Here is a 72,089-nt window from a genome sequence, read left to right on the forward strand (position 1 = left end):
CTCGCATAATAACTTTAACTGTTTGCCCTTTTGAACTATAATAACGATTGCTGGTTCAGTGCCATGGCCGCTGACGTTATTTATTTGCTATCATATCTGTGCTCTGCATTGAGTCTGAATCTGACCACCAAAACTTTAAGATTAAACAAGACGGTTCATTTATATTATTATAAAAATGGGAGAAAACGTAAAGCGCGGTTTGGCGGAAGCTCTGGTCGCCATAGAAACATGACACGCGCTTGAGACTGCACATGCGCGCTAGCTGGATGGATCAACCTAAAATATGTTTTTTAACGCAATTTGAGCGTCATAGAAAACATTTATGTGACAGTTCACCTCAGATTTTGTTGCTGATTTGAATATTATCAATGTATTACACATGTTAAACAGACCCGGGACCCGAAGTAATAGATTCGGACCCGACCCGGACCCGGCTGATCATTTAAAATATAGACCCACGGGTCTCGGGTGCACTGTGAAGACCTCTAGACCTGAGCAGACATGATGTCCATATAAAATCACTACCCCCCACCCCCCGTTCTGTTTCATTTATTTATTTATTTATTTTCTTCTCACTGTTAATGTCTGTTACCTTTCATTTGCAATAATAAAAAGACCTGAGCAGATATTTGTCCATTGCCTGGGTATAAAATAAAATATGTAGCCTATCTTTCTCTATCTTTTACTTGTGCAGAGACAACTGTCACACACACAGTTAATTAATTATTCATAAATTGTTTGGATAGTGACAGTATGAAGAACAAAAGTGACACTGTGTTGAGTGCAGTGCTTATGGTGGAGTGAGTGTAATAAAGTAAACTGCAACAGAATAGTCTGGGGTGGGAAAAGTTAAGAATTGTTTCTGGGGGGTTTTGTGCAGTGAACTGTTACTAGTTTGAGTGCAGTGTTGTGCTTATTGGACTGGGGATTTAGAGGAGCAAACTGCAACACTGCAGGTTGGGGTGGGTGAAGGAAGGATTACAATAGATTTGTATTGAGAAACAGAATTTTTTCAAGTGTGTTGGGGTTTAGACGATTCCTCTTCTTGGACAAAACCTCTCCAGCCTTGGAAAATATCCTTTCACAAGGAACAGAGGATGCAAGGGATAATAAAATGCCAGTGCCAGCTGGTATAAATGAGGATACTGATGCTTATGTTGAACCCAGACAGGGGAGGATCTCCTCTTTCTCTCCGGCTCCATTACCAGGAAAAAGGAAGAGTCGCAAAAAGCAAACAAATCCAAAAGGGCGATCCAAAACAAAAAGCAGTCCAGATCCAAAAATCCAAATAATCTTATCTCATGAATATAACAAGACTATAATATAGCTACTATAATTAATAATAACAATATACTATATTCGTATTCTAACCTGATATAATGTAATAATATACAGCTCTAACACATATGACTCAATAACGACAATGACAATGAGAGTTCTCTGACTCTCTGACATTACTACAACTGCTTCTACTTCTCCAGATAACACCCACAAGGTGGCGTGAGTTTCGAACCCCCTTTATCCGTAGCGACACTCAGACCGAACCGATGACGTATCCACACAAACCGAGGCCTCGTTTGTCATTAGTCACGTGATTTTCACGTTAACAACACAAGCCTCGAATCGCGGCTTCATCTGGCACGCCCATTTTTTCTCGACACAAGCTCCGACGCCTCGGTTCAAATGTCACATCACTACTTGTCTTTTAGAACAGCTCAACATCAGTCAGTCTGGATGTGCAACGCTTCGCACGCACCAGACCTCAACCACAGGAAGCATCAGCTGACAAGCGGCCGTCTTTCCCCCAGTAATCCATCACGATCACACTGGCAAACTCCTCAATACACACAATGGATGACGCGCCGACACGGTACGACACACTTCCTTATATCCAATTTTCTCCCATTACTAATTGAACTACTCCACCCATTCACGCAAAACAAAACAAAAGGAAGTGAAAGTAAAACAACCAAATGTCGTGGCACTTCTCTTCACTGCCACAGAATAATGATGTTGTTTTTGCCTTGGCTCAAACAAGTAGCTATAATGATGTGTCAAGAATGACCCAAATAACATACTGCAACATGTTACCTGTTAATTGTTACATATTTGTTTGTCTTTGTGTTCTTAAAGTAGTCTGTGGCCCTTGTTTTTGTACAGTTTTGCCTTTTAACCTGTTAACCTTCAAGGCCACTTTTGAAAAATCCCCAGAAATGGCATACCCAAACTTAAACAGATACAGTTCATGAACCCTTTGCACTAAAAGCACAAGTATGATCTCATTTGAAAGCTGACACCTAGTAGTTTATTGTAAATGTAGAAATAATTATTGTCATAATGAAAAAAAAAATGTTTAAATAGCTTCAAAGTTTTGTAAAGTTATTAGAAATTTACTTTTATGAAACATCTTCATAAAAATAAAATTGAAGTTGGCCCTGGAGCAATCTAGAAATGCACTGCAGCTAAAGCCATATATGTGACCATTTTATATTTAAAATCTGAAAATGATAAGTCTAAAACTCTGTATTTAGTTAAATGTTTTTCAAGATCATGTCAAATTACTTTATTTTGATTAGACTCTAAAATGCAAACTGATGTTTAGTCATCTTCTGAGTCATCTAATCAGTCTATTGTCTCTATTATTTTGTGGTGCAAACGAGCCCCATTCAGAGTCAGTCTCTCCTTGCACACATTTACACCTCTCCAGACTGGTTATGGCTCTAAATATGCATTTCTTTTGTCTGCATTATAGCTACTAACGACTGGCTATTCACAGGCTATTCATAGGGTTTCAAACCCTAATTTCTTTTATCAAAGTTCTCACTAAATATTTGAAACTGGTATCAAATGCACTGAAACATTTCAGTAAGCATTCCTATTTAGAAAAAAATCATAAAACAATAACTGCTGGTGGCAGGTGCACCTGGGCTAGCTAGCATGTTAGCTTAGCACACCATCAATACACGACCATTTATGAGATTGAAACCATGTTTGTGCTCCAAACTTACTTTATAACGCAAGTCGAGTGTTTTAAATAATCTTCTGTGATCTAATTTGGCTTCAGATAAAAAAAAAATCCGACAGAAAATTTATTATTTATAGTGTTCTGCACGATGATGAAATCTATATCGATTAGCATTGCATTATAAATATAATCTATTATTATGAAATACCTGGCATGGCTTGAAGAACACAGGTAACTCAAATATCATTGCAATCATGTTTATTGTCTTCAAAACATCTTTATCTGCATGTTACAGCGATCTCTGTCAGCTACTTTCTGTATCAGTGACGTCCTGGAATGTCACATGACTATGGGTCTTCTTCGTGATCCATATATGGACTGTTATTGTGCATATAGCGCCCTCAGGCTATTGGTATGAATTGAAAACACAGCACATCTCAGTAAGAAGCGATCATAATGATTACATCGACGCATTTGGGTATAAATTCAACAAATATTATTCCTGTCTATAGAAATATGATGTGAATCTATGAGACTATATCAATATTTCTCCAATTCTGCACATTTTTGAGCTAAAGCCCTGAGGGACGATGTTTTGCGAATCGCTGTCATGACGACAGCTTGGAGTGTTTTTTATGAATGGACCAGCTGACGCTCATAATTCATATTAAAGGTATCGACTCATTTTTCCATTTCATAACTCCTGACACAAATTAAGACATAACTGTCACTATAAGTTTCTCAGAATACAATAGTGGTCAAATACTGAATCTTGAGTATTATATCTTTTTAATGATGTATAGTTTGTCAAGGTATAACATTAAATCTGATAGTAAATTTGAACTAAATTAAAAAAAAACGCTTCAGTGCGCCGACGCTCTGGAAACGGTTAACAGGTTAATCCCACATATTAGATGTGAGACAATTCTTTCATTGGCAGTTTTTATATTTTCAGCACATCAATGTGACAACATGTTTAAATATGCATTCCTCTGACACAATTGTATTATTTCTATTTTTTTGTACATGTAAGTTTCTGTGCACTTTTATGATTTTAGCGTGTGAACGGGACTTTTATTTTGATATACTAGTGTGACGTCACACGGCTGCGTCGCGCTGCTGCACTGTTGTGATTCGGCTGAAGAAAGGTTTGTGTTTTAAATCATTTAAAGTATTCAATCTGTGCAAACCTTTTCGATATTTGTATAGTTTTTAGAAGAACTGTAAAACGAATGTGTTTTTTTTATATCCATGTACTTTATCTTACACGTTATGTTTATGAGTAAAACGCATCGAGTAACAGTAAAATATGCGTCTCATTTAGCTCCCTATATCGTGAATCAGTTTATTATCAGTGAATCAGTAGCACTAGTGCAATAGTTTACTTACGTGATTATTAATTCTGCCTACTTATTCAATTACGTGTTTATTTACTCCCTGTCATATTTCGACTGCCCTCGACGTTCACGCGCACGACGTCATTTACTGACATTGGTGCGGCAAAATGAATTTTATATTTTGTTGTCCTTTTATTTTCATTTTATTGATTTATTGTAGTTATTGCAGCCTTGTGTGTATTAACATTGTTTGCTACATGTTTTGAGAACGTACTGAAATGTTTTGTATTTTTAAAATTCAATTTAAAAAGATAAATGAATAAAGTTCAGCACTGTTTGCTTTTTAAAGCTTTTTGTAACCAAATCTTTTCCACCCAAGTCACAGCACGACAACAGCAAACAATCAAGTCGTCTCATTTTTTATAAACCGACAGGGTATGAGTCATATGGGTCTTGTAATCTATTATTTGGCTGTACATAACAGGAATCATAGTCCTTTGTGCAATACAAGTAAAATAACGAGCACAGTGAAGAAACGTCAGTTTTAAAACTTCTTGAGTAATGGGTCATTGGCAATTGTCAGCCAATAATTTAATAATTAACTTAAATTAACTTCGTAATGCTGATATTATTAATATAATATTATTATTATATGTGAAAGGTCTGTAACATAGGCCTGTACACATTAACATTATTTGATTCATTAAATTGATCATAAATGACAGTAAGTTATATTAACATTCTTTAAAAAATTATATTCAAATTATCATGAAGATAAATGTATCACAATTTCCCCACAAGTAAGCAGCACAACTATTTTTTATCATTGATAGTAATAATAAATCATCATATTAGAATGATTTCCGACGGATAATGTGACGCTGAAGACTGGATAATAGCCTATGCCTAAGTGGAAAACAGGAATAAAGTAAGTATTTGAAACCTGAGAAAATGGCACCATCTGTTAAAAAATAGTTAAATTTAAAAAAGAAATTAAGCCTTGCCAACATAATTAGCGGATTAACAAAGACTGCATCATTTTAAAGTTGAATGGCCCTGAGATTAAAAGTTGCTGTGTAATGGGTTTTTCAATGGGGACATTTGTGTCCTTTAGCTCCTGATTGTAAACTATTTTGTGTGTAAGTGTATTTTAAGTGTAAAATAGATCAGTTTTCTAAACGCTTTCTTGAACATTCAATGTTGTCGTGATATAAAATATGTCGGGGAAAGATTGTTTATTAAAAATTTTAGAGAGTAAACTTTTTCTTTCTTTCTTTCATATTTTATTTGTAATATTTGAATTGAATTTCAATGTAATTAAATTTCACAAAAGGTAAGGCGATAACTACATGAAATCAATTAAATGAAAGGCCAACACAATACAGTCAAAGCAAAAATTGTTCAGACACCTTGCTATCCTCACTTACATAAATGTTTTAGTGTCCTGCACCCACTACTAAAAAAAATAGTCTGGATAATTTTTGGTTTGACTGTATATTAAAAAATGTATTTGACCCGCAGCGATGTCATTAAATGACGTAATGCTCGTGCGCGCAGAGGGCGGTCGAAATTCAGCACAACTCCGGTGAATGACTCTCAACCCCCAGTCAGTTATTCACTACAGGAGGGGAAAGTAAAAACTGAGCGAGCTTTTGACTTCTTCACTGTATTAACAGCGCATTAATTCTCTCAGACACAATGAGAGCTGGATCTGACTCAACATAAGCTGATAGCGGTTTGTCTTAGTGATAGTGAATAAAAGAGAAGAATCAAGTTTTTATCAAGTGTTCATCTATGATTATTGTACAATTAACAATAATGTAATCTGTTGTAACATCCACACAAATGTTTACATTTTACAGATAGTGCTAGCTGTTTTTGTAAACATACCTAAATCTCAGGTTGTCATGCACGGCAGATTTGAGTTCCTTAATGACAGTCGAATCACTGGCAGTCGAGCGCATCTCATCAAGGTCCAATGGTGCAATAATAGAGAGGGTAGCGGAGTTCTCCCCAGACATCACCAGAGTTGCACTCTTCATCGGCCGAAGAACTTTGTCCTCTGCCACAGTTATATCCGCCTCTGTCAGAGTGCAAAGATCCTTTTCGCTCCGACGTACTTCAGGAGAAAGAAGTGCGGCTGAGATTGCCGTTTCCAAAAATCTGTCGAGCATGTCCAGCGCGCTGTTCCACCTGGTCACCACGTCAATTTTAAGTTTGCGACAGGGCAAGTTCAGTAGCCTCTGTTTTTCTTTGAAAACTTTGTTAGCATTAGCGCTCCTATGGCAAGCCCTTTTAACATTTAAAAGCTAAGTTTGACTATCCGGAATTAACATTGTAGATATCAACAACGTCTTTCTGACTAGTCGTAATTACATTTTGGATAGTTGGAATTGTCATTCAAGATATCTGTAACATAATTGTGACTAGTCGAAACGACAGATAGAGATATCTGTAATTCAGTTTTGACTAGGCAAAACTGAAGATATCTGAAATGACGTCATTGAAAACAACATTAAACTCGTCACACATCTTAAATGACAACTGCAGATATCTGTAATTCAGTTTTGACTAGGCAGAATGAAAGTTAAAGATATCTCAAACGTCATTATAACCAACATTCTAAATTAACAAATTGTTAATAAAAACTTACTAGCCAGTTTGGCTGGTGATGCATAAGGCTCTGTTCTCGGTCATTTATCCCCTGGCAGTTCTTCCTACATTTCCCATGAACACTGTGCCGTAACGCTACGTGATGACGTTTCATACGCCCATTGGCTGCGCGCAGTTTGCAGTGAAAACAGCGCGAGAAATGATCAGGTCCACCAGAAAACACAAGGAAGATAAAGAACGAACGGAGCCAGAGCTGGGAGCATAGCCTGAAAGAAGAGGGAGTTAGCTAGTAAAGTAAAGTTAAGATTAAACTAAATGCGGCGGTGGTTGGGACAGACTTCTGGGTTTTAAATTTAAATGTCGTTTAACGAGAGATACGTTATTTTTTTAAGTTTAAGGTTTTTGTCATTATTTCTGAACAAGCTTATACATTAGGCAATATACACAACAAGCTTACTATATATCTTAAGGTTTTCTTTTAGTTGAAAACATTAAACAATAGGTGTAAACAAAAAATATAAACAGCAAAAGCATCTAAGCTCAAGCAGCGCGAACGGGGAAAAAACGCAAAAAAAAAGCAGACTGCGCAGTTATCGTACAGAACGTACATACTCGAGTAAGCATATGATTATCGTGTTTATATTGTTTCACGTTCATGTTGAGAAAAACAATAATATCCACATGCTCGAGTGAGAAAACGCGCTGCGCTGACACAGATGTTGCAGAGACACGCGCGTGTGTGTGTGTGTGTGTGTGCAAAGTGAAGTAACAGCACTTTGCGTTTTCTGTTCTTAAACCTGACTCCCTCAACGAAATTTAAAGGAAGCATATGTCTCAGAATCATTATGCTACCAGAAGATATCATCTCGGATCATGATTCCCTCGGAGTACTACAGCTGCTGACCTGCAGTCGTTAATGCAGTGATGGACAGCTGCTTCCTCAGTCGACTGGTGTTTCTTTAATAAAGATGCTTACAATCATGCAATTCTTGCCATGGAAGTGCAATAACATTAAGGTCCTCAGATGAAAAAAACAGTTCTTAGTTCAGATTAGTTTTTTTTTTCCACAGTAAAAAGCCATGATAGCCTGTAGGTATTGATTTCAGGTTGAAACAGTAGCTAACAGCATTAAAAAGATGATTAAAAACTCCTTTGCCCTCTGGCTGCTTCTAATCAGTGCTAATTACAAGTTAACAGTTAAGAGGTGCTGTGATTTGATGATTTGAACAACAACACGCTCTATTCCCGCCTAAAGTGGGATGCGGGCCTAATTTGCATACAGATATCTGTAACGTCATTTCACCTAGTCAAAACTCTAATTCAAGATATCTCTAATTACATTTTGACTAGGCAGAATGAAAGTTACAGATATCTCAAATTTCAGATATCTCTAATCAAAATTCATTTAAAGATATCTATAAATTGATAATAGATACAATTAACTTAAGACTATCCCTAACTCCAGTTTGAGATATCTACAATGCTATTTTGACAAGTCATAATTCCAGTTACAGATATCTACAACATAATTTCGCCTAGTCAAAACTTAATTTAAGATATCTGAAAAGGAACATGTTGATATCTTGAATTGAGGTGAATTAAAGATATCTTGAACTGGAGTTATGACTAGTCAGAATCAAATTGTAGAGATCTCAAACTCGAATTACAGATATCTACAATTCAGTTGCAGGTATCCGTAATTCACATAGTGGATACAGTCATGGATGAAATTATTGGCACCCCTGGAACTTTTCCAGAAAATGCAACATTTCTCCCAGAAAAGTGTTGCAATGACAAATGTTTTGGTATGCACGTTTATTACCTTTAAGTGCATTGGAACAGCACAAAAAAGCAGAAGAAAAAAGGCAAATTTGACATCATTTTACACAAAACTCAAAAATTAGGTCGGACAAAATTGTTGGCACCCTCAACTTAACATTTGGTTGCACACTCTTTGGAGAAAATAACTGAAACCAATCGCTTCCTATAACCATCAACAAGCTTCCTACACCTCTCAACTGGAATTTTGGACCACTCTTCTTTTGAAAACTGCTCCAGGTCTCTCAGATTGGAAGGGTGCCTTCTCGCAACAGCAATTTTGAGATCTCTCCATAGGTGTTCTATGGGATTTAGATCCGGACTCATTGATGGCCACTTCAGAATTCTCCAGCGCTTTGTCTCCAACCATTTCTGGGTGCTTTTTGAGGTATGTTTCGGGTCATTGTCCTGCTGAAACACCCATGACCTCTGACGCAGACCCAGCTTTCTGACACTAGGCCCTACATTATGGGCCAAAATCTTTTGATAGTCTCCAGATTTCATGATTCCTTGCACACAGTCAATGCACCCAGTGCCAGAGGCAGCAAAGCAACCCCAAAACATCCTTGAACCTCCACCATGTTTGACTGTAGCTACTGTGTTCTTTTCTTTGTAGGCCTTTCCGTTTTCTGTAAACAGTAGAATGACGTGCTTTGCCAAAAAGCTCTACCTTAGTCTCATCTGTCCACAAAACGTTCTCCCAGAAGGATTGAGGCTTACTCAGGTACATTTTTGCAAACTGCAGTCTGGCTTTTTTTATGCCTCTGTGTCAGAAGTGGGGTTCTCCTCGGTCTCCTGCCATAGCGCTTCTTCTCATTCAGATGACGACGTATGGTTCGAGCTGACACTGATGCACCCTGAGTCTGCAGGACAGCCTGAATTCGCGTGGAAGTTGACTGAGGTTGTTTATCCACCATTCGAACTATCCTGCGTTGCATTCTTTCATAAATTTTTCTCTTCCGTCCACGTCCAGGGAGATTTGCCACAGTTCCATGGGTTATAAACTTCTTGATTATATTGCGCACAGTGGACAAAGGAACTCGATCTCTGGAGATTGTTGATATTTTTCCACAATTTTGCTTCTTAAGTCCTCAGACAATTCTCGGCTCTTCTTTCTCTTCTCCATGCTTGGTGTGGTACACACAGGCACACAACACAAAGGTTGAGCCAACTTTTATGCACTCTAACTGGCTTCAGTTTTGAGTTCTATATTGCCAGCACCTGTTACTTGCCACAGGTGAGTTTAAATGAACATCACATGCTTGAAATGAAATTATTTACCCAGAGTTTTAATAGGGTGCCAATGATTTTGTCCAGTCCATTTTGGGAGTTTTGTGTAAAATGATGTCAAATTTGTATTTTTTCTTCTGCTTTTTTGTGCTGTTCCAATGCATTTAAAGGTAATAAACATGTGTATACCAACACATTTGTCATTGCAACACTTTTCTGGGAGAAATGGTGCATTTTCTGGAAAAGTTCCAGGGGTGCCAATAATTTCATCCATGGCTGTATCTGCAACTGAATTGTAGATATCTGTAATGATAAACCCCATACAAATGAATGGCAAAAGTGACGTCATTTGTCCTAGGAAGAATGTCTTTGTGGATATCTGAAATGACAATTATGGATAGGAAGAATGTAGTTGCGGATATCTGAGATGGTCTTTTTGACTAGGCAAAACTGAATTACAGATATCTGCAACACATATCCAGTCTAGCTTTTAAATGTTAAAATGGCTTGCCATACGCTCCTGTGAAAGAATGTCACTACGCGCCTAACTCGACCTAGCAACCGAGAGATGGCCGGAAGTTTCAGCGCAGCTTTCGATGCTAGATTTATTGTGTGAGCAAAGCAGCCAATATGGAGCAGCTCCATCATCGCCACGGCACGTATCATATTGGTAGCGTTGTCAGTCACAATGATCGGGTCTTTCTTAGTAAGCCCCCACTCTTCCAACGCATCTGAAAGCAATGGACATATATTTGCCCCTGTGTGACTATCCTGCATAGCTCTGGTCTGCAACACATTTGAAATGAGAACCCAGTCATCTAAATAGTGGCAGGTAATTGTGACATAGGTGTCCAACCATCGCATGTGAGGGCCACTCTGTCCGCTGTCTTTAGGGACAGAGTAATGTTTTGCTTCACTTCATTGTACAGTCTTGGGATAATCTCTTCGCTCATCCGTTTGCGACTAGGAATGGAATAACGAGGCTCCAGCACATTAAACATCTAACGGAATCCGTCTTTTTCGACTACGCTATATGGCCTTATATCTTTGCAAATAAAAAATGCAATTGATTCAGTGATCTTTTGTGCACGAGGTGAATTGGGAGGAATTTTGCTTGTGAATGCATTTGAAATCTTCTGTTGTGTGCTCGGCTGTGGGGGTCTGGGAACCTGCACGTCTGGGTGATGTCTCGTCAAATGGTTCCGCAGATTTGTAGTATTACTACAGCATTTCACCTCAGCATTACAAATCACGCATATGGCTTAGTTCTTGTCCACCACACTATCGTCGTCGTCTTCCTTGCGAAATCTAAAATGCTTCCATACATCTGACTTTTTATGTGAAGATGGCATTAACGTCAACAACGCACCTGAAACCGCCATTTTAAGCACCGAATGAATGAATGACAGGCTCGCCTCTCGCTCCTCTGTAACATCACGCAAGGCAAATAAGAGGGTGACATCTAGTGGAGAAGACTAGTAATTACATTAATGTTAATCTTCAGTGTTTGCGGAAATGAATATGGAAAAAATCGATTTGTGGCCTTTGAGAATCGATTTTGAATCGACCACATTTAAAAAAACGATTAATCGAAAAATCGATTTTTTTTTGCCCAGCCCTACCCATGAAGCATTGCAAACAGCATAAGCAAGTTAAAAACGATGGAGAAACTACTCGTACATACAAATGTTGATTATGTATAAAAACAATAAGCTCATTAATAAATATTAGGGGTGTGACGAGACACTTATCTCATAAGAACGAGACGAGGTGGGATTTTTGCACAATATTTTATAGAAATCTTCAATGACAAAATGCATGACTGGAGAAATAGTCTGCAGGTGCAGTTTGAAATGTTTTAACTAATAATCTTTTAAATAATCTAAAAAAGGTTTTGCCATCTATTTTTATCGTCCATTACGTAATAACGAACTAAATGAATGCTCTGCTAGTTAACTGGAGATATTTTATTTATTTGTATCAGGTACATCCATGCCTCAAAATGTTTTTAAAAGTGGTGGGGACAATGTCGACCCCGAGAAAAAGTGGTGGGGACATGTCCCACCCGCAAATTACGGCTATGTGTTTATTTATATATATATATAAATATATATAAATAGTTGGTTGGATGGCATGACTGCGCGCAAAGTGCGCTCCCTTAATAATTCCTAAAAAGCTGACATCAGTTCATCGCGATCTCACACATCTCTGTTATTATCAATGAAGCTGACTGCACAATGAATCTTTCATAATATATACACTTTGTTTGTTATAATTAGAGGATTTCCCAGCATACAGAATTCAGCTCTGAATAAAAAGTCCGTTTTGAGGAGTGAGGGGAGTCTATCTTGAATGCTTGTGATTGGCCATTGCGTTCAAGCAGCACTTAAGACTTGGAGCAGGAGAGCGATTGTTGCCATCTTCAGTTCCCTGTGAGCGTTTAAAAAACGCAAATATTTTTGTCTGATTTTCATCTTGTTGACGCGACATATTACCCGCCGCGCGCTCTCTGCCCGCAAGTGCTCATCTGTATGTGACTCAAGTCAAGTGTTTGTTTGTGTGTGAGTGCGCGTGTGCGCACTCATTGGGATAATTGTAAACGCGCAAACACAGCCAGAAAAGACATGCCATCGTGGAAATAAGATAAATAACATATTACTTAAGGGCTATTTTGTTTGTTTAATAAAATAACAAATTGTAATCTGGCGCTATAAAGAAAATAAAATCAAATTTACTTGACCTTCAAGGGGGGCGGGGCGAACCGTTAGGAGGGTGGGGCGCCCTCCTTATATAATGGTAGGGGAAACACTGTATATACACTGAACAAAATTATAAATGCAACACTTTTGTTTTTGCCCCCCTTTTTCATGAGCTGAACTCAAAGATCTAAGACGTTTTCTATGTACACAAAAGGTATTTTTCTCAAATATTGTTTACAAATATATCATGGTGTCTAATCAGCATCTTGATATGCCACACTTGTGAGGTAGATGGATTATCTCTGCAAAGGAGAAGTGCTCACTAACACAGATTTAGACAGATTTGTGAGTTTGTGAGTTTAGACAGTACTGTATGTTTGATATTGAGAGACAAGCTATTGAATGCAGCCAAATTTGCGCGCATCAGGGAGCTTGATCGCGTGAACTCTGTGTACAGGGAACGGCGGTGCTGAACACATTCTACAAGATGAGACATTTATCAGACGCTTAGGCTGTGTTGCGCAACAAATCCTCCGCCATCATCACGCGTCTGCACTGTGTGACAGGCGGCAACTCGTGTTGGATGAGCAGAGCAGACTTTACAATACAATGGTTTTTATTTTTATAAAAACAGCAAAACAACAGTGGAGGCGGTGATGTGGTGGGCACCGTAATGTAATGTGACTGTAGCGGTGGCATATTCTATGCTAATTTCACCCTCACGCTCCGTCATAGAGATATCGCAAGACTGCTTTTCACTCGACAAGAAGTCACATTTTCTTCTGGCGAGATCTCGTGGCACGACCCCTACGAAATATACGTATACAAATATTTAAGTATTTTCAGAGTGTAGCGAGATCGACTTGATTAAGCCATTCGCAGTGCTTCATGGGAGTGGGCGGAGCTAAAGAGATCTTTTAACATAATTTAACAACAGCATCGTTTAACAACCTAATAGCTCATAGTAAGGCTGTCTTTAAATGGAGAAAATTTATGGAAAAAATACTTCCAGAACACGACTGTTGCAATCTATTGTTATTAGTGTCATTACATTTTTTTATTAATGTGTTATGAAAGCAAAACAAAATGCTGACGAGTAATGAAGTCGTTTTCACTCAAACTAATAGCTATAAGAATGATGCATCTCTTAGGCCCCGTTTACAGCTGGTATAAAGATGGTTTTGATCGATCGGATCACAAGTAATTTCACCCTCACGCTCCGTCATAGCGATATCACGAGACAGCTTTTCACTTAACGAGAAATCTCATCACATTTTCTTCTCGCAAGATCTCGTGGCACGTCCCCTACTGAATAAAATATTTAAGTATTTTCAGATTGTAGCTAGATCAACTTGATTACGCCATTCGCAGTCCTTCATGGGAGTGGGCGGAGCTAAAATGAGATATTTTAACAAAACCAAACTTGGGTCTTCAGCAGACAACGTTTAAATCCTGTCTGTTTCCCATAATGTTTACGCATTAGGTCAGTAGGTGGAGAGTAGATGGTCTTGTGGCTGTTCGAACGCATTCAACCATATGACCGTCGACACTATGAAACACTATGACACAATGGTCGAATGCTTTTTCCACTACCTCAGGAAGTGGTCGAAAGTGGACAAGTTTTAGACCCCGTTTAAATGTGTATTTAGCGTCGTCCACTCGTGATCCGATCGACCAAAACACATCTTGATACCAGGTGTAAACAGGGCTTCAAATAACAAGCACTCTTGACAATTTGTCAATAAATCACCTCGCAATTCTATTTTGATGTAGTTTGTAGTTTCATTGGTGTCTTCAATCCTCACATAGAGTTTACAACGTGCAATATTATTAATCTATTTTACCTTTTACAATGTGTACTCATTTACCTAAACTAGAAAGGTTATTTATATACAGTCTCTTTTTTTTACATTTTTAAAAGGTTTCCTTCTCTGCTCTCCCTTAAAATAATTTTTGTTTTTAAATTAAAGCTGACTCTGAGAAATGCACAAGAATTCCAATGTACTTGTACTGTAACATACCTTGCAAAAATGGCAATAAACTTTAAGCTTAAACTAAACTTTACATGTGTGTTGCAAGTGTCATTTATGCAGTGTCAAATTATCGTCTTAATATACACTCACCTACAGGATTATAAGGAACACCTGTTCAATTTCTCATTAATGCAATTATCTAATCAAACAATCACAGTTGCTTCAATGCATTTAGGGGTGTGGTCCTGGTCAAGACTATCTCCTGAACTCCAAACTGAATGTCAGAATGGGAAAGAAAGGTGATTTAAGCAATTTTGAGCGTGTCATGGTTGTTGGTGCCAGACGGGCCGGTCTGAGTATTTCACAATCTGCTCAGTTACTGGGATTTTCACGCACAACCATTTCTAGGGTTTACAAAGAATGGTGTGAAAAGGGAAAAACATCCAGTATGCGGCAGTCCTGTGGGCGAAAATGCCTTGTTGATGCTAGAGGTCAGAGGAGAATGGGCCGACTGATTCAAGCTGATAGAAGAGCAACTTTGACTGAAGTAACCACTCATTACATCCGAGGTATGCAGCAAAGCATTTGTGAAGCCACAACATGCACAACATTGAGGCGGATGGGCTACAACAGCAGAAGACCCCACCGGGTACCACTCATCTCCACTACAAATAGGAAAAAGAGGCTACAATTTGCAAGAGCTCACCAAAATTAGACAGCTGAAGACTGGAAAAATGTTGCCTGGTCTGATGAGTCTCGATTTCTGTTGAGACATTCAGATGGTAGAGTCAGAATTTGGCGTAAACAGAATGAGAACATGGATCCATCATGCCTTGTTACCACTGTGCAGGGTGATGGTCGTGGTGTAATGGTGTGGGTGATGTTTTCTTGGCACACTTTAGGCCCCTTAGTGCCAATTGGGCATCGTTTAAATGCCACGGCCTACCTGAGCATTGTTTCTGACCATGTCCATCCCTTTATAGCCACCATGTACCCATCCTCTGATGGCTACTTCCAGCAGGATAATGCACCATGTCACAAAGCTCGAATCATTTCAAATTGGTTTCTTGAAAATGACAATGAGTTCACTGTACTAAAATGGCCCCCACAGTCACCAGATCTCAACCCAATAGAGCATCTTTGGGATGTGGTGGAACGGGAGCTTCGTGCCCTGGATGTGCATCCCACAAATCTCCATCAACTGCAAGATGCTATCTTATCAATATGGGCCAACATTTCTAAAGAATGCTTTCAGCACCTTGTTGAATCAATGCCTCGTAGAATTAAGGCAGTTCTGAAGGCGAAAGTGGGTCAAACACAGTATTAGTATGGTGTTCCTAATAATCCTTTAGGTGAGTGTAGTTTATAATGTTAGTGTTAAACTTGTCAAGGGCATCAGCTATGGCTTCTAATTCTCTTAAAATTATATTAAAATGGCCGTCTTGATCAGGGCCAAGCTCTAGCCCATTGGTTGCCCTAGGCGAGATTGAGTTTTGAAAATTTTGTGCATTTTAATGTTAAATTCATCAATCTGGTGCACTTTGAGAGTTCAAAATTAAAATCTCCAGCCCATATTCAGTGTGCAAATTGAACAAAGAAAAATTAAAACCTCTTTTAGTTACAGTTTCTGTCTACATTACAATACTACATAATAATAGTTAGAGTTAGGGTAATAGACATAGGCTATATTGTAAAACAAATGCACTGAAAAATAAAGGAAACTTTCATAATTAGTTTTGTTACTTGGAAGTAACCCAGCGCCGCCAAATAAACAAAACAAAACGAATGGGCCGATGTACGAGTTTAATAGGCCACTAAGACAAGCAAAAATAATAATAATAAAAGCTGTTGATAATAATAATGCTTTCTCCGTTTTCGTCCCTGTGCACCAGAGGGTTTCGATCAATGCGCCAGCATTTTGTCACCCTAAGCAATCGCTGGCCCTGGTCTTGATGATTATCCTTGTAACATATCCTAATATTCGTGCTGCGCAATTATCTGTTTTAATGACAAAAGTTCAAAGAGAGCAAGTGACGGTATCTAACGGATTCGCCGAATATTTGTGTTAAAATCGGCACCGGCCAAAAAAAATCGGTGCATCCCTAGTTTTCATGAAAGTGTAATCTTTTAAATACAATCTGCAAATATTAAATACCAAAGAAATCAGAACTAATGAAGAAGTGTATAATTTTTGTTCTTCTCTTAATTTGTTGTGCTAATTTTGAGTAGAGGGAATTAAGATCATTAACTATCACTCTGAATGACTCCCTTTCTAGGGAGGTGATTGAGACGCACCCAAAGATTTAGTTTGGATGTGTTTTTCTTTCTGTTAATTATTCTCTTCTTAAACAGGACAAACACAGAAAAAATCCTGGTGAAGCGACTGAGATCCACGTGGCACACTATTATAAAGATGGCGTTTATTAAAGAGGAGAGTAAAGACATGAAGATTGAAGAAATATTCAGAGTGAAACATGAAGATACTGAGGAACAAACAAAGATGGTGTTTATGAAAGTGGAGAGTGAAGACATAAAGATTGAAGAAACATTGACAGTGAAACATGAATATACTGAGGAACAATCCAAGATGGCGTTTATTAAAGAGGAGATTGAAGACATAAGGATTGAAGGACCATTCAGTGTGAAACATAAAGATACTCTGGAACAAAAAAAGGTGCTGTTTATTAAAGAGAGTAAAGACATGAAGATTGAAGAAACATTGACAGTGAAACATGAAGATACTAAGGAACAAACAGGTTGGTTTCATTCTCAAACCGGAACTCAGTCATTTGATCCTTATTATAATGTCCAGCTCTACAGAAATGGATGATAGTTTTGAAGAGAGCAGGGCTCCAGACTGCGACCAAATGGTTGACTTTTGCTAACTTTTTTCCTTCCGGTCTGACTAAATTTATTGGTCGCACTGATGCCACCAACACATTGGCCAACTGATAAGAGCTGTTATGTTTTATGTTGCATGTAAGTAACATCAAATGGCAAACGAAAAGAAAGTGAAACGAAACTACGCTACTTCTTTGAGCTCAGAATCAGAATCAGAAAGAGCTTTATTGCCAAGTGTGCTTGCACACACAAGGAATTTGTTTTGGTACTGAGGCTTCCAGTGGACATATACAAATACAACATGAAACATAATACTACAAATTATAAGAATAAAAAATATAAATATATGAGAATAAAACTATCACAGTTGGGTTTAGTCAGAATAGACATTTTCAGATTTACAGATTATGAACCTATTTACAGTGTTTTGAATATTATAAATAAATAAATCTACATATAAGTATCACCTGAGTTGTGGGATATTGCACTAAACAGTGGGAGTATTGCACTTACAGGCATATGCCTTGGGAGGAGTGTTAACTGTTCAGGAGGGAAATGGCCTGTGGGAAGAAACTGTTCCTGTGCCGAGATGTTTTTGTGGCCAGTGATCTGAGTCTCCGTCTTGACGGTAACAGTTCAAACAGGTGGTGTCCAGGGTGAGTGGAGTCTGTGATGATTTTACCTGCTCTCTTCCTCACTCTGGAAGAGTACAGGTCCTGGAGGTTTGGCAGGGGGGCACCAATGATCCTCTCCGCAGTCCGGACTGTCCGTTGTAGTCTCCTGATGTCTGATTTGGTAGCTGAACCAAACCAGACAGTGATGGAAGCGCACAAGACAGACTCAATGACGGCTGAGTAGAACTGAATCAGCAGATCCTGTGGCAGGTTGAACTTCCTCAGCTGGCGAAGGAAGTACAGTCTCTGCTGGGCCTTTTTCACAGTGGAGTCAATGTGATTGTCCCACTTCAGGTCCTGAGAGATGGAAGTGCCCAGGAACCTGAATGACTCCACTGCTTCCACAGTGCTGTTCATGATGGTGAGTGGGAGGAGTGCTGAGCTGTTCCTCCTGAAGTCCACGATCATCTCCACTGTTTTGAGCGTGTTCAGCTCAAGGTTGTTATAACTGCACCAGGCAGCCAGCTGTTCAACCTCCAGTCTGTAAGCAGACTCGTCACCGTTTCGGATGAGACCGATGACAGTGGTGTCGTCTGCAAATTTCAGGAGCTTGACAGTGGGGTCTTTAGAAGTGCAGTCATTAGTGTACAGGGAGAAGAGCAGTGGGGAGAGAACGCACCCTTGGGGAGCACCAGTGCTGATTGTGAGTGTCTTGGATGTGTGTTTCCCCAGTCTCACTCGCTGCTGCCGGTCCGTCAGGAAGCTGGTGATCCACTGACAGATCGAGGATGGTATGGAGAGCTGGGTCAGTTTGGCTGTGAGAAGACCAGGCATGATGGTATTGAAGGCCGAACTGAAGTCCACAAAGAGGATCCTTGCATAAGTCCCTGGTCTGTCGAGATGTTGCAGGATATAATGCAGTCCCATGTTGACTGCATCATCCACAGACCTGTTTGCTCTGTAAGCAAACTGAAAGGGATCCAGCAGGGGTCCAGTGATGTCCTTCAGGTGGGCCAGCACCAGTCTTTCAAACGACTTCATGACCACAGACGTGAGAGCGACAGGTCTGTAGTCATTAAGTCCAGTGATTTTGGGTTTTTTGGGGACAGGAATGATAGTGGATAGCTCAGAACAGGTTCTACTCGCGGGACGATTCTGGATCACATGACACCGTTACTACACAGCGCTGGGAGATCCAGTGAGAAAGCGTTTGAATTCACCATAGTATTAATAACATTGCTACTGCAAGATCTAGTTGGAAGCATTCAAATTCGGTGCAGAATTTTCTGTTATAAACCACAGATATCAGATTAAACAGCACTGACGTGGAAACCAAGAGAAACTGTGCCATGAGCGTCCAAGTTAAAAAAGGCTTTTTAAAACTAGCAATGCAAACTGTAACGATGATATTGTGGCAGAATGTTTTTCGTTTTTTTTACGTTATTCATGCACAGAAGTCAGTCTCTTCCTGGAACGATGTAACAATGTTTTTGTTCAGGGAAGGAGGAGCCGGAAACCGGCAAAAGTTTAACACTTTAGTTATAAAATAAACAAACACAAAACAAAAGTAAAGCGGCAGCCCCTCACGGACGACTGCCGCATATAGGGCCCTATAAAATTTGTTTTATTTTTTTCCAAATTCCGTTTTATTTTTCCCCAAATTCTGTTTTTTCTGTTTTAATTTTTGCAAATTCCGTTTTTTCCGTTTTAATTTTGGGGAATTCATTTTTTTTTACCCTTTACTGTTATTTTAGTCGTAAAAAGAGTGTGACTTTTATTTAAACTTATATAAACTAATATAATTTATTTTACTGGACAATTTAAAGCTCATAACCATTAATATTTTGTTGTTACCTGAAGTACTTCGAGTGCAGTGTTTGCATCATGCAGTATTTGTCCTAAAAAGTAAATATGATGTTTGTTACCTTAATAAATTTAAGGTCATTCCTGTTTTATTTGTGTACATTTTAATCATTAACATTAAAAGCACACTCTTTTTACGACTAAAATAACTCCACCGAGAGCTCTCGGACACACTCGGTCTCTCTCGCGCACTAGTGCGCTCTCGGACACACTCGGTCTCTCTCGCGCACTAGTGCGGTCTCGGACACACTCGGTCTCTCTCGCGCACTAGTGCGGTCTCGGACACACTCGGTCTCTCTCGCGCACTATCGAGCACGCTCTCGGACGCACTCGGTCTCTCTCGCGCACTATCAAGCGCGCTCTCGGACACACTCGGTCTAACGCAGTGTCGCTCGTGGCGGAGTTCGCTTAATTCACTTTTGTCCTGTCCGGAGCGCCTCGGTGTGCACAGAGGGGAGGGGTTGTGCGTGTGTGTATGTGAGAGAGACGCGTGAGTGACAGAGACGGAGGGAGAGCAGGGAAAGGAAATGCAACTGAAAGAATACGCTCCGTGTTTTAAATGGCGTTAAAAAAATGAATAACGAAACGCGACCGGTGTTGATTCTGTGGCGCACTGCGACTAATTAGTCTATGTGTGGGAAGCACTGCATAAAAGTCACGTGGGAACTGCTCGGCTCGGTACTGAGGGCTTAGCGTCAAGTTTCTTAACTTTTTCGCCAACGAAAGCAGAGCCGTGGAGAGCCGCTTCGCCATGATTTCATTGTTTTGCAACGTAAATGTCCCAGGCCTGGTCCTCTCGTCCTTCACTGTCATCACTCCTCCTTTTATCCTCCAGGAGCTACTCCGGGAGATACAAGGCCAGTGTGGCGCGCATATAAGGCTTGTTAGCAATCACGTCACTGGCCACACTCCGTTCTCACAGCTCTCGGCCCCGCCCTGCTTGCCACAAACGATCATACCGTCCTTCCTCTACTTCACTCGTGCATTTCTGGCCTTTTCTCCTTGTAAACAACCCCATCCCAAACTATTCCCAGACTCCTTTCCCCATAAGCAGGTAAATAAATATTAGTCCCCACCAACAAAAATAACACTGATGTAATGGATTAGTCCACTTCGGTGGCTGAACCAAAAAAAGGCTTGACGCTCACTGTCCAAAGGATTCCATTGCCCACAGCAAATAGTGTTTATTATAAAAAAGTATATACAAAATAGTGAGGCCAAAGACTGTGACTTCCGGTTCTGGCCACACCCAGGTAAAGTCACAGGTCCTTTATCCCCAGAGGCCTTACATCCCCAGCTTCAACCCATAGATGGTGTCAGCTCACATTAAATTTGCATCTCTCAAAGAGAGCGCTCTTAAGAGCTAAGATACATTGTTATCTGGAAACCCAGCCCAGGGGTGTTCAAACTCGGCCCTGGAGCTCCAACCCTGAAAAAAAACAACTCACCTGCCTATAGCCTCAGTAATCCTCAAGACATTGATGAGCTTGTTCAGGTGTGTTTGATTAGGGTTGGAGCTAAACTCTTCAGGACAGTGGCTCTCTAGGACTGACCTTGCCTACCCCTGGGTTATGGCGCTTTTCCACTGCATGGTACGGCTCAGTACGGTTCGGCTCGGTTCGGCTCGCTTCGCTTTTCCACTGCGCGGTACGACTCGGCACGGCTCGGTTCGCTTTAGCTCGGTTGCTTTTCCACTGCAGTTAGTACCGCTTCAAAGTGGGTGGGATTATGACTGATCGTTTGTCCGCTCCTCGGCAACCAACAAGAGGAACGTCTGCACTTCTCGTCCACTGACCACGATTCAGCCATTTCGTTTTTGGAAGTTTTTTTTCTTAAAACCGTTGTTACAGCGGCTGTTATTGGTTATTTAAATCCAGCGGGTTTGATGTCTCGCAAATACAATGACGCTGGTAGTGACGATTCTGTCTGTCTGACCAATCAGTGATCTGCAGTGTTTTCACGTAACATTTTAGTATCGGTACGGTACGCTTGGAACCTCAACAGACCAGGTACCATTTAAAGCCAGCCGAAGCGAGCCGTACCGTACCGTACCATGCAGTGGAAAAGCGCCACAAGCGAGCCGTACCGAGCCGAGCCGTACCGTACCATGCAGTGGAAAAGCGCCATAGCGTGCCGTACCGAACCGTACCATACCATGCAGTGGAAAAGCGCCATTAGATTCAGGTGTGTTTGATTAGGGATTGATCTAGACATGGGGTGTCCAAACTCTGTTGAGTTTAGCTCCATCTTGCCTCTACCCACCTCCCTGGAAGTCTCTAGTATGCCTAGTAAGACCTTGATTAACTGGTAAAGGTGTGTTTAGTTGGAGTTGGAACTGAACTTTGCTAGGCAGTGGCCCTCCAGGAGCAGGATTGGACACATCTGATCTAGACTCTGCTGGGCAGTCCCTGACCTGAAGTCACCAAACTTGGTACATGTATTGTTCTCATCAAGCCGGAAAACTTTCAAAAACGCATGGATGTGGCTATTGTAGTTAAGGATCATATCACCAGCAGTTGGCCTAGTTAATTTACCTACTTAAATGCATCTGCCCACCGTGTGACGATGGTGCCGTAGTGCTTGAGCCTGTTATCACTTTTTACAGCTATATTGATGGTTTTGATGCTTTAAATGTCTAAATGTTTTGATGTCTGTTTCTTTGTGCCATTAAACTGGGGTTAACATATAGTTGTTCTTTTTTTTGTGTGCCTTAGATCTGATGATGCTAAAAGAGGAGATTCAAGATCTGAATGATACAGTAGAGAAAGATCAGTTTGAGAAACATATCACCACAACTGGAGAAAAATCATTAAGTTGGTCACAGACTGAAACGACTTCAACAAAAAGAGCTCAAAAGACAGCAAATAGAAGTTATTTCACCTGCCAACAGTGTGGAAGGATTTTCACTCAAAAAGGAAATCTTAAAACTCATATGAGAATTCACACTGGAGAGAAGCCATACACATGTCAACAGTGTGGAAAGAGTTTCACACATAAAGGAACGCTTTATACCCACATGAAAGTTCACACTGGAGAAAGCCCTTACACCTGCAAACTGTGTGGAAAAACCTTGAATCGAAAAGGAAATCTTAAGACTCACATGAGAGTTCACACTGGAGAGAAACCTTTCACGTGTGATCAGTGTGGGAAATGTTTCACACGTAAAGAGAGCCTTAATAATCACGTGAGGGTTCACATTAAAGAGAGCTTTTGTAAATGTCATCATTGTGGAAGGAGTTTCACAGACAAGAAACAGCTTAAGAGGCATTTATTAACTCACACCGGAGAGAAGCCTTACATGTGCCATTACTGTGGAAAGAGTTGCGCAAACAATACAAACCTTAAAGTCCACATGAGAATTCACACTGGAGAGAAGCCTTACAGCTGCCAACAGTGTGGAAAGAGTTTCACTGGAAAAGAAAATCTTAAGATTCACATGAGAGTTCACACTGGAGAGAAGCCTTACCCCTGCAAACTGTGTGGAAAGAGATTTGCACAACAGGGAACCCGTTATAGCCACATGAAAACTCACACTGGAGGGATTCGTGTATCTTTAGTGTGAGAAGAGATTCACACATCATATAGATCTGAAAAGTCATTTGCAAGCTCATTCTGGCAAGAAATAGCAGTGTTCTAAATGCAGTAAGAGGTTTAGGAAAAGTAGCAATTTCAAAAATCATCTGTGCATTCACTCTGGAGGAAGTAGGGAACCCGTGGGTCCTTAAACCTTTTAAACGTATTAAAGGGTTAGTTCACCAAAAAATGAAAATTTACAAACAGTAAGACTTTTTTTAATCTTAGGAACACAAACAAAAATCCTTTAAATTAAATCTGCAGCTACACAACTACAATTTTGACGCTTCAAAAAGTTCATAAAGAGATTGTAAAACGAATCCATATAAATTGAGCGGTTTAGTCCAAATTTTCTGAAGAGCCACGATCACTTTATATGATGAACAGATTAAATTTAGGTGTCAAAGTGGTAGTTGCGTAGCTGTCAATGGAGGGACAAAAAGTTATCACATTTCATCAAAAAGATCTTTATTTGTGTTTTGAAGATTAACGAGGAGAAGAAAGTCTTAACTGTTTGCAAAGATTTTTAAAAAATTGGAGCGTAAACAAAGACGCTTGAAAAGGCAAACATGATTTTGATTGTCTGGAGATTGTGATGGTTACTGATTTGCATAACAGAGCTGCTAGAGTGATTTGGCTGTTATTAGTTGGACAAGAAGTAATGGGGGAAAATCTAAATATACCAGCAAGTGGCTTGAAAATATTAAGTTATTGGACTGGTTAAAACCAGTAACACGAAATGATTTGAAAGCTGTTGCGGCATTCGTAAGAAATGCTTTAAATGTGGCTCTATGGGTGTTAAGGCCGTGGAATCGCACATGCAAGGAGAAAAGCACAAGCGATATGTGTCAGTAATGCAAACAGTGCGCTTTTCGGCGCCTCTCGCTGTTTTCACGTCAGTTCGGGTGACTTCTGTGAATCGTGCAGATCCGAAGAGTTTTTTTTAAGGGGGGGGTGGGGCTGAGAGGGTCTGATTATAATTTCACCAACAGTAAGCTGGAGGTAAGGAAATTTTTGGTTTATAGTTTTATATAATCTACTAGTCATGTAATGTATTAAACATTTCAACCAGGCCTATTTCAATTGGGTAGGTAATGTTGTGCAGGGGTTTTTCCTGCATAGAGAATTACGAGGCGGCCGCCTCCGTCAAATTTAGTGCCGCCTCCAGGTTTCGACAAAACTCGGACAGACAGTCACATGCTCAGATACACTTTTTCCACTGTGATGTTCTGTTAGTCGAAATTCGGCACAACACCGACCTATGTCTATTCTCAAACCAATAGTTTGCCGATAGTGCTGTGCGGATCATAATCCGCGGCTCCGGTGCGCCAAGTAATAAAAACATAACATTCCAATTAATCGAGGGTGGAGGACAGATTAACTATTATAATTATAGTGTTTTGAGTTTAATAAAGTCACGGATCTCTCATCACGGTAAAACGCAATAAACGTGTGTCTTACTTTCATTTTCAACAACCTAATTCTCTTCAAGGAAAACCAATCAAGGAAAACATATCAGGTCTCGACATCCGGGACACGTTTGTGTTCTTTTTAAAGAGGATTGTACTTGCCCAACCGGACAAATGCCCTGATTAAAACAATTTTCAAAATCAAAAAATATAAATAAATAAATAACTAGGGAATCACAGAAATTGCGAGGATGATTCTGATTTTATAACTTATATGATTGTAAGTGGCGATTGATGGCCTATAGTTAATAATATAGGCCTACCTAATGTAGGCCTGCTGATGGTAACACAGTTGCGCTGTTGAGAATCGCGCAGTTATTTATAACATATTATACTGTTAAGAAACATCACATGACCAGAGTCCTGTTTTCCTGAATAGCTGCCAGCACGATTGAAACCGAGACACTGATTTCATAACAGTCCAATAAACAAATAGTTAAAATTAAGTCACTTACATTTTAGACGCATGACTGTTTTTGTTCTGTTTCAGCAGCGAAAATAGTTCCAAACAAAGATCACAGCAGAACCATAACGCAACCCACAGGAACACTCAGCCATGTTTCATTACTGAATGATTCAGCATTTTGAACGAATCGGTTGAGTCAAAGATTCAATTACCCATTCATAAACTGCCTCATTCTGAATAAATCAGCCGTTTAAACTAATCGTTTGAATGAATGACTCAATGACTCGCTCATTAAGACGCCTGCAGCCACCTACTGGCGGTTTAGTTACAAAGTAGGGCTGTGCGATATGGACAAAAAAAAACTATCATGATTTCTTGATTTTTTTTACAATTTCGATTTTAATCACGATTTTGACACAAACAGACATGCTTTACAGTTTTAATGCATTCTGTGTGAATTTGAAACATATTTCCAAAGGAAACCAATTAGAGCTTTATCGTGTAGCACTACATCTGGTAAAACGTTACACATTGCTCTTTGTATTGTTGTAAAATACTTTCATGAAAAACAAGATAACAAAAATCAAAAAGATCAATTATTTTATATATAGTCTACTATAAAATTAAGACATATTAAGTATAGCACAGCTGTTTAATGAGGCAACAACATATGATAGATAGGACAGAACAAAAAAGACTATTAATAATCTTTCATTGCGCAAAAGTATTAAGATATGATTATGAAAGACTCCAATACAGTGCGGCACAAACCGCTTATGCGCATCCAGAGCACAGAATGATGCGCTTGAAGCAACACAGTCACAGCGTGCAGCTCTTCGAGTCCGCATTGAAAAGTTCAAAGCACAAAGGAAAGACATAGCGATGCATAGTGTATGATACAGTCTCCATGCAATAGTTTATTGAGCCTTTTCTTTTAATAGTTTTAAAGTTCAGTTACTGTGCGCGTGTGCTCTCCAGTGTTGTGATCTAACAAACACACGGTAGAAACGAACATGATTAAGGTACAGTCCAGCAAGATAGTCATTTAATGCGAAACCATAGAGTTTTATCTACAGATCAAGTATAATAATATTAACATTGAATCAACTTGGAGAGAGTTTCATCGTTGTTTTTCGTAACCGAACGCGACGCGCTGTTTGAACGCTGAATGGAGAATGACTGACAGCCGCAGCGGAGGGAACTGCTTGTAAACCAATCAGGTAATGGTATTCCCTTCCCTTCCCAGAGAAAGAAACTTGGTGAGGCAAGCCCCTTTGCGCTAATATTTCCATGCACTCGCGCTCCCTTCTGGCACGCGCACCTGTTCGCAGTTCACTGAATCTCTGGTACCCGCCAGGTCTGTTCTGTTCTCGCGCTCAATTTAGGTGCGGTGCATTCTGATTGTTTCGGATAGCATACTGGGAGGTTGGAGCTGGGAGCGTGAAAAAAAATAGTGCTATGAAGCGATTTAGAAATCGCGCATGCTCAAATCGCGATTTTAATACGATTTCGATTAATCGCACAGCCCTATTTCAAAGTATCATTCTTTTCAACATTCCTTATTAATTTCATTTTACTCTATGTGCCTATAGGGGTGGGCCGGGGATGGCAGGGGTTGGTGGCAATATAAGTATCTAGATATTAGCTTGAAGTGACTGAACATTGTGAGGTTGGAGAGTGTAGGGATGGTTTAACCCAGGTAAGGACCTTATACTATGCATATCAGAAACCCCAGAGAAAGCAGAGAAATTGCGCACACACACACAAAAAAAAAATCCTTCTGATATCCATACATCTGAGGTAACTTCTGAAGATGAGGGCCATGATGAAATAATCAAAAGGAAGTAAAGGTTGATAAATACCATAACTTAATCAGTGTTGTCCTTTTGAGAAGTAATATGAATGTTTCACTTCACAGGCGTAATGCAGGTTCCCTGAATTGTATGGAGAATGATTCTGATAGAGATGATACGCCAGGAAAAGAATCACGGATCGCAGCCTCCACTGATTCTCCAGGTAATCATCTAATTCAGCGGTCTAATACTGGTCTCCTTTCCTTTTTATAATATTTTTTATATATTTTTAATGCAATTTTTTTAGAGATTTTTTTATTTATTTTTATTTTATATACCTTTAAACTCCTAGATTTTATCAATAAATATTCTTTCAACTTAAATTCAGAAAAACTCCAAAACACGCAGAACCAGCTCAAATCAGATTAACCAATTGTTTAACGCTCAGAGTGGAGTGAGCTCTCATATCCTAAAACTATGATATCCTAAAACTATGGACTATCCTAAAACTATGACATCCACAATCCACTGGGCCAACATCTATATAACGCTTTTAACAATAGATTGTTTCAAAGCAACCTTACAGTGATAATAGGAAATTAAAGTAACAGATATTGTTTTGGCTTTACAGCAGCTCTAGAATAAAGTTATTGTCCAGCTAAAGCTAGTTTTGTATTGATTCTTATCGAGAAAAGTTCTGATAGGGATTTATCAGACGGCCTGCAGTGTTAATTTTTGTGTGAAAAGATTGCATTTGTGGTTTTTTTTGGAAATATTAAATTTCATATATATTGTATTTAAATAAGTCAAGCACTTTTCAAGTACCTCTTCGTTATTATGGCTGTTTTCAAGGGTTTTCCAGGACTTAAATTTCAAAAAGTCACATTCAAGTACTTTAAGCACCTTGGCATAGGCACGCCTTGTAGAGGGCGCTCTCGCTGAATGTGCTGATTGCTATCAATGTTGAAAACAGATGTGCAATATGAACAGTCATTCCACTAAGAAAAAGATCATAGACCATATTACAATGTTGGTGTATATAAATGACACCAATAAGTTGATAATTTTCATTGTAACGAAGGTTCAGTGTAGGGATGAAAGAAGACAAGGGTCGACGTAACGGGGACTCGTATACTTTATTATAAATTAAAACAAAATAAAGAAAATGTGCGCCACATGCGCCTTCACTGTAGAAATACTACAGCACAGTTCAAAGACACTCTTTCCTGCTGGCTCAGCTCTCAGTCCACTTTTATCAAACTCTTCCCGATGTGTAAACTCATTCCATTCATAAAACTCTCTCCGTTGTTCAAAACTCAGTCCGTTTGTCAGCCAGCAGGTCGTGAGTGTTGTCACGAGTCCTTCTCTCTCTCTCTCTCTCTCTCTCTCTCTCTCTCTCTCTCTCTCTCTCTCTCTCTCTCTCTCTCTCTCGCAGCAGCCAGCTTTTATGCGGTCTCCCCTAGGGCAATTACTGCAATCAGACACAGGTGTTCGTTATTTTGCACTTGACCCACTTACTTACCGCTCTGCTCCTCCCTCACTCTCCCGCTGCAAACTCAGCAAAACCACACCCCCCTCACTACATACCCCCACCGCCCGACTCAGGCCGAGGAGCCATCCGGCCTGCAGCCCAACTATTCCAACTAATGTACAGCCCCGGCCGCTCCTCACCCTCCATCTCCTGAGACAGGACTGCACCCATCCCCCTGTCCGACGTGTCCGTCTGCAGAATAAAAGGTAGAGAAAAGTTAGGAGCTTGTAAGAGCGGTCCGCCACATAGAGCAGCCTTTATCTGGGTAAAGGCCTGCTGACACGGCGCCGTCCACTGGACGGTATCTGGTGCATCCTTTTTAGTTAGATCAGTCAGCGGCCTAGCGAGGTCCGAATAAGTAGGCACAAACCTCCTATAATATCCCGCTAGCCCCAGGAACTGTCTAACCTCCTTTTTGGTCTTAGGTCTCGAACAGTTCACAACTGCTGCCGTCTTATCAATTTGGGGAAGCACCTGTCCATGACCCAAGTGGAAGCCCAGATACCTAACCTCCACACGCCCAATCGCACATTTCTTTGGGTTGGCCGTGAGCCCGGCCCCTCGCAGCGCCCTGAGGACAGCCCGCAAATGCTGCATATGATGCTGCCAGTCATTACTATAGATGATAATATCATCCAAGTAAGCAGTGGCATATGCAGTATGCGGCCGGAGAATTCTGTCCATCAGGCGCTGAAAGGTCGCCGGAGCCCCGAACAAGCCGAAAGGAAGAGTGACAAATTGGTGTAATCCAAACGGCGTTGTGAAGGCAGTTTTTTCTTTAGACATTGGAGTTAAGGGGATCTGCCAATATCCCTTCTTTAAATCCAGTGTCGAATAAAATCGAGCGGTGCCGAGCCGATCAAGCAACTCGTCAAACCGAGGCATTGAATACGCGTCGAATTTCGACACAGCATTCACCTTGCGATAATCCACACAGAACCAGACAGAGCCATCAGGTTTTGGTACCAAAATTATCGGGCTTGGAGTGTGGGCGGAAATGTACATAGAAAAATATAGTCAGTTAATCATGTATTAATTTAGGGCATAACATATCGCCGGCGTTGAGTCGTCTCTTCACAGGCGTCGTGTCGTCTCATCACAGGTGTTTCGGGGCATCTGAAGTCTCCGTGAGAGGCTGGATACAAAGTAGCGTCCCGAGATAACAGCAGAAAGGCAGATGGGAAATAATTAGCATAGATGATGTTCATAATGTTAATGCATTCGAACTGATTCAGCAGTAGTATAAAAGGTAAGCATTAAGTGAATGCTTGGTTAAATAGATGCGTCTTTAATCTAGTTTTAAACTGGGACAGCGAGTCTGAGTCTCGAACAATATCAGGAAGGCTATTCCAGAGTTTAGGAGCTAAATGTGAGAACACCCTCCCTCCTTTAGTGGACTTAGATATCCTAGGAATGAATCCTAGGAAGCCTCGAATTTAGTGATCTTAAAGAGCGTGATGGATTGTATGGCGATAGAAGGTCTGTTAAATACACAGGAGCTAAACCATTTAGGGCTTTATAGGTCAGTAGGAATACTTCGTAATTGATACGTAACTTAATAGGTAACCAGTGTAGAGATGATAAAATAGGTGTTATATGATCATATTTTCTTGATCTAGTAAGAACTCTAGCGGCTGCATTTTGCACTAACTGTAGCTTGTTTATTGAGGATGCAGGACAACCAGCTAATAAGTAAGTAAGTAAGTAAGTAAAATTTATTTGTATAGCACTTTTCTCAGATGAAGATCACAAAGTGCTTCACAACAAAAGAAAACCTTATTATTTAACTTTATTATTAAACCTTATTACCTTATTAAAACCTTATTATTAAATAAAGCATTACAGTAATCTATTTGTGATGTCATGAATGCATGAACTAACTTTTCTGCATCAGAAACAGATAGCATGTTACGTAGCTGAGCAATTTTTCTAAGGTGGAAAAAGGCTGTTCTTGTAACATATGAAATATGATTTTCGAAAGTCAAGTTGCGGTCTAGTATAACACCCAGGTCTTTTACTGTAGTGGATAAAGTAACAGGACATCCTTCTAAATTAAAGTTGTATTGTAAGGGATTTTGTGGGTAGTTTTTTGGACCAATAAGTAATACCTCCGTTTTATCTGAATTTAATAGCAGGAAATTACACGTCATCCAGCATTTTATATAATTTAGACACTCTGTCAAGTTAGATAAGTCAGTGTTTTCATCTGGCCGTGATGAAATATATAATTGAGTGTCATCAGCATAACAGTGGAAATTAATTCCATGTTTTCTTATAATATTACCAAGTGGCAGCATATATTGAGAATAGCAGAGGGCCTAGCACCGATCCTTGCGGCACTCCATAGTCTACTGACGTTGTCTTCGATTTTTCCCCATTTAAACAGACAAAATGATAACGGTCTAATAAGTACGATCTAAACCAGCTTAATGCCTGTCCCTGAACACCAGTGTATTTTTGTAGTCGACCCAAGAGTATTTTATGATCTATAGTGTCGAACGCAGCGCTAAGATCCAGTAGAACTAGTATTGAGATACAGCCTTGGTCATAAGCTAAAAGTAAATCATTTGTAATTTTGACTAGCGCAGTTTCTGTGCTATGATGCGGTCTAAATCCCGACTGAAATTTTTCATAGATATCATTTTCTTGCAAGAAAGAGCACAGTTGAGCGGACACAATTTTTTCTAGTATTTTAGACATAAATGGAAGATTTGAGATGGGTCTGTAATTTGCTAAGTTATTTGGATCTAATTGCGGTTTCTTAATGAGAGGTTTTAGTACTGCCAGCTTGAATATTTTTGGAACATAACCTAAAGATAAAGACGAGTTAATAATATTAAGAAGAGGCTCTTCGACTACAGGTTACACTTCTTTCAGTAGTTTAGTGGGTATTGGATCTAATAAACATGTTGTTGGTTTAGATGCAATGATAAGTTTATTTAGCTCTTCCTGTCCTATAGTTGTAAAGCGGTGTAGTTGCTCTAGAGGGGCGATAATTGAGGCTGAATCATAAGACACCATAGAGGATTGTACATTTACAATTGTGTTTCTGATGCTTTCTATTTTCTCATCGAAGTAATTCATAAAATCATTACTACTATATTGTAACGGAATATTTTGCTCTGGTGATGTCTGTTTATTTGTTAGTCTAGCCACGGTGTTAAATAAAAACCTTGGATTATTTTGGTTATTTTCTATTAGTTTGTGGAGATGCTCAGCCCTGGCTGCTTTTAGAGCCTTTTTATAACATGACATACTGTCTTTCCACGCGATTCTAAAGACCTCTAAATTAGTTTGTTTCCATTTTAAGTTACGAGTTTCTCTCTTGATAGCATGCGTAGCACTGTTGTACCATGTGGCTTTAGTTTTCTCTCTAACCTTTTTTAATCTAATTGGTGCAACAATTTCTAATGTACTAGAGAAAATGGTGCTCAAACTGCTAGTCATTTCCTCTAGTTCATCTGTTTGTTTGGGTTCACTGAGCAGCTGAGATAGATCAGGTAAGCTATTTGAGAATCTATCTATAGTGGTTGGAAGGATTGTTCTGCCTGGTCTAAAACGTGGCGCAACATGACAAATTTCATCAGTACGTATTATGCAAGTTACCATGTAATGATCAGTGAGATCGTCACTTTGCGGTATAATATTTATATCAGTTGGATTGGTTCCATATGATATAATTAAATCTAGTGTATGATTTAGACGATGAGTGACGACGACATTGATGATCGAGAGAGGAACAGGCCTGTATTTTAGTTGTGTTGTGTTTTGTTTATGTATTTGTATTTTACTTTAGCCAGCAGTCATCCGCGAGGGGCTGCTGGCAGTTATATTGATTTTCGGTAGCCACCAGTCGTCCGCGAGGGGCTGCTGGCATTATTTTGGTTAGTTCGTTTTATTTTAAATAAAGTTTCTTTGATTGTTCGCCGGTTCCCGCCTCCTTCTTCCCTGAACATTGCTACACTGGTGCCGAAATCCGGGAAGAGAGAGGAACAGGCCTGTATTTTAGTTGTGTTGTGTTTTTGTATTTATATTTTACTTTAGCCAGCAGTCGTCCGCGAGGGGCTGCTGGTAGTTATATTTATTTTCGGTAGCAAGCAGTCGTCCGCGAGGGGCTGCTGGCAGTATTTTGGTTTGTTTGTTTTATTTTAAATAAAGTTTCTTTGATTGTTCGCCGGTTCCCGCCTCCTTCTTCCCTTAACATAGCTACAGCCTGAAAAGTACCCCCCTTTATACTCACTGGTATTTGGTACAACCCAGCTCGATCGGGGGCGGCCTGCGGTGTGTCAGGGACCCTAACCAGGGTCCCAACCTCCATCACTGGACACTGATCGATAAAATGACCAGGGTCCCCACAACGTCAACAGGCCGGCCCAGTCCTTCCCGCCTCCCCAGTGGTGGGAAGTGGGTCAAGTGGTTGGCGTGGGGAGAGCATGGGTGCAGTGAGAGGAGAGAAGCCGGAAGCGGAGGCTGTTCTCCCATGCGGCGCCCTAGGTGCGGGGACAGGCTCTGCCCCGGTGCCGGTCCTCCAGCGGGGTGCCGGTCTAGGAGGGAAATTCCCACGGGACCTAGCGAGAGGGACAGCACGGGAAGAAACAGAGGGATGGGGGAGAGAGGGAGAGAGAGAGAGTGAAGCAGCTGGAAGGGGTTCGCCGACCCCTGGGCACGCCACCATCTGGTCCTCTGCCAACTGGATGGCCTGGTTCAGCGACGTCGGGCAGTGGCACTGGAGCCACTGCGCGGTACTCCGGGGGAGCCGCGCCACGAACTGCTCCAGTACCACCTGGTCGATGATTTCCTCGACGCCGCGTTCTTCAGCCAACAGCCATTTGCGGCGCGCGTCCCGGAGCTGTTGCTTGAAGACGAAGGGTCGACCAGATTCCCCGAGCTCGAGGGTCCGGAACCGCTGTCTGCTTTGCTCGGGGGTCCGGCCGACCCGCTGTAAGATGGCGCGCTTGAGGTCTCCATAGACCAGGAGGTTCGGGACTGGCAACTGCTGAGCGTCGATCTGTGCCTCTCCGGACAACATCGGGATCAACCGCACTGGCCGGTCCCCGGGCGGCCAGCCCCAGGCCTCGGCCGTCCTCTCGAACAGGTCGCGGAACGCTTCCGGGTCGTCCTGTGGACCCATCTTGTGAAGCGGACCTGGGCCGAGGCTAAAGCTGGTGTTGGTGGTCCAGCCCGTCCCTCCCGGTCTATCCAGCTCCGGAACAGCTTGCGGTCCTCCTGGTGGGCGCGGAGGAGCGCCTCTAACCGGCGCTCCTGTTCCTCCTCCACGGCCGGCAGGACATGATGTTGCTCTTGGTGTAGACCCGCGAGCGCGTGGATGACATCTGCAAATGGGGACGGAGGCTGTCTGGCGGCGGCTTCTTCTTCCATCCGGGGTTTCGGCACCAGTGTAACAAAGGTTTAGTGTAGGGATGAAAGAAGACAAGGGTCGGCGTAACGGGGACTCGTATACTTTATTAAAAATGAAAACAAAGAAAAGGTGCGCCACATGCGCCTTCACCGTAGAAATACTACAGCACAGTTCAAAGTAACTCTTTCCTGCTGGTTCAGCTCTCAGTCCACTTTTATCAAACTCTTCCCGATGTGTAAACTAATTCCATTCATAAAACTCTCTCCGTTGTACAAAACTCAGTCCGTTTTTCAGCCAGCAGGTCGTGAGTGTTGTTACGAGTCCCCGGTCCTTCTCTCTCTCTCTCGCTCTCGCAGCAGCCAGCTTTTATGCGGTCTCCCCTGGGCAATTACTACAATCAGACACAGGTGTTCGTTTTTTTGCACTTGACCCACTTACTTACCGCTAGGCTCCTCCCTCACTCTCCCGCTGCAAACTCCGCAAAACCACGCCCCCTCACTACATTCATGTTCGCCAAACACTGATAAATGACAGATGAACATAAGTTTAAAAAGGAGGTGTTTAATAGACTGATAACATTTCATCTCCAGAATAATGAATATTGTTGAATATTGTTTGAAATGTTATTTTAAATTATCAGGTGTATAACCAGTTAACATTAGTTTCCTGATCATTATATAACTGATTTCTTGCAGGTGTTCAGAAGATCCCCATTGAGAAAACTACAAAAAAACACAAGAAACTGCAAAAAGTGTGCTGGTCAAATGCTGAAGTTGCAGCTGTGATGAAACATTTTAAGGCACATATAACCGAAGGAAAACTGGCCACACCGACTGAATGCCAGCAGTGTAAGACCGCTGAGGATCCTGTTTTGGCAAGGCGCAGTGTACAAAAAATAAGAGATTTTGTAAGAAATCGAGGAATTAGCTTGAAAAGGAAAGCCCAAAATAAGTGATGTTACATCATATGTCTCATTTGATGCCGTTCTATTAAGATCATTGCTTGGTTGTTGTTTTTGTTATTTTCATTCTATAGCAAAAACAACCTTTAAAGAACAGTTAAACTTCTAGATTAGTTAAACTACTACCTTAAGGAATTGCCTTAAGGGCTGCCTTAACCCTCTGGGGACGGATTGGGCGGTACCGCCCAAAATGACATACTTTTACAAATGTGTAATTATCTTCAAAAAACTATTAATGATAGAGAGGTGCGGTCTTTTTTGCCGTCTTCCTCAGATTCCGCTGAAAACAGTGATAACAAACTTACCCGGCTTGTATACACACTTCCTTGTTGCGCAATACCACTTCGTCAAAGGCCAATGAAATCGCTGTTGTTTGGCAGATTCACGAGCAACAACTAATGGAAAAATTGCCGATGGAAGAATATTTTTCTTACCCAATCAGAGGAAGGTTACCATGACGTATTCTAGCAAATCGGAGGACTCTGTTGCCTTGCAAGGGGTGGTACTATACACTATTACGCAAACAGCGTTGAGTGGCAGAGACGACAGAAAGCGAACGGACGCCTCGAGTATAAACAAGGCTTTACGGAGCGAGAGGGCACAGAGAAATGAGAGAGAGACAGAGCAATTATAATATATATATATATATATATATATACACATACAATTATAGCATTATTTATTGTTTTAGCACTTTTATGATGGCAAGCAGTAAACAATTTACGGTGGAACAAGCTCTGGAACAATTACTGGAGAGTGACGAGGAGAAAGCATTACTTAGAAGATTCTAAGCATTCCTAAGAAAAACGCCTGGGACTATTTGTAAATAAAGTTAAATTTTTCATTGTTCTTTACACATTTTATTTAACAATTACACATGTCTGTCAAGCAAAGGCTTTGACAAATATATTTTTTGTTCAAAAACTGTTCACTATTGTTGTGTGATGTGTGATTTACAGAAAAATAAATGCCAAAAATCAAATTTCCGTTTTTGAAATTCTCTAGTTTATGCTACATTTTCACTCATACTTCCTTTATAAACATATTGCATGTGTGCTTATGTTAGCTTAGGGTCTTCTGAATCCATAGATACCAAACAGATAGTGTTCCATCTCCATTACATATAGTTTATAAGCCCAAATGTAAAAATAGAGAAAACGGACCAAAAAGAGCTTAGTCCCCAGAGGGTTATGGAATTGTGAAAAAAATAAAGACAATTCTGTCTTCATTTCCAGACCCTCATGTTGTTCCAAACCCATGTGACTTTCTATCTTCAGTGGAACCCAAACCTAAAAGTAGAACCTGTAGTATTACACATTTATTAAATGTCTAATTTAGGTTCAACAGTATTTTAACTGAGAAAGTTCACACAGAAGTCTCTGACTTGATGACTGCAGCTACCGACAGCTCGTGTTCTCAATAAAAAATCCTGCTGAAGATACTACCAAGTCTCCTGGTCTTTCGCTTCTAAGTCTCCTACACTTAAGAAGGAAAAAGTTTCCAACAAACCTAAACATCTCCTTTTGGGTTCCACTGAAGATGGAAATAAATTTTGGTTTGAAACACTATGATGGCGAGCAAATGTAATTTTGGTTTGAAACACTATGATGGCGAGCAAATGCTGAATAAAATGGTTTTTTTGGGGTGTGAACCACCCCTTCAAATATGCAGTTTCTCTGCATGTTGTAGCATTTATTGCATTTTCAGTAAAATTGGTTAAAACTGTAAAAACTCAATGTTTAAGTTGTTTTTAAAGTACTTCTTAAACACTTTGGTCCCTGCAATGTTTTAAGTTCTTTGATGTATTGTATTGAGAATCCAGTACTCTTTAATCACCCAAGTCTTGGTAATGAACCATATTGTCACATTTGTGTGTTGCGTGTGGTCCTGTTCCTGTAAACCACATTGATCCCCGTAATCCAGAGAAATGTTCCCACAGTTATCACTGCATGCTGTGTGCTTCACAATATTTCTGAAATTCAGGGTGAGGTGTATGAAAATCAAGATCCACAGTGCATGTAAGAGATTGATGCACCACAGCCAGAGGAAGTACAGTAGTTGAGCAGTTGCTCATTATCATTTAAAGAGACATGCACCGAAACCGGTCAGTGTGAACAAAGCTGTTTGTGAGGAAAAAGGGTGTTGTTTTACACAACCATTGAGGAATTTGAACCAAAATATATTACAAAATTTACATGAAGACCCTAAAGAATCATACCAACTTGTGGAAAATGGGCACCCGATGACCCCTTTAAAGGAGAACTCTGGGCAATTTTTAAGTAAACAAAAAACAACAACTAAGGATTGGAGTAGATTGTCATGCTGGAACATTCAGGAAATAAATATGGCACCATAGAACAAAGGAATAACAGAGTTGCCACTGATTATATAGGTGAACATTTAGATTTTCATAATTAAATGTCCCTTATCTGTATCTTTCATGAACTTCTTGCATGGCCAAACCAATATTAATATCAAACATTAACTTGCCAATGTTCGAGATAAAATGCTAAATACTTAATATTAAACAATCATACAAGTAAAAACTAAAAGGAAATGAATGTCAACATCGAATTCAATATATTTTAATGTCAAGCATAATTGACTGATTTCGACTAAAATGCCCATGTTGTAATCTATAGTGTTTTAATAGGTCTAATCTTCTTGATGTTTTGAAGTTGCATATTTTGCATAGCCAATTCATTTCCCAGAAGGTAAAACATCCATAAGATTCTTCTGTTTTAGCTCTCGACTCATTGTTCAGTTCAGTTACCTGAATTAGGTGAAAACTGCTACAATTCTTCTTTCGTGCTCTTCAAATGCTTTCATAAAGATCTTTCTGTGGAAGAGAAAGAATGTCAGAATTATTACTATTGTTATTATTTACTAACATTTTTAATAAGATTGTTAGACTATCACATTAAGATTTAGTCAGGAATTTTGTCTTAAATCACAGTAAGCCACTTCTTGAAAAAAGATTTTAATATTGCACATAATTTATACTCATATGTTGCATTTACATCAATGTAAATGATAGAAGTTTTGCATTCCCTTAAAGTTCAATCCACATATTTTGGAAAATAATTACAATAACTTTACTTGTGCAATCTGCAAACCGAAGTTCACTAAAAAACACATAGCCTATGCCTAACATAACTCAATTAAAGTGAATTGGCACAAAATAGACTAAAATCATAGACTTTATATATTAATGATCACAGATGGAACATAAAAATGTGTTCTATCTTTTACTTTTTGTCGGTGTGACAAAAACACATGCCCATCACCATAGCCTTCTTTCATGCTAGTGTTATATAGGCTATATTATTAACTTAACGTTAACTTACTCTTGTGCTCTGGGGCTGATGTACTTACTGTATGCACTGAGACACACACTTATACAGAATTGCGAACTTGAACTTGTTGTGAACAATTTTGTGCGCGTAAAATATTTGTAAAGCAGGATATCTATAACGAATTGCTCGCGCCAAACCAGGCATACGAAAACACACTCACACAAACGCACAAATACATTAACATAACTCATGATTTGTAAAATGATGCCCATTATAAAACCAGTTTTAACATACATTACATTAATGAACCCCACAGAAATGGACACATTAATGATCATATAAATCCGTAAATAATAGCAATAACGTTAATAAAATTACTTTATGATTTGATCCCTACTAACACAGAACACTGAAGATCATATAAATGCAAGAAAATGTAACATTAATTATCCAGCATGCCTTGTTAACAGCTTTACTGCTATTGCTATTATTTTCTCGGCCTTGATCACCTAAGTTAACTTACCCTGTCCTCAGGACATCGCCAACCGTGTCTCAAATATAAAATGCCGTCGGCGTGAACAAGGCCTCAATCACACAGCCACAATGCGCTGCACATTCACTAAGATGTTCACTAATTTCAGCAATGTACATGACACTAATGGCAGCTAATATTTTAATTATCAATGTACATTTTTACTCGCATTTGCCGGTATAAAACCCAGTGTACCCCACTATCAAAGCTAAATCGACCAACCTCAAATTCGAACCTGTCAGCTTGACTGTGTCACCGACAAGACAACAGAAGTGAGCAAATTATAAATCTTTTGATTAATCTTACCATTAAATAAGTTTATATTTGGGTTATATGATATCAACATGATAACACATTACCTGGAGCTCAACACTTCGTGGTCCCTCTGGAAGACGTTGAATTTAATTCCGAGATTCCCGCCTGGTCTTTGAAGTTGACGCATGCGCAATTTGCAATGACTGAACTAATATATTGGGGTATGTTTTACTCATTTTTTTAATGATGTAGATATTACTGTTAATAAATAGGTAGTGTAGTTAGAATATACCCATTTTTATATATTTTACTTGCTAACTAATATACTTAAGTAAAATATAACTGATTTGCACATGTTGCATTTAACACCCACCTGCATCATTTTTTACAGTGTGGGGTTAGTGTGTGCTCTAAAATGGTTCAGAGTTTTCCATCTTTATTTTCTGGGCTGTTTGAAGAACAGTTTGTATACATTCAAGCATCTAATCTGTTTAAATTTTAATTTATTGTGTTGTGGAAACGTTACATTGATGACATTTTTTTCATTTGCAGTGGCACAGAATCCCAGCTCTTAAGGCCCGTTCACACCAAGGAGGATAACTGGAAAGATAACGATAAAGATAACTATATATGCGTCCACACCAACGATCGATAACGGTCTTTTTATTCTAAGCACACGCGCGCCCGCGCTGCGGTTTCAAAGTAGCGAAAATGGATGACCTGCTGCTGCTTTACGTTACAAAAAAATATCAAAAGAAAAACAGACGCTTTTGGGTACACGATATCCTTAAAAGACGAGAAGAGTTGGGAGAATCCTGAACTGAAGGTGTGGATTCATAAATTCCAGGATCCCTGCATATTTGTACAGCTTCTGAAATTTAGCTGGGTCTCCACTTTTGATGGCTGCTTTTTTTCTACTTAGGTGATAGGCTTCTCGGATGTTAATCCACTTATTCCTAGCACTATCCCCTATAAATAAATAATATACACACACACACACACACACACACACACACACACACATTTTGAACATAAAATGAGAAAAACGTACTACTATAGCTTTAATGCTATTGACTAATGTTATCGATTACTTTTTATTATAATTGTTGTTTACAACAACATCATTGAATATGTTTTTGCTGTTCTTATTGCCTTTACACGTCTTTGCTAGCAGATGTCCTCAGCCAGCATGCTATGTCCAGCGCATCTAAACAGTGAATCTAGCAAGTCTAGTGTAATCGATCTGATCTAACTGTGAATTTAGCTGACTAAGTTGTAAGGAACTCAGCTTTTTGGAAATATTAATAATCAATAATATCTTGTTATTATTAATTATAAATATTTGGGTCAGTTAATTGGATTAACTTGATGTGGCTGAATTAATATTACAATCAATTAATCAGTTCTTCCAACGAACTCTTTTGATTATTAATTTATTCTAAGAAAAGGGTATCTTCCATGGCCACCGAAGAATAATTATTTCTTCGCCTGTACAGTACTTTGAGCCAGTAGCAAAAACCGTGATCGTAAAGTGACTTGTATTGCAAACAAAACAGAACCAAATACATATTATGTACAAGTTTTATTAACTAAATATAGATATTTATATGAATATAAATAAACTAAACAACATACACACATGAATACATAAATAGGTTAGTGATAGGATGAAATTGGAAACCGGAAGAGGGTCTATGAGAAGAACCATCAGAATTTCATTTTCACATTTCATTGAATTGAATACTTGCATTTGTAATGGGAACAATTCTTGAAGTTGTTGAAAATTGAAGTCGTTGATGGTTCCGGCAGTGTCAGGTGGAAGTTGGTTGAGCGTTCTCTTTCTCCAGGACCGCATGGCTGGTTTGGGCAAGGCCTGGGACTCTGTTGAGGCCACGCCGAGCACCCAGGAGAAGTGAGGAAGTCGGAAGGATGGGTGATTGGAGTCGTTGTTGGTTGGAGTCTTTGTTGGTTGGAGTCTTTGTTCCAAAACTCCTGAGATTGTCCTTGGTTCTTTGTGAGAGAGTCTTCTCTCTTTTCCATGAGGCCGGATCTGGTTGGAAACGAGGCCTGCTGGGCCCTGGGGCCCCCGTGGAGGGGGAGGGGGCTCCCCAGTCTCACCAGAACAGTGTTGCGGCTGGATGAAAAAACTAAGAGAGGGCGGTCACTGTTGCCTGCCTCTGATATACCCTGAGAAAGAACCAACCCCTAAGGTTTGAATGGACCTATGAGTAAGGTGACATGTCCGAGAGGGGAAGCGGCTCTTAGTTGATTTATGGTCTTTGTCCCCAGCATGCTTAGACTGTTCATTCAAGCTCAAATAGACATAACAAATTCACATTGCATTCTAAGAGAAGGTGATGTACATCAAAGTGTGTGTCATTAAATGAGGATTAATTTGCTAGGAAGCATGATACAGGTGAGGTTATATTGACCGTTGGGTGGTTGTTCAACCACATACACCCCAATCAAACATACCATGTTGTTATACCTAATAGTACACGAGACAGTAAATCATCACAGTTTCTGTGAGGCATGTTCCTTCATAGATCAGAGTAACACCGCAAAGTTTATTTAATTAAAGATGGTCTCTCTCTCTTAAGCATGTGGCGCATGTGGCCACATTCCTTTGAGGTCGTAAAGTCTGTTATCAGTCTTAAAGTGTTCTGTAACCGGACACCCGGCTGACAAAGTGACTTCATTTGTGAGGTTAGTTTTGGGGGAGAGTTTCATAGACCTTTATATTCATTAAATATAGTGAATATGAATAATTAGTGTGTGTCTGATTGGTCCAGACCCAAGTCAATGATGGAATAAAAACATCGCCTGGTCAACACCTTTATGTATACAACGCCTTTTTTACTGCAACTTCAGCAATGTTGTCAAAACTAGCGCTGGATAGCCTACCTGAGGTAATTTTGTTACACTATACTAGACTGCATAATATCTCATCGTTAATACTTCTCACCATTTATTCCCAGGATACGACCGATTGCTTTCCATATATTCCATCTTTTTCGTAGAATCTGCAGTAGAGATGAGGATTATTCACATCAAGCAGAGATCTTGGCAGACAGATTCAGGCAGAGAGCGTACAAAGAAGAAAGGATTCAGTCTGCTGTAGCAGGTTTTAGGAACTCTTCTCTACAAGATTGCATGGTCAAGAGATCTAAATAAGTTAATTGCTTAATTCGATATCCTCTATTGGCAATAAAACATTGAAGGTATAATTCAGAAAAACTGAATTCATTTAAAAAAGCCTATAGAAATTGCACACAAAAAAAAAAGTCTGCTCTCCATACATCTGAGGTAACTTCTGAAGATGAGGGCCATGATGAAATAATCAAAAGGAAGGAAAGGTTGAAAAATACCATAACTTAATCAGTGTTGTCCTATTGAGAAGTAATATGAATGTTTCACTTCACAGGCGTAATGCACGTTCCCTGAATTGTATGGAGAATCATTCCGATAGAGATGATACGCCAGGAAAAGAATCACGGATCGCAGTTTCCACTGTAGTTGATTCTCCAGGTAATCACGCGGATCAGATGCTCAGATCTCTGGTTTCCAAGGCAATTCAAACACAAATTAATTTGAAATGCATATATTCCGACTGATTCCGACTAAGCCGCAACAAAGAATGAAAACATGTATCCCCGCCCAGTCTTCCGTCAACAGTCGTGGACAGGGTTTGTGCAAATGCCGTCATTTCACCCAGAATCTGAGAACGGTTTGTTCTGAGGCAGGTTCGGGATGGATTTTTATCATTATAGGGTGGTTGTGTACACACACTGCCAGCACACATTAATGTTCAAACACCATGTAAAAGTGAATTTTGCATATGTGCCTTTTAAACATCCCGAATGTCCATACAAATATGGGTAGAAGGGCGTTTATGTCCGCTGCTCCGTCTGATTGGAATCAGTTACAGGATAAATTGTGTGTTAGTGTCTCTCTAAATTAATTTAAGAGTATTTTTAATGATTTCGTTACAGTTTACCTTTTGTTTCACTGATATTGTATATATTCTTTGTATATGTAAATAATGTATTTGTTTTCATGTTTAACTAAGTGTGCTGCCTGTCTTGACCAGGACCCTCTTGTAAAAAGGATTTTAAAAAGTTTTTTCCTGGTTAAATATAGGTTATAAATAGATACATATTATGACCATCACCAGGTGTTATGAAACGTGGGCATGAAGGGTTATGGCGTTTAAACTGTTCACTAACCATGTCCTGCTCCCTTCATACACTGCAATATCCACACAGCATAGACAAGCGGCTTTCTGAAGACATTGAAACTGATGACATGTTTTCAGGCGCCCTTTCTATACGCTGGGGAGCACCCTGCGACATCATCACTGCATCCGCCATGATTGGCTAGTTGTTACACGTGCCTCAGGACGCTGGTGCGGCCTTTGAGTTCCCTCAAAGGGAACCTGATTTTCTCCGTTTTTTGCTCAAAATGTTGCTTTTTTATGGAACTTGCCCACATTCAAGTGTTGATAAAAAATAATGCATTATGTTTTTCAATAAGTTGCTTGTATTCCATTAATGGCTGCCTTGGCTTAAAAAGAAAGGTTGCTCTGTTATTCATTTATGGTTGTGTGTAGGTTTTTTAAGAGAGATGTCTTGTGGGCAGTATTTGTTTATGAATTTGCATCATCCCTCATTCTTCAGTTTAAACAGATTCAATCTTCTCTGTTTGTAATCGAATCGAAAGAACGAATCAAGTGATCTATGATCAGACTATTTTCAATCCATTGAATCCTATCAATATTCAATATTAGTATCTATATTCATGGCAAAACAGAAAACTCCTCAGGGATTATCTGACTTTTTGTGGTCACCATTCTGTTCAGTTTTAGTTTTGTTTTCATTGACTTTCAGTTTGTGTTTCACTTGTCGTGTGTCTTTGTTCTGATTTACTTTACTCATCAGTTTGCTTGGTTACCGTCATCAGCTGTGTTAGTTTAATCATCTTGTTTAAATTTGTGTATATATAGATGTAACCCCTCACCGCTCTGTTGGAGGCGGATGCTCTAACAAGGAGGCTGAAGACGCAGTCTCTAGCATCAGCCGCTAGAGCGCCTCTTGAGATTAGGGGAGTGAGGTTTACACGCACAGCTCTCACTGGCTGGCCTCCATTACATAGGTTGCCTTATCCTGCACTCTTTGTCCGGTCTCGTTAACACTATGGTATGTGTGTATGTATGTGTATCCTTTGTATGGATCGCTACCTGCTCAAATATTATCAGTAAAGTTACCCGTTTGAATCTTCATCTTCTGTGTCTACGTCTTCCTATCTCGAGCACACACTCGTTACAGTGTCGAGATATAGGGTATTTTTAGGCTGAATCCCAATTCTCTGTCTTACCCCTTCCCCTTCCCCCTTCCCCTTCGTCTTACCCCTAGCCCTTGTCCCTTGAAACCGAGTGGTAAGCGCTAGTGCAAACATACCCCTATGAAATGAGACACCACTCGGTTACGTCATGGTGAGACGCCACTTGGTTACGTCATCTTACATCGTCCTTAACCGGCGTCTGTGTCACCCGGGGCGACAAGCGTTTATCACAAACTTCTCGAAACTTCTCGAAACTTTCAAGATGCCGCCTGCAAGTATGTTTATGTCGATTGCGTGGGTACTGGAGATTTATTTGCGATTGTCAGCAACAAATCGCAGAAATCAAGGGAGAAGAAGAGGTCTACGACGCCTACGAATGCTGGTGGATCCGCTTATGGTATTTATTGTATGTATGGATTGGTAACAAACAACGTTTACCGAACTAACCAACACAGTAAGCTGAGCTGTTAGCTAATGTTAAATATATATATTTTTTTTGTTTCAGTTCAGCCCTGCTAACGTTATGTGCTTTGTTTGATTCTTTGATGAATAGAATGTTTCAGAGGTTTCTGAAATAGAAAGCTTTTGTAACGTTATAATATAACGTTACTGTTACAAAACCTTTCTATTTTGATTTGTGTGTAATGTGAATTTTTTTGAGATTCAGTGGAAATGACATAGGCTACACTGTGAGATAGCCTACAGTACAAATATTATGAGTGTCCCGTATTTTTCTATTAAAAAAAAAATACTATTTTGAATCTTTATCTGAAGTTGGTAACCCTGGAGACAATTCTATTCACTATGTACTTTTTTTTGTTGACGTAGCTGTAGCCATTATGTTGTGGCAGACATAAACAGTTTGAAGTGGTCAAATATTTTTCAAACTCAGCCCATTAATGGTGTGAAAGCTTTTCTTTTCCAGACTGGTACTCCAACGAGATACTGTGCCATAAACCACAACATGCCTATACTGCGCATGTGGTTCAACGCTGAAACTGAGCTGAGGCAGGATTTCCGACTCACCAGAACAGCGATGCACAGCCTACAGAGGCTTTTGCAAAGGGAGCAGGACCATGGCTGGGGTAATGAGCTTGAAGTACTCATATACACCTATTGGCCGGTACATGGACTCTCTTATCGGGTGGTGTCCAGTGTCTTTAATGTTCCAAAGGCTACAGTTCACCGCATCATCCACAGAGTGGCCCAGCACATATGGGACAATCTGAGAAGAGCAATCTGCTTCCCTCTGACAGTGGACCTGCCTGCAGTTGGTCAGGGTTTTGTCAGCATTTCAGGAACCCCTGCATTCCACAATGTGGTTGGCGCAATCGATGGCAGCCACATACGAATAAAACCACCACAGCGTCACCGGTTAGATTATTTAAATTATAAAGGATTTTACTCCATCAGCATGCAGGCAATATGTGACTCAAATGGCAGGTTTCTGGACATTTATGTGGGGTACCCGGGGTCTGTCCATGACACACGAATTATGAAGAATAGCAGTTTTTATATCGCAAGACGGTATCCACCAACGGGCTACATCCTTCTGGGTGATGGTGGGTATCCTTGTTTGGAAACGCCGATTTGCCTCATCACCCCATTCAAGGAGCCAGTGCATGGAAGAGTACAGCAACAGTTTAATTACTGTCAGTCAAGGGGGCGCAGCATTATTGAAAGGGCGTTTGACATGATGAAGACCAGGTGGAGGTCAACACTCTTCAGAGCTTTGGAGGTCAAGCCCACGTTTGCACCCCAGGTGATCGCCTCATGTGCTTTTTTGCACAATGTGTTTATGGACAATGGTGACACACTGGATCCCGAGGAAGACATCTTAAGGGATAGGCATGACCCCCAACCACCCCGTGAACCCATGGCAAACAACGAAACCTCTGGAAATGACACACGAAACAGACTGTTTCAGTTATCACTGTTTTGAATGTCACTGGTGTTCAGAAACACTTTCATTGTTTACAAAAATCTGTCTTTATTGCCCAGTAAAGTAAACATAACAGGCAATTGTTTTTTTTTTCACTTCAGCAATAATTTGCCAAGTGTCTTCTTTAAAAAGAGACCAAACTTATTTTTAAAAAAATATATTTTATTAAAGAACCAATAAAGTAAACATAAAAAACATACAAAAACTACAACTAATCAACCATCTTTTCAAAAAGGACCAAGAACCTCTCTGTCTTGGCCTCGCTCTCCTCATGGCACCTCTGCTCTTTCTTGGATTCCTCAGTGAGGAAATCCAGGATCGGATTATTTTTTTGGGGGGGGGGGGGGGGGGTGTGAGGGGCTTGCCATGGCAGAGGCAGAGGTAGAGGGTTCTGAACTGCTGGCTGCAGAAGTGCTGGCTGGGGATGAGGGCTCAACAATCTCCTAAATAGTCAAAATTTGTTATTCAACAGAATAAACAGTCCCTGGACCACAAAAATGCAGTACTAAAGTATTAGTAAATGTTGAAATTAACATGAACAAAGATTAATAAATGCTGTATAAGTGTAGTTCATTATTAGTTCATGTTAACTAACGAACCTTATTGTAAAGTGTTACCATTTTTGCCTTTGTAGGGCAGAATGAACCATTCATTCATCAACTGAAAGCAGGATGACTAATCGATTGTTGGGATTTAAGAATCGATATTGGTTCGTTAAAATGAGAATAGATTAAAATCGAGAAATTTATATTTTTTTACCCAGCCCCTAATATATATTATTAAGTATACTAAGAGCATTACAATAAGAACATGTTAACATGTGCTGCATTACATACCATGAGGATTGTAATGGGATCCTCATAAAAGGATGCCACCACCACAGGAGGGTCCAGTGAGGGCCTGGCACCCAACACCTCATGCATATCACCATAATATTGCCAGGTTGCAGCGGTCACTTCCCCCCTGTCTGTACCTGACCCTGTTTTGGGAGTTCTTAGTTCCTGGAAGGACACACAACACACACAAAAAATTAAATAATGCCTACAACTAGGACTTTATTTAAGAGTATTGATTGGATACTAACAACCACATGTTTGTGTGTAAGCTATCTGACCGTTTAGGCACTATCAATTATGTTATTTTCATAATTGTTGGATCTTATTTTCATAATCGTTGGAAGTCGAAATCTAATACAAAATACAATAATAACTTATACAGTATGCATTCATTGCCTTGCATTGAGATTGAAGATGTATGTTTTTTTTCTTTAACAGAACATCACATAAGTTACCTTGTATCTTTGCTTAAGATTTTCCCACTTCTTTGATGCCTGTTGGCCAGAAACCCTTCCCTCCAAACCCATTTCTTTCATCAGTGTCCTGTATCATAACCAACAACAATGTACAGGTGCATGAACAGGAATGAATTACAAATGATTAAAATAATACAATACAATAATGAATGGCTACAACATGAACGCATGACTCACTCCCATAGTTGCTTTGCAGCATATTTTGATCGTAAAAACTTCAGCTCGTTTTCATCCCGAAAGTGGATCAGCTGCCGGGTTTCCTCATGCGTGCCTGTGTGATACAGGACAGTATATTTAAAGCACGTATTGATGTCTCCAGGGTGACATACAACGTCTTCCTTTTCCCAGACATGTCACCTGGATTTCGGGATCGCTCAAAATGTCCGGGATTCGGCTTTTGCTTTCTGCCTTCACTATTCATTATGTTTACATGCACAAGGTGTTGTTTCAATCGGAGTGTATTCGTTCATTTAAATCGGTGAATCTGAATGTATTGTTTATCTAATATTCCCGTGTTGATCGTCTCCAGTCGGGATCCGTTTGAAGCTGAATGCATCACCTGATAAGCTGATCACGTACGTGTCATTTTCAAATAATGTACAGATAATGAATGGCAACTGTAGAAAGCAAAAGCTGAATCCCAGACATTTTGGGTGATCTCGAAATGTGGGACTGATTGTGCAAATCAGCAATGTAACTTTAGCATAGCCTAGCGTAGCAAACTAGCGATTTTTAAAAACGTTAAAAACGTTTCAAAAAACAACATAGTTGCAAATATATATGTACATAACTGTGTAGAGCACAAAACCAGACTGTCATAAATTTTTTATCAATCATTTAAGCCGAAAAAACTTACATTTATGAGACACTCTGGATGGTATGTCCGCCATTGTTGCCAGTTGCGCAGTGCATTCTGGGTACCCCTTGGTTTCAAGTAAGCTCGCGAAAATTCTTGGTCTTAAGGGGTATACACCCCTTCCCCTTACCCCTACCCCTAGATCAAAATGAGAATTGGGATAGCCCTTACTCTCACGTGAACGTGCAAAACTAAGGGGAAGGGGTAAGACAGAGAATTGGGATTCAGCCTTAATTTCAGACTATCCCTAAAGAATGACACCCCAACATATGTCACATTTTACCTGACAGACCAGTTTATTTTAATTCACCATAATTGCATGTTTAGTAGAGATTTTGCAGGAAGTCATTACAATACACAGGCAATACATATGCATTACAACCTTCAGATTCACAAGTATTTTTTGTATTTTTTATAACAATATGTAAGACACCAACACTATTCCTAATTCTTGAATTTCCCAACTTAGTAAATATCGATTGTGAAACACACTTGATTATTCTGAAAGACACATTGGATGCAAAGGAACCACAAGAAGTTAAGAATAGTAACTACACAAGCTTTTCATTGAAATAAAACATTCAGGGTGTAAGAATCTGTAATGTACAAAAGAAGATAGTTGTGGTCCCAGGACAGTAATAACAAATAAGAACACAGTAAAGATGGTCAAATGTAACGTATAAAAATGTATGCGTTCATATTAATAAACTGATTAAAAATCAGATGCAGAGCCAAATTACTGAGTGGATAAACAATACGAATGACACATTTATAAATTCACAAAATGCAACAAAGCACAATACATTAGGATTCACTTATACTTGATTTGGCATCTCTTGATGACCTTTCTGTCTCTAATGATATTTTTAGTTTTATGGGGGGGAAAAACAGCTTTGCTAACTTAAAAAAAATCATGTTCATGTTTTCCAAGCATGATGTTGGATTGCCAAACCAAATTGTTTATGTTCAATTGTTTATTTCAACAACATTCAGTTCAATCCCAGAATCTTCCTTGAATGTCTTACATAGACTATCCAAGTCATCACAACATTTTTGAAAGTCTTGATGTATCACTACAACTTGTCTAGAATAGGAGACATGAGTTGTGTAGTTTTTCGTTCTTATATAATACATTTCCAGATATTTCAGGACCAAACTGAGGATGGGCCTAGTGAGTGGGCAGCCATCTTTTAACTCTCTGACGTCATCTGAAGTTTTGCTGGCTTTAGGGAGAATAACCTTTAAAATACTGGTTTTATTTGTTGAATCAACATCCTTATCAACTAAACCTTTCAGGGGGATGACAATTTCTTGAGAAAGTTTTGTAGAATTTTTTGGGTAATTTTTTAAAAGGTCTGAGAGGCTTTTTGCCAAGAAAGACCATTTAATTGAATGTGGTTTTACTGCAAAAGTCACATAGCAAAAGTCACCTTTGTTTACTTTGCTCATTCTTTCTGAGAAAGTCTCCAGTAGTACATTGAGGCGTTTGGCCAGAATCATAGTGAAAATCAAATAATCCACATTGAAATGTTTCCCATCATCTGATGCACTGAAATCTTCAGGTAACTGTTGGCATTTCATCCAATAATTAAAATATATTTTTAAGATCTCTGTTAATGGACAACTATAGTTCTTGTATGTTTGTACGCTTATACCATCAGGCCGTTGGTGCCCAGAGTCAGTTAAAGACTTGATCACACTGAGTATTTCGGCCCCATTCATCTCTCCTTCTCTTCTGTCTGGTTCTACCTTGAATCCATTGTCCTGTAACCATGAAGCAACATTTGGCACTTCATTGCTAGATTGTTCTTTAATTTTGAGATGAATATATACAGGTAAATGATCTGAAGGAATGTCCTTACTACTTGTTGAATTTGTTTCCACACTACTTTCATGTTCATAGATATTGACATCCTTTATTTGTTCTAAATCCTCTTTACAAATAAGAAACATGTCTAATCTAGATGAACTTTCATTCTGAGAATAGGTGAATTTCTTGACTGTTGGGTGAAAGTATGCCCAAGTATCGATGAGATTTAGTGAGGCAGAGAATTTTTTTAACATCTTACTTTGTGGCGTATGTTTTGGTTTTTTTGCTATGGATTTTCGATCAAAGCTAGGGTCCAGAACTGCGTTGAAATCCCCTCCGACCACAAGTACCCCCTCAGCTGTTTCCCTCAAGTAATCTGACAGAATGTTTAGGACATCTTTGTCATTTTTGTGTTGGTACACATTAACAAGTGTAAACAGCTCACCACAGAGACGACAGAAGAGTACGAGATACCCTCCAGAGTGATCCTCATCATGACATATGTCCTGAAATGATACACTATCTTTTATTAAGATTGCCACTCCTTTGCTACGGGAATCATAGATTGTGAAGAAACATTTCCAGCCATCAAGCTTTTCAAATGTCTTGTCATTAGGTCCAATATGTGTCTCTTGGAGAAAGACTATTTCTGCCCCTAGCTTCTTTGACAGAACATCAAGGTGTGGGCTTAGTGTTTTCCTCCCACAAATATTCCATGTGACAAAGCAAAGTGTTCGTTCTTTTGATGATGCCATTCCCACACCAAGTGCACTAAAAAATATTAAAACAAAATCAAAACAACGATTTTAATAATGCTATTTTATAGCACTTCTTATTACTAGTGCTATTTAAGATCTTCAAAAAAGATTCACAGAACCTCAAATACCAGACTGATCAGCAGCCTCTTTTTATGGTCACTTGGTAATTAAAAGGCAACCCAAAAACAAGTCAGTTGGAGAAATACAAATAAGTGTCAACTAAAGTGTTGCCAGAATAACATGAATTCCAATGTCTTGACTTTGCAGGAGGCTCTATAGCCACAGTTAAACTGGTTATAATGCTCATATATGTTGTTCCTCCGCAAAACAAACATTTCTGAGGTAAGATTCCAGAATGCTGAATGTGTGAAATAAATTTGAATGACATCCTTTCTAAAAATTTGCAGTATCTCCGAGGCATCTAAACAATTTACATTTTCAACGAGTTCACTTTTATCTAAATGATCTCTTTTAATATGGCTGGCCAAATCTGCTATTTTATAAGAACATATTGAGAGACTCTTAAGTGAAGAAAGTAGATACTGTATATGTAAACTATACATTTATGTTGTGTATGTATGTAGTTTAACCTTTATGTTAATTTCATTATATTTATATACATTCAAATAATTTCAAGCAACAAGGGAATTTATGTTAATAACCACTATTATTGGATTGCTATAGTGAAACTATCTGAAAATAGTTTGAAACTCACCTTATTCACTATGAAAAAAAGTCTCACACTCCTCTGGCAGTTGCTGTTGTCGCTACAGTATGTTCGCTCATGGGGTTTTATGGAAATAATCTAGAATCACGTCACTGTAGGGCGGGGCATCATTGTTTGTTAAACAATGATAACAGCAAAATGATAATTCATATTCAATAATGTAATTTACATTTGCTATTTCCTACATTAGTTGTAACATAATTTGAACATACATTTTAACGTTTAATAAGTTTGGAGTTCTATAAAATTGGACATTATCTGAATCTGAAGGAGGACTGCTACGCTAACGAATCTGAGAAAAGTAGGTGTGAAAATAAGGATTATAATGAAGGGAGAAATGAAGAATGTGGGGATAGGAGGAGATGGATAGAATAGAGCTTTATTGTCATTGTAAACAAGTTACAAAAATTTACCATGATCGAAAACAACAAACTTTAGGAAACAATAACTACACATAGAGATAACACAAAATGAAAATAAATAATAAAAGATGGGATGAAAAAGAGTAGCAATATACAATGATGAGATTAACATGTTAGTCTCTGTGGACTTTGATTATTAAACATTGCAGGTAGATATTTATATATATATATATATATATATATATATATATATATATATATATATATATATATATATATATATATGATATTATATGTATTATGTTTTAACATAATTATGTAAAATGCATAAATTAATACATTTATAACCAATTGGCTATAATGGCAAATCAGTGCGTCAACCAACCCCACCCACATTTGGACACACCTCTTTACTGAAAATATGTTAGCCAGATAGCATCACTCATCAGAGACTTTTAAATTTCATATCAAAATATAGCTGATCCTATCTATATCAACTGAAATCCTTACATTTTATATTATCTCTATCATAGTTCTAAAATGTATTTAGTGGGGAGACCTTTTTTTGTTTTAACACAGTAAAATAGAAACGTTATCCTCACCTCAACAGTTAATGACAGTTCAATGATTTTAGTAAATAGGTGTGTTCAGGTCAAGAGGGCAGTCATTTTAATGTCAGATTTTTGTGGCAGCGCCCTCTAGTGTACTAGAATTGAACTGTGTGCCAACCAACCCTTGATCCAACCAGCCCCGATCTCCCCTACTCTGAAATTACTAACTTTAGTAGATTACATTGTATCCATTGTTACAGCAAAGCTATGTATGTACTAATAACATAAGTACCAGGGTTAAGTACATACTAGATCCCAGTTTAGTTACCTCTGTGATTTAGGAGCTGAATAAACACACGTGTTCATCTGTCCCTGTAACAACCAGTCAAGATTCATGTTACCTCTGTGATTTATGAGCTCAATAAACTCACGTGTTCATCTGTCCCTGTAACATCCAGACAAGATTCACGTTACCTCTGTGATTTATGTGCTCAATACTACACGTTGAGGTTGTTGCTGATGTGTAAACTCACTTTTTATCCAACACAAATGTTCCTCAATTTATCAGCAGAATTAATGAACAAATAAAATAGATAACTTATAAATAGGTACTTTATATAAATTTGTTTGCTTACATTTGTCTAAAGTAAACAGTGTTGACAACAGTAAATTCTACATAATAGCACACATTCATCGCTCAGATGTCTATTTCATGTTGTGATGTGCTCATCTGCAATACTTATAGAATATTTTCCTGTCAGATGTAAATAGATATTTAAAATAAGCATCTTTAAGACGTATATGGTTTATGTAAATCCACTTTAGATACGTAAACGTGGGTTCACTATTAGTAATACATAGTAATACATAATAAAATGTGTTTTTACAGCAAAATCACAAATATAGCCTACTATACTGTCTAATGTCTTTACACCTTCAAAAATTCAACAGTTTACTGTACAGTAGGTTTAACAAATGCGATTTTAACACAATAGAACCGTGTTTACTCACATTTGAAAACACCTGTGTTGGGTACCCAGCAAAGGTAAAGCATAAATTATAATTCTTGTGACAAATGTGAAGGAGAATTTATACATGCGTCAGGTTTCTTGAAAAGAAAGACTTCCGCATATGATACACCTGTGCATCCTGTCTTAACCGGGACTACCTGATTCTGGGGCTCAGGTTTATATTGTTTATATTGCTAATGACATCTTACTCATCACCACACATTAATCTGACATCGCTAGCTTCTATCTAAATTGTTATCACTAGCACAACACGCTAGTAATTTTGCTAGCCTGCGCAACACGCTAGTAACTCGCTAGCCTGTTAATGTGCCATCAGTGCCTGCCGTCTTTATTTTTTCTCTTGCGCCTTTTACGAATCCATCAAATAACTGTGGTAAGTATAGGATCAGTCATCAAACAACGGTGAGTAATGTCTTCTCCTGTTATTGTCACTTGCACTTCATGTCACATGTATAGTATAGCCTTCTCTGTCAGCAATATAGGATTTACACGTGATAAATGCATAGTTAGGCTGATGGAGAAGATTTCAGAACAAGATACACGCATCCAAATTTGCAAATTAGCAATTAGCTTAGAGAACACTGTACATTGTTCGGTTCTGGCTGAAGTAGAGCCCGTGCAGCAGGGCAATTGGGTAACGGTGAGACGCTGTAGTCGTAGGACAAAACACCGCTCTTTCGTTCCGATTACAACATCAAACAGATTCTCCCCACTCAGTGAAACATCCACTGACAATCCTGTTGAATGTGCCCTAGTTATTGGCAATTCTATTACACGGGATGTGAAAATAGAGACACCAGCCACCATAGTCACATGTTTGCCGGGAGCCGGAGCGCCTGACATCAAAGTAAATTTAAAAGTGCTCGTAGATTCTCTAAGATTATTATTCACGTCGGCACTAGTGATGTTCGACTTCGCAGTCGGAGATCACTAAAATTAACGTTAAAGAGGTGTGTGAACTCGCAAGTGCGATGTCAGGCACTGTAATTTGCTCTGGCCCCCTTCCTGTTCGCAGGAGTGATGAGATACTTAGTAGACTGTCCTCACTCAATGGCTGGCTGTCTAAGTGGTGTCCTCAAAATAATATAGAATTCATAGACAATTGGAAAAGTTTTTGGGGCAGACCTGACCTGTTGAAAAGAGATGGTATTCATCCCTCCTGGGATGGTGCTGCTCTTCTCTTTAGTAATATGGCACATAGTCTTAGAGCTCAAACATGACAATCTGGGGCTCAGGTCAGGAAGCAGACAGACTGGCTAAACCGACCGTCTGCTAGCTGTCTCATGTCACTGAGGTCAGATAAATCCCATCACGACTCTGTCACCTAGATATCATCATATAGAGACTGTGTCTGTACTCCGAAATAGGACATACAAAAATCCCAAACCCATTTAATTAGAGTAAAAATTTAATGGATGTTCAACAAATAAAAAACAGATATAATACAGATGAACAAATGATAAAGCTTGGGTTGCTCAATATTCGATCCCTTACTGCAAAAGCACTCTTTGTAAATTATATGATTACAGACCATAACCTAGATCTGCTGTGTTTGACAGAAACCAGGCTAAAACCAGACGAGTCCACTTTAAATGAGCCCATCCCCAAAGATTATTGTTCTAAAAATTAACCTCATACCAGCATGATGACTCCGAACTTCAGCCAGATGGAACTGGATAAATATTGTGAATGTTCTGATCTAATCTGAATTCTGACGTATAACGCTGCCTGAATCATAATCATACACTCTTCGTTCATTAGCCAGAGGAGAACTGAGAGACTGAGCCTGGTTTCTCCCAAGGGTTTTTTCTCCATTCTGATGGGAGTTTTGGTTCCTTGCCACTGTTGCCTATGGCTTTTGTCTTGCTTAGTTGGTGTGTTACGTGTCTGAACGTAAATTTTGTGTTTCATTCATATTATTCGGAGCAAGCTGTGTGAGTGCATGTGTGGTGCGCCCTCTCTCTTTTCTCTCCCTTTTCTCTCTCTCTCCCTGTCGCTCTAAGCTCATTTGAGTGTAACCCCTTATTTACACTGCACCCGTCTGCGGCGCTTTACGGCTCTGATCGCGGCCACTCTAGTCAATGCTTGTGTTTACACCAGCCGCAATGTGGCACGTTTCAGATGCCCAGATGCGGCTCTCCGCGCCGCTTCGCTAAAGATAGGCACCTTGTCTATTTTTGACAGATGCCGCACCGTACATACAAAATAAAATTAAACAAATCCTGTCAATTTCAAAATAAACACCCTGTGCAAACTCCCAATTGTATTGCACACCAATATATCCTTGGTAGAAGCCCCAATATCAAGACAAAACACGTCGGACAGGCAAATCACGCAGTCTCGCACATCCAGTCGCTTCGCTTCTGAAATGCTCCTGGTGTGAGTTGGCACCGCATGGAGGACGGAATAAAACCTCGTTGGAGCCGTAATGTGCCGCAGACGTGTGCAGTGTTAATAAAGGGTAACGCCGGTTTCACAGCGCGTGGCAGAGCAGAAGAAGCAGTGCCGCGATCGTTTCGGCGCAGAGTCAATGCATTGATCATGGCCAAAGTACACAGCAGTTTTACCCAAAAAGTGCATTGATGATATCTATTGAGTTTTAAAAGGGTGGTAAAAAACGATTTCACTTTTCTAACTCTAGTTAGTGTGTAATGTTGCTGTTTGAGCATAAACAACATCTGCAAAGTTATAGCGCTCAAAGTTCAAAGCAAAGGGAGATATTTGCTTTTAAAGAAGGCATGCTAAACATGGTTCTGTGTTTGATTTGGCTACTGCAGTAAAGCCAATGTTTAGTGTTCGTTTTGGGTTAATAGTTCTGTCGACAGATATTTGGCTACAATCGTTCTAAAAATACAAAAGTAACAGTGCCATAAGTCAGTAACGATCACTATTATCCGCAGTCTTTACAAAAAAAAATCCCTTTGAGGACTGTAGTATAATTTGTTAGAACGATTATATGAAATTAACGATTATATTCGGTTAGCGAATCACAACATACTGGACCAGCTAAAGCAGTGTAGAATAAAGATAAAATATATGAAAAATAATGCATTTTTTTAAAAACGAAGCATGAACACATGTTACAGTGCACCCCACAAACACAATCAAGCCTTCAAAAAATGTGTTTTACCACCCCTTTAAACAGTCAATCAAATGACCTTCAGCAATTTAAAAAGAAAACAAATGTCCAATAAATACTTTTTTCCTGAACTACAAAAATCAGGTGTAGCGTTAGTTCTGGCAGGTCAAGTTAGTCAAGCTTATTTGTGTGGACAAGACACATGCCACATGACACATGCCACATGACAAGACACATGCCTTTGGTGTGAGAGACCCGGGTTTGAATCCACTGTGAGACACCAATGTGTCCCTGAGCAAGACACTTTACCCCTAGTTGCTCCAGAGGCGTGCGAGACCTCTGACATATATAGCAATTGTAAGTCGCTTTGGATAAAAGCGTCTGCTAAATGAAAAAATGTAAATGATCCACATAATGTGCTTTATAAAGACTTGCAGGCAAAGGAAAAAGCAAGGGATGAAGTTGCAGTGGCTCTTGGTGCCGATGGTAAGTCATTTAAAAGTGTTTTTGACAACCTTACCCTGGCCTACGAGCGAACAACTCAACTTAATATAGAAAGGTAAATAGAATAGACAGATTAATATAGCACACATACAGTATAGACATCTGTGATGTGTATGATTTTGTAGAACTTTTTACTTTTCTTTCGAGAATTTGATAATTTACAATACGTCTCTATTAAGAACTTTGCTGTTTGTTATTACAGACATTTATGAATTATCTTTAAGATGTTTATGATGGGTAACTGATGTAAATTAGATGTCTATCAGATATTTCAACAATCTAAATCATTTCTTAAAGTTATTCATGGAGATGAGTGCTAATATGTAATAAATATGCAGATAATATATAATAATAAATATAATTCAGGTATCCATTACCTATCCATATTTAATTTTTTCAAAAAATATACAAAATCTGTCAAAGAACTGACCATAACCTCAAAAGCCTGTACACAAGCCGCGCACTGCCAGTGTGAAAGCAAAATGGGTGTGTGCTGCTCCTGCTCACCATACGCACTGCTTCTATGCTGCCTCTGCTCTGCTAACGCGTGCAGTGTGAAACCGGCGTAATAGGTGCAGCTGTTTTCATGGGTGGGGTTGAAGTGACTCAACGTGTGGATATAAGCTTGTTGGGAAGTCTGCTCATCGAGTTCTCTTTCTTGCTTCCTCATGCTGTAGGGTGTGTGTGTGTACGTATTTTCACAACCTGTTTGTGTTCCTATTCACTGTATAGCTCCTTGTTAGGAGCCTGAATTGTTAGCATAATCATAAAACTGTAACATTGAGGCATTCAGGTAGTCAAAAGAGCAGACTGGGACAGATTCACGTCCAGTGAGATTGATTAATACTAATCCACAATGTCAATGAAAACAAGGTGGATCAAACAACGAAACGCAGAACAGGAGGAATCACAAGATAATCCAGGATACGAACATACAAGGACTGACTAACAAACTAGTGACAAGCAGGGCTATAAATGCTGAGTAGAACCAATGAACTAATGAGTTACTATGGAAATGAGTAAAAGAGATTTGTGTGGTCAAATGAGTGACAAACAAGAGAACAGGGGTGACGAGGGGTGTATTCCAGAAAGCAAGGTATTTTTCATCAAATAAGACTCAGAACTGTACAAATTTAGACATGGGTGAAAAAATATATTAGTTACTATTACTATATTTTTTTTAATTAAAAATAAAATAATATCTTTAAGAACTACATTTTAGTTTACAATATTAGAGTATATTTCTGTTCTTCAAGTTAAACCAGACTTTTATTTTGACAGTTTGTTAAGAATATCTTTTAGTTTCTCTCAACGGGAATTTATTAAGTTAGAGAGAGAGATGACTAGTGTTGTGTTCGAAATCGCCCCTTATACACTCATTCACTATTCCCTACATTACTGCACTATTATCTTGAATGAGTGAATGAAAACGAGTGAGTGAATTCAGACACTGAGTATACCGGAAGGGCTGTCGATTTTGCATAGTTTGTGCTTGTTGTTTAATAATTAATTGAAACTTCGCAAACTGCCAGCTATAATAGTAATGAAAAGATTTATCATGAATGCTGCTATATGAAAAATGTGTATAAGATGTAATTAAACAATTTAATAATCCATAATTAAAAGGAATGTTTGCCTGTATGATATTGAGTTGGACCAGCGGGTTGGAAAATGGATGGAAAATTCAACTGCAGCGTCATCTCCTGGGGAGACGCAGGAATTCATTCAGCGCGCGACTCTCACTGCATTATGGGTATTCTCTTACCGTTGAGCGTACATCAGTTGTACACTTGTTATTGCGGTGCATTGTGGTATTGAATGAGTGCACTCGATAACGTCCACTCTGGTTTCGGGCACCACTACAAAAGACTGTCCTCTCAAATAGTGCCCTATTTAAAGTGTAAATTGCAGGTTAAATTTTTATTAAGATAATGCAGCGTATTTACTAAACATAAAGATAAGAACTGCCCACAATTGTTTTTTATGTTTTTTTATACCAAAAGGCTGCATATAATATGAAAAGTTGGTGCTTTTTACAGTGGTTTTAACCACGCCCTCTCCCTTCCACTAGGCTGGGCGTTACGTCATAAAGGGACTCCAAGCCTAGAGTTACTGTTAGTCTAACGGCAAGTAACAAAAATGGTGAACTATTGTGTTTGTGCGGGCTGTATAAATACTTCAAAAATGGGGGAGAGGCTCCACAATTTCCCCAAGGACAAACGGTTGATTCGTGCTTGGGTGAAGTTTGTGGCTACAAAGCGGGCTGATTTTACTGGTGCCTCAGTGACAAAGTCAGCCGTCATATGCGGCGAACACTTTACTGCCGACGACTATGACCCTGGAAACATACTCGTGTGTGCTGGCTTCAAGAGGACCGTGATCCTGCCTGAAATGAGAGTAAGCTATACGTAAAACAAACGGGTTCAGGCAGCATGCGTCAAAACCAGGAGGCACGTCAGATTTGCCGGTTGCGGGTCGAGCTGCTCCACTAAACTCCAAAACGTGTTCACTTCACGGCAGCACATACTCTCCACTGCTGATTCCATTGGGTGGCATAGCCCACACAAAAACCTGTCAAACACAGCGATAGGAACATCGATCTATTTTTTTCTTTCTGACAATGAGCATAGCTAATTAGTTGCGTTTTAGCACAGGCAATATCGCGTTCTGTCTGCAGATGCCAGCAAAAGCGCCATTGTGCCTGTGCAGTGTGTGCATCTCAACAGCTCTGATTAGGACTACTAACACCATGTAAGTAAATAATGTCTTCAATCGTTGTCCCTCCTTGCTATTCTACATGACAACAAGATTTTGAAAAGACTTTGGCTTGTTCCCTAATGTTATCCGGGCTAGCATCAGGCTAACCTAGGCTAACTCTAGGTACTCACCACTCATTTTCCTCACACCAAGCATTAATAACTCTTTGAGGGCCATGATTTCTAGCAGTTTCCTCCCCTCTCTCACGCCTGACTGGTTCAAAATTGTAGGGCTGTGGTCCATCAAGAATTTGATGTTTTCCCAGTCGTTCTCCATATTCAAGCAACAAACAGTAGGAATCTAGCAGAGTATGGGTTGCAACTCCCTGTTATGAAGTCATCACCCACCTACAGTAAAAAACACGCTACCTTTGAAGCAACCCCAATAAATGTTATTTTAACGTATTTTAAGACAGAAATTTTTAAATATATATATATTGAGCACTTTAATTTACACATTAATTGATTGTGGTGGTTAACCTGCAATTTACACTTTAAGGGTATAGGGGGCGATTTTGGACATAGCCCCAGTGTTGCCAACTTAGCGCCTTTGTCGCTATTTTTAGCGACTTTTCAGACCCCTTTAGCGATATTTTTTCAAAAAAGCGACTAGCTATGCGAGCACGAGGTCTTGCTTTCTCCCTGCCGTCACTCTCTCTAACTGTGTCTACCTTGTTCAGTGAATGGCTGAGATGAGAAGCAGAACAATCATGTGTTGAGCGCGTGCCAGTTTTTTTGTTTTTCCACGGATTTGTCACTTATCTGCTTCTCTTTTGTATTATATTTAAAGAGTTTTGTGTGACCATTTTAATTTACTTTCTTTTGTTGTGCTTATTACTTTTAATACTCACTATCACAGAGCTTTCTCCCAGTTCCCGAACTCTCTCAATTCAGATAATTTTACACGTATTAAAAATTTAGTCATTCACTATATCATAGCTACTTGTTCTATTGTCTGACATAAATAATATAGGTAATGAGAACAGCTTTGTTGGACATTGGGCTATATTATCCCAGCCAACATGTGTAGGTGGGGCCCATACGGGAATGAAATGGCCTGAAAAATGGGCCCCATGTAGGATTGTCCGCGGGTTACGTAATGGCCCCATGTTTATTCGCCCAGCTGAATTTCATGTAGGATTGCACTTGGTACTCGGTGGGACCCAAGTGGGCAACATGCACAAGAATCATCTTGGTCCCAGCTTTAACCCAGTCGACATTTTTAAGTTGGGCCCCTGTGGGTTTAAAATGGGCTGAAAAATGGGCTCTGTATGGGATTGTCGGCGGGTTACATAATGGCCCCAGGTTAATTGCCCAGATGGATTTCATGTAGGATTGCACTTGGTACTCGGTGGGACCCAAGTGGGCAACATGCACAAGACCCATCTTGGTCCCAGCTTTAACCCAGTCGACATTTGTATGTGGGGCCCCTGTGGGTTTAAAATGGGCTGAAAAATGGGCTCTGTATGGGATTGTCCGCGGGTTACATAATGGCCCCATGTTAATTGCCCAGATGGATTTCATGTAGGATTGCACTTGGTACTAGGTGGGACCCAAGTGGGCAACATGCACAAGACCCATCTTGGTCCCAGCTTTAAACCAGTCGACATTTTTATGTGGGGCCCCTGTGGGTTTAAAATGGGCTGAAAAATGGGCTCTGTATGGGATTGTCCGCGGATTACATAATGGCCCCATGTTAATTGCCCAGATGGATTTCATGTAGGATTGCACTTGGTACTAAGTGGGACCCAAGTGGGCAACATGCACAAGACCCATCTCGGTCCTAGCTTTAACCCAGACGACATTTGTATGTGGGAGCCCCTGTGGGTTTGAAATGGGCTGAAAAATGGGCTCTGTATGGGATTGTCCGCGGGTTACATAATGGCCCCATGTTAATTGCCCAAATGGATTTCATGTAGGATTGCACTTGGTACTAGGTGGGACCCAAGTGGGCAACATGCACAAGACCCATCTTGGTCCCAGCTTTAACCCAGTCGACATTTTTATGTGGGGCCCCTGTGGGTTTAAAATGGGCTGAAAAATTGGCTCTGTATGGGATTGTCCGCGGGTTACATAATGGCCCCATGTTAATTGCCCAGATGGATTTCATGTAGGATTGCACTTGGTACTAGGTGGGAGCCAAGTGGGCAACATGCACAAGACCCATCTCGGTCCTAGCTTTAACCCAGACGACATTTGTATGTGGGAGCCCCTGTGGGTTTGAAATGGGCTGAAAAATGGGCTCTGTATGGGATTGTCGGCGGGTTACATAATGGCCCCAGGTTAATTGCCCAGATGGATTTCATGTAGGATTGCACTTGGTACTCGGTGGGACCCAAGTGGGCAACATGCACAAGACCCATCTTGGTCCCAGCTTTAACCCAGTCGACATTTTTATGTGGGGCCCCTGTGGGTTTAAAATGGGCTGAAAAATGGGCTCTGTATGGGATTGTCCGCGGGTTACATAATGGCCCCATGTTAATTGCCCAGATGGATTTCATGTAGGATTGCCCTTGGTACTAGGTGGGACCCAAGTGGGCAACATGCACAAGACCCATCTCGGTCCTAGCTTTAACCCAGACGACATTTGTATGTGGGAGCCCATGTGGGTTTGAAATGGGCTGAAAAATGGGCTCTGTATGGGATTGTCGGCGTGTTACATAATGGCCCCAGGTTAATTGCCCAGATGGATTTCATGTAGGATTGCACTTGGTACTAGGTGGGACACAAGTGGGCAAAATGCACAAGACCCATCTTGGTCCCAGCTTTAACCCAGACGACATTTGTATGTGGCGCCCCTGTGGGTTTGAAATGGGCTGAAAATGGGCTCTGTATGGGATTGTCCACGGGTTCCATAATGGCCCCATGTCAACTGCCCACATGGATTTCCAATAGGATGGCACTTATTAAACAGGTGGGCCCCAACTGGGCTGCATGCACAAGATCCATCTTGGTCCCAGCTTTAGTTTTTTTGTGGGTACTACATGGGCTGTAAGTGGGTTTGTCCACGCGTTCCATGTTGGCCCCAGCTACTTACTCATTTAGGTTTTATGCCAGATTTTCACATAGGCTTTAGGTGGGGCCCAACTAGGAATCATATGCATGTGGCCCAACTAGGGATCATCTGGGTTCCATCTAAATGAGTAGCAACACCACACAAATTAGTTTTAAAACATTAGAGCACACAATGAGATTGAAATCTGAAAGCTTTGAACAGGAAATAAATTGGGTTAATGAGGTGATCACAAGTGTGGATAATTCTTAAATTTCCAGGATTGCTCGACTTTAAGCAACACTATGGAACATTTTTTACCTTAAAATAATAAATAATGTGGTTCATCAAGTCATAACAGGGTGAAAGACACTTCTGGATTCGCTTTGCATTCCTATATCTGCTATAACCACGCTATGCAAGTTTGCCAGATCGGGTCGCGTTTCTGCAGTCCGAATGAGGCATAAGAAAACTACAAATTTGACTTGCTTTACGTCAAGCGTTACAATATTCATTATTTAGTTTTTCTTCGTTTCTGATGTCGCAATACATAATACTTTCATGAAATCATGTAACATACTTGACCTTGTCTGTGGACATAGTTCATTCTAAAGCCGGTGCTGGATAAACAGCGACCATGCGTGCAACGGTAGGCTAAATTATTTACGACAGCGGTAATGGACAGTTTCGTTCCCAACCAGTAGGGCGACCGAAGAGGAAAAGTTCCATGGTGTTGCTTTAAAAGTCACAGTTTTAATAAATTAAATTAGAATTAGGTTAAAAGACGATTCTTTTAATGTTTCAGACAGAGATCACGATTCTGAACAGACAACTTAACAACATAACATGTAATTTACTAGAGGTTCAGACAAAATGTTAATTTTGAAGCAAGCTTACGTAGGCAAATCTAAATAGAAAAATCTCATAAAAAAAAAATAAAAAAAATGACCAGCAGAAAGCAGTAGAGAACACAGTGAGACTAAAATATGTTCAAAATCAAGCTTTATTTAATTTACCATCATTATGTCATGTTTATGTCACAAAACTATTTTAGAACCAGCCTTGAGTGTTTTGGAAATCTGTCAACCCACTTTAATAAGAAATTAAAGTGGGTAAATTTGAGAACAAAATAGTCAGAAAAAATACAAGAACTGCAACAGCTAGATGCAGCAACTTCTTATAACCTTTTCAGTAAACTTTAAACTGCAGCCATATTTTGGTGCATTCTTGATGCCCTTTGTCCTCCTCTGTCTCTTGCTCCAGTGAACCATTTCAAGTACCGTGATAGGTTTCCACCTCTGTGATAAGTCCATTTGTGAAATTTCCTCACTAAATATTCCACGGTCAACTGTCAGTGGTTTTAAAACAAAGATTATAAATTATAAATATACTGTATATAATTGTTTTAATGATTGTACAGATATGTTATTTACAAGTGTATTGTTTATGGCGTAATTTACAGATGCACAATTTATATGTATTACATAATTCATTATATTCACAATTATACTCCCCCATTCATGTATTTCCCCATTCATAACCCATATAGAGATTACCTATGTGGGTACTACATTGGGCCTATGTAGGCAGCATATAGAGGTTATGTGGGTACTATATTGGACTGATTGTGTTTGCCCATGTCTGACCCATATGGTTTATCAAAGTGGGCCCCATTTCTGTTTCCCCATTCATAACCCATATAGAGATTACTTATGTGAGTACTACATTGGGCCCATGTAGGCAGCCTATATGGGACTGATTGTGTTTGCCCATGTCTGACCCATATAGTTTATCAAAGTGGGCTCCATATGTTTTCCCCATTCATAACACATATAAAGATTACCTATGTGGTATCTACCTTGGGCCCATGTAGGCAGCCTATATGGGACTGATTGGTTCTGCCCATGTCTGACCCATATGGTTTATCAAAGTGGGCACCATATGTTTTCCCCATTCATAACCCATATATAGATTACCTATGTGGGTACTACATTGGGCCCTTGTAGGCAGCCTATATGGGACTGATTGTGTTTGCCCATGTCTGACACATATGGTTTATCAAAGTGGGCCCCATATGTTTTTCCCATTCATAACCCATATAGAGATTACCGATGTGGGTACTACATTGGGCCTATGTAGGCAGCCTATATGGGACTGATTGTGTTTACCCATGTCTGACCCATATAGTTTATCAAAGTGGGCCCCATATGTTTTTCCCATTCATAACCCATATAGAGATTACCTATGTGGGTACTACATTGGGCCCATCTAGGCAGCCTATATGGGACTGATTGGTTTTGCCCATGTCTGACCCATATGGTTTATAAAAGTGGGTTCCGTATGTTTTCCACATTCATAACCCATTTAGAGATTACCTATGTCGGTTCTACATTGGGCCCATGTAGGCAGCCTATATGGGACTAATTGGATTTGCCCATGTCTGACCCATATGGTTTATCAAAGTGGGCCCCATATGTGTTTCCCCATTCATAACCCATATAGAGATTACCTATGTGAGTACTACATTGGGCCCATGTAAGGCCACCTATATGGGACTGATTGTGTTTGCCCATGTCTGACCCATTGGAAAAACCCAAATGGGCCCCATTTGTGTTGCCCATTTTGAGCCCATGCACTCATTTCCCATTAGTGACCCAACTAGGACCCACATAGGGAGCCCACCTGTTTTTTGCCCATGTGGGATCTACTTAGGTGACCCAAGTGGGTCCCAGATAAGATACCCATTTTCGGACCATGCCCACTTGGTACCCACGTAGCCCAAGCATAAACCATGTGGGGCCCACATATACATGTTGGCTGGGATATTATATTAAAATACAGAATGTAAGCATGAATTTTGAGAGAAAACACATTAGGCAGGCAGAACGCAAATATGATGCGATGAGGTCATGAATATGCTAATTAGCATATGACGTCATCTAGCAACATTTAGGGACTTTTATGGAAGGCGTTAGCTACTTTCCTTGGAAATTTGTTGGCAACACTGCATAGCCCAGGTCTCAGATGAAGCCTAAGCCTCTATGCGGGTATAAGAATTAAGGGTGATTGTATGTTGGTTGGTGTAGTAAGGTAAATCAAGAGATTTTAGGTAAAGTGTCAATGGTCCATTTAGGTGATAGGTGGCGGTAATGCACTTATGTGTCTGCAATCCACACAAACAAGAAGAAAAAGATGACTAGGGCTGCGTCCGAAATCGCATGCTCTCGAGTAGGTACTTATTTTAATTAAGTAATTAATGAATTCACGACTGCTAAAAAAAAGTACATTCAATATAGTATAAATGTGTGCAGTGTGAATGTAATCTGGACGTACTACACTGTAAAAAAAGTAAGTGCTATTTACTTAAAAAAATTATTGTAACAATATTACACATCATATTTTTGAGTAGTTAAGGCTTGATTTCTTTCATGGAATCTACCTGAATACATCATGAAAAATCCCATAAATGATTTAGTCTATGGCATGATGAATTTAGTATTTTTTAAATATGCTTTTTTATTTTAAGTTGACACTCAAATGTGTGTGAATAAGGCCTTGTTCACACGAACACGGGTATTTTTATAACCGTGACTTTTTTTACGCGGTTCAGCCGTTCGTCCACACGGAAATGCAGTATCAGGTCACTGAAACCGAACATTTTTGAAAACCCCTGCCAGGGTGAGGATTTTCAGAAACGCCGGTTGTAGTGTTGTCGTGTAGATAGTAAAATAAATATAATATAAATATAATCTATTATTATGAAGATACCTGACATGGCTCGAAGAACACAGGTAAATCAAATATCATTGCAATCATGTTTACTGTCTTCAAAACGTCTTTATCTGCATGTTACAGCGATCTCTGGAAGATTTGTTTGTGTTGGGACTTCCTGAATGTCACATAATTATGGCACTTCTTCATGAGTTTTTGCCTTGCGACGTCCATTATCCGCTGCGTTTGACGTCAGATTGTGCGCCGCTGACGGCTTCTGATTGCCCAACGTGGCTTTCCAGTTAGGGTTATATCGCCGCCTGCTGGTGTGGCATGCTCTTGACCCATGATAGCCCATGATATGCTCTTGATAGCGTGTTTTTGCGTTTTCATGTAGACAGAGATTTTTTTTTAAAACGCAGGAGGAAAAACTCTGGTTATAAAAATACCCATGGCGTGTGGACTAGGCCTTAGAGTGAATGGAAATAACCCGTTTATATTTGAATTTGAGTTATATTGCATAATTAAAAGACTGTATATGCTGCACAGCACAGAATCAAACTTGTCACTGCACTCATTATAGCAAAATTATTGGTAAATGATCAAAGCAATATGCTTTAGAAAATCAGTACATGCAGTTATTCTCAACATAACCATAAAGCCTTACTTTTCTGCACAATCTAACATAACTTTATGTTAAAAAACTTTAACAAACTTGAACATAATAGAAACTCATTCAAATGTCAAACATAACTGAAGACTAAAATTGTATTGTTTTATGTTGTTTTTATTTTTATTTTTATTTAATAATTTTCATAATTTCATATTGTATTTTGTGAAGTCAGACTATGTTTGTGCATGTGTGCTGAGTAGAGAGCTGGTAGTGTTATATTTTGCTTAGAGGTACAGTAGGTGGACAACCAGAATGCCTATTACCGCCACGGCAAGTGCCGCGGCAAATCCACCGCGGCAAAAATAAACCAGTCGCATTTTAAAGTCGTTCGCGAAATGACCACCAGGTGGCGCAAAGGGACATTTAGCGAAAGCAAAACGTAATTATGTAAAAGTAACCCACATTTTAAATAGAATATAGCAAGCTTTTAGAGCAGAACATTTTATGAATCAAAAGTTAAAATAGGCCTATCTCGCAGTCAGTGAAAATAAATTGGGTGCAATCAATGACGTTAAACTATTGATGAATGAGAAGATTGAGGAGCGCTTCTCTCGCGTGCGCGCGCACACTGACTGCTGAAGAACCGAACTTCTGGGCATTTCTCAGTGAGAAAAGTTGTGGTCGAGTGGTAGAACTTAGGTTTCAATCATTTTGAAGACACTGTTTCAAATCCTGAATAAACATGGTATTTATAAAACGACCATGCATTTCCATTTTACACTAAGGAACAAATCTCATCCAACAGATTGACTGAATTCACGTCTTCAAAAGCAGTTCTGTTAAAAAAATAGAAAATAAAACTTCATGGGGTTCAATGCAGAAAGAATTTTTAAAAACATAACCTAAGCTAAGCAAGGTGCGATTTGCCGGTGGGGGATTTCCCCCCTCCACAGTGTTCAATGCTATAATTAACCTAAATAGACCATGTCAAATATATGGCACGTTTAAACAACAAACAATAAAATCTGAACCAGCGCTTCTGCTCCTGTATTGAGAGATAACATGCAGCGCGTTTCAGTTACGATCCTGGTTCCAGTGGCCTTAATATCCAGTGGGGAAATCCAAAAGGCATAAGTCAGCAGGCAGGCAAGGGGTCCAAGCAGAAACATCAGTCCAAACAGGCAACCAAAACAAAGGGATAATCCAGAGAACGACAAACAGAGAATCAGGCAAGATCATACACATAGACTGATACACATACACTGACTGACTGACAGACTGACTGACAGACTGACTGACTGACTGACTGACAGACTGACTGACTGACTGACTGACTGACTGACTGACTGACTGACTGACTGACTGACTATGGAAACTGGTCAAAATGCTTGGTAAGGCAGGTAAACTGGCAATACTTCGCAAATGTTTGCAAGCATGGTCTCTGGTTATAAAGGAAGGCAAACAGGAAATGAGTGTAGAAGCAGAGGGTGTGGACCACAGTCAGTACTCTGGTGAGAGCTCCCTCTGCTGGTTGGGCATTACAGATACATACACAAAACACACACCCCCACCCCAACCCGCACCAGACCATAGAGAGAAATTACACTTTAAAGCCATACTTAATCAAACTTAAACAAAACAAAAAAATGTAACAATGGAGTGAAGAAATAAAAGAGAGAAGTCCTCCATATTACATATATGCCCAAACATATTTCAACTCTTAAAAAGATACTTAAGGAAGGGGCCCCAGACTTTATCAATTTTTTTAGAAACCGTCTTCGATCTTTGGGAAAAGGGAAAGGGGTTTGTTAATTTCATTACAACATTTTTTCACAGACGAAAACAAGACGAGAACTAAATAAAAATGACAAATGAATGACAAAAACTATGACGACAAATGTCCGTTTTGGAGAGTATTCACGTAAACACAGTCGGTTATGTCTTTACAGAACATAAACAGTTGTGAGAAGAATATTGGATGTGCATTTGGTGCAATTGGATCCAAGCATTCGTTCTTAAAGTGACCATGCGTAATAAACCTAATGCCGCGCCTGTGCACTTAATATTAATCAAACAACAAAAGAAAAAGAGAAAAGCATTCACTGCTCTTTAATAGCTTTAATAAGGGTGAATTATATTTAATTTATACAAATATGTCTGCTTGAAAGAATAAAGAATGATGTATGCAAGTTGTAATAAAGAATGCATATATCATTCATTTAAAAGAACTTTAGGAGAAGTGGTTTTATTTATTTTTAAGATTTTTTGACACAGTAGTTAAATCTGTGTCTGTATTGCATGTTAAAACTTTAAAATCATTAATATTAACAGGTTAATAGATGTTTATAGGTTTTTATATGTTATTAGTATATAATGGAAATTTTAGAGAAATTCTAAATAAATGCATTACAATTGAACTAAACCCATTATATTTTAGATGAACAGATAAAAAGTTAATGTCAAAGTGCAAACATGTATCTTATTTCTGTTCTTGGTTTGATTGGTTAATTTTTAAGGTGGATGAGCAGTTGTTTTGAAGCCTGCGGAAAAACAACTATTTACAAAATAAGTCAAGTCAAGTCACTTTCATTTATATAGCGCTTTTAACAATATGGACTGTTTCAAAGCAGCTTTACAGTGATAATAGGATATTAAAGTAACAGAGATTGTTTTGGCTTTACAGCAGCTCTAGAATAAAGTTATTGTCCAGCTAAAGTTAGTTTTGATTGATTCACTTCCGTCGCAATGATCATTAGTTATTAACTTAAGGGCCGCTAACACGACACCGTTCTAACAGAAAACCCTTAATGCGATCCGGCTGCTCATTTGCATAAAACAGTGCCTGGTGGCTCTGAGAATTTTTTTCGCTTCCACGTAGGCACGTGAATTGGAATTATCCCGACAACGTTTTATCTATACAGAGGTAAAGTGAAGGAGGCCTTCACAAGGGAGAGACTAGTTGACACTTCAGGACTGCGGTTTATTTAGTTTATTTTATTTAGCGTGCAGGGCAACCACCCAGTAGAGCATTACAATAATCTAGCCTTGATGTCATGAACGCATGAACTAATTGTTCTGCATTTTTAGACCATATGACGTAATTTAGATATATTTTTAAGATGAAAAATGGTTTACAGATACTAGACATGTGACTTTCAAATGAAAGATTGGTATCAAAGAGCACACCCAGGATCCTAACTGACGACGAGGACTCGAATGAGCAGCCATCAAGTGTTAGACGGTATTCTAGGTTATTACGTGAGGAAGTTTTTTGTCTAATAATTAGAATCTCTGTTTTTTCAGAATTAAGTAGTAGGATATTACTAGTCATCCAGTTTTTTTATATCAGCTATGCATTCCGTTAATTTTGTGGATTGATAAGTTTCGTCAGGGCGTGAAGAAATATAGAGCTGAGTATCATCAGCATAACAGTGAAAACTAATGCCATGCTAAGGGTAGCATGTACAGAGTGAACAGCAACGGTCCTTGTACTGAGACTTGTGGTACACCATATTGAACTTTTGACCGATAAGACATCTTTTCATTTACTGCTACAAACTGATAATGGTCAGATAAGCATGATTTAAACCATGCTAGTGCAATTCCACTAATGCCAACATAATTTTCGAGTCTATTTAAAAGAATGTTGTGGTCGATAGTGTCAAACGCAGCACTAAGATCGAGTAGGACTAATAGAGAAATACAACCACGATCGGATGATAAGAGCAAATCATTTGTGACTCTAATGAGAGCAGTCTCAGTACTATGATATGGTCTAAATCCTGATTGAAAATCCTCCCCAATACCATTTCTTTCTAAAAAGGAACATAGTTGTGAGGATAGCATCATCGAAATAACATGGCATCACCAACACACGTGTTCAAGATGAGAAACATAATTCACCACAAAAACACTGGGACAAACCGAAAACTTCTGGACCATCAGTTGCAAAAGGGTCTGATAGTCCAGCACATGACAAACATCACATTAAATGATGTTGGACCAGCAGTATTAAGTGAGTGTTAGGTACACAATATTACCACATATTACAAAGTTAAATGAGGTACAACTTTTCTGTACTGATGTAAAATTTTATCCCAACCTTGTCATCATGTGATGAATTGTTTTTGTAAATATGACTCATCTTGTACATCATGTACAGTCTGTATTAGTGTATGATTCGACTGTTCCCTAGGGTCTAGCATTAAAAATAATATTAGAACAATCGCAATACATTGCAAAATCGAATTGATGTACTTGTAGAATCGCAATTCTTAGAAATCGCAATACATATCGTATCGGCACCCAAGTATCCTGATAGTATCGAATAGGGAGATAGGTGTATCGTCCCAGCTCTATGAGGAACTGGACACAGTTGTCAGTCCTGCGGTACCAGTGACGTATTTATGAAACAGAATTACTGAGCCATTAAGGGTGTTGTCTTGCTTCTCTGTAACCTCTATTCTTTGAGTGTGTGTCTGAGACTGATTAAACACAATGTGTGTGGGACCAGGAATGAGGAAGCTGTTTTACAGACACGCCTGTTTTGCATACGTGACTTAAACACAGAACCAGAAAACAAGAAACAGTTTCAGTTCAGGGAAAGAGAAACTGAAC

The 72,089-nt window shown here is 39.5% G+C and overlaps 2 protein-coding genes and 1 long non-coding RNA gene across 7 annotated transcripts in view; 2 read left to right on the forward strand and 1 right to left on the reverse strand.

Annotated features, from left to right (window-relative positions):
* The first annotated feature begins 1,541 nt into the window (after window positions 1-1,541).
* LOC143718319 (uncharacterized) lies at window positions 1,542-35,177 on the forward strand. 2 transcript variants are annotated; one of them, XM_077209375.1, is made up of 5 exons: window positions 1,542-1,870; window positions 16,988-17,391; window positions 22,668-23,511; window positions 27,320-27,417; window positions 34,780-35,177. In XM_077209375.1, the coding sequence occupies exons 1-5, from the start codon at window positions 1,851-1,853 to the stop codon at window positions 35,037-35,039; spliced, it is 1,626 nt and encodes a 541-aa protein (XP_077065490.1). In that variant the 5' UTR covers window positions 1,542-1,850; the 3' UTR covers window positions 35,040-35,177. The 2 variants fall into 2 exon arrangements, with proteins under 2 accessions (XP_077065490.1, XP_077065491.1); XM_077209376.1 differs by lacking the exon at window positions 1,542-1,870 and adding an exon at window positions 3,987-4,113.
* Window positions 35,178-47,370: 12,193 nt separating this feature from the next.
* On the reverse strand, window positions 47,371-47,926 carry LOC143718385 (uncharacterized). Its single transcript, XR_013196345.1, has 3 exons — window positions 47,900-47,926; window positions 47,702-47,789; window positions 47,371-47,411 (listed from the first exon to the last, which is right to left on the reverse strand). It is a non-coding gene; the product is annotated as an uncharacterized LOC143718385 (long non-coding RNA).
* Window positions 47,927-72,005: 24,079 nt separating this feature from the next.
* Window positions 72,006-72,089, forward strand: part of LOC143718311 (E3 ubiquitin/ISG15 ligase TRIM25-like) — a 10,018-nt gene continuing 9,934 nt past the window's right edge. For all 4 annotated transcript variants that reach the window (XR_013196315.1, XR_013196314.1, XM_077209367.1 and 1 more), the window contains exon 1: window positions 72,006-72,089. This exon is cut by the window's right edge and continues 620 nt beyond it. The gene's annotated coding sequence lies outside the window, so the exon portion shown is untranslated.

This window comes from Siphateles boraxobius, unplaced genomic scaffold (genome assembly GCF_051911475.1).
Source record: "Siphateles boraxobius isolate OS27281-9 unplaced genomic scaffold, OSU_SipBor_1 61, whole genome shotgun sequence".
Lineage (NCBI taxonomy): Eukaryota > Metazoa > Chordata > Actinopteri > Cypriniformes > Leuciscidae > Siphateles > Siphateles boraxobius.

Coding starts and splice junctions, on each gene's coding strand:
- LOC143718319 (XM_077209375.1), top strand. CDS start 1,851: ATGGATGACGCGCCGACACG. Junction 1,871..16,987: donor ATGGATGACGCGCCGACACG/GTACGACACACT, acceptor CTTCTTAAACAG/GACAAACACAGAAAAAATCC. Junction 17,392..22,667: donor AGATACTAAGGAACAAACAG/GTTGGTTTCATT, acceptor TGTGTGCCTTAG/ATCTGATGATGCTAAAAGAG.